This window comes from Ambystoma mexicanum, chromosome 13 (genome assembly GCF_040938575.1).
Source record: "Ambystoma mexicanum isolate Mex_15411 chromosome 13, UKY_AmexF1_1, whole genome shotgun sequence".
NCBI classification, from domain to species: domain Eukaryota; kingdom Metazoa; phylum Chordata; class Amphibia; order Caudata; family Ambystomatidae; genus Ambystoma; species Ambystoma mexicanum.
The window spans coordinates 677,809,101-677,881,189 of NC_090938.1; positions in this window are offsets into that span (position 1 = coordinate 677,809,101).

Consider the following 72,089-nt stretch of genomic DNA (forward strand, 5'->3'; position numbering starts at 1 on the left):
GGATTTTAACACCTGCTAAAAGCAGGTGTTAAATCCGCCATGGCGCTAAGGGACCTCGTACTCAGGCGGTAAGGGTCGGCGCTGTTTACGGCGCAGTAAACCCCTTACCGTCTGAGTTGTAATGAGGCCCATTGTATTTTTAAATGGCCAAGCCTTGCCGGATAAGAAATCTCTTCGTTCCAAATGTCATTGATACCACATAAGTAGGGATTAAATAGCCTGGCCGCTAGGTTACATCCTTGCTTTACACCAACATCGATCTTTATCGGATACGTTGTTGAACCTTCTTTGTTTACTCTTACCAAGTAGGTGGTATTAGCGTGAAGTTTAGATATCAACTGTATTATATACTCAGGTATATTCATGGCGGCCATTGTTTTCCAAAGTAGTCCACGTATGACACAGTCAAAGGCGGAAGTAAGATCTTTTGAAACCATGTAAGTGTGCCATAATTTTTGCATTAAGGGGAGTGCCCATCCTTGCCCGGAATCCAATTTGATATCTGGATAGAATCCTAAGCTTCCCAATAACCGCTTGTAATTCACCCAAAAGCAGGCTAGCAAAAACCTTCGCAGCAGTATCAATTAGCGCAATCGGTCGAAAATTAGCTGGCTCAGACCTTACTCCCTTTTTGTATATAGGCACAATGATGGAATTGAGCCAAGAAGGGGGGGGGGTGTCGGCGCTTACTAGAATATTATTGAAAAGTTTCTTAAATATCCGAGCCCACATAGCTGGATTCCGTTTGAGTACACAAGGTGGAATTCCATCGGGGCCCGCTCCTTTCGAGTATTTTAATCTGATAATCGTGGTCTCTATACTAGACATTTCCCATAACGGGAAAGATGCAACGGCAAGGCTGGTCCATGCATACTCGATTGTTACAAAGGCTGCGGGTAGGGCACATTTATTTTCAAAGAAGGTCTTCCAGACCTGTGCAGAGATCATGGAAGACTGGTCAGTTGGAAGTGCAGTAGTTCCCGCCCTGAGCAAAGCTCATGTGAATCGTATATCCCTGTGGCAGAGAGTACCAAACATTTTCTGATTTACCTGATTAAGAATGAAGTACTTGTGATCTCTGCATTTGTTTCGATATATGTTCAAGACCCTTTTTTTCCAACATTAAGACCCCCCACGTGGGAGCAGTTCTACGAATTTCACGAAGAGCCGCATTCTTAGATCTTTTGGCTTCAAGAATAAAGTTGGAATTTAGAGTGGTGGAACCTTCGGGCGGGTGCAGACTATTTGACTGCAGCAAGTTTATTACCCCTGTTATTATTCTGGATAAACCATCAAGTTCTAGATTTGGGGATATTCTATGATGGTACTAGCTGTAATAGAATATAAAGCGTGCAGAGATCATGGGCCTCATTCCGAGCACGGCGCTAACCAATGGCGCTATTAACGCCTTGGTTGACGCCGTACCCGGACCGGCAGCGCCTTGGTGGATGGCGGAATCACCGCCCCATTCCAAGGTTGGCGGGGCGGTAATTCCCCATTCACCAAGGCTCTTCCCCATTCCCGAATGAGCCCCCATAGGGCTCAATGGGAATGGGGAAGATGCAAATAACGGTGACCGTTCATTACGGTCACCGTTATTGGCTTGGAGGCCCCTTTGCGCCCTCGACTTTAACACCTGCTCAAAGCAGGCGTAAAGGGCGAGGGTGCAGAGGGAACTCGGAGTATGGCGGTAAGGGATTACCGCCACCGGTCTCGTTACCGGTGGCCGCTATCCCTTACCGCCATACTCGGAATGAGGCCCCATATCATTTACCTTATCACAAAGTCTGGTTGCCCATCGAATTGATAAACCAGGTCGATCCCTTCTAACAGCCCTTGATGATGGTCCTTGACTAATAATGCCACATCTAACTGCAGGTTCAAATTAATCATGTAATGGTCACTATAGCCAGGATCAAAGATTTTGATGTTGTTTGAGAGCGACTGCAAGCCCCGAGATATGGCAAAATAGTCAATACAAGTGGAACTGCCACCTCTCCTCCAAGTAAAACACCCATCGCTAGTTTCAAAAGGGAGAATATCTAGTTCCCAGGATTCCAAGTACTCTTTCCACAAACAACCTCTGTGTCCCGCTTGCTGAGTAGCCCCACAACTCACGAGATTAGAATTTATTTTCATACAATATGCATTGAAATCCCCTCCTAATATGATATCACAAGTAGGATGCACTGATAAAACTTCGTCAAATTGGTTATTCAACTCTTGAAAGGCAAATGTTACATTGAGAGTTACAGGATTGTGATGTAAACATACAATAAGAAATGGAGTTGACTGTTTACCCTTAAGCAAGATCAGTACGGCCAACATTGCAATTGCATTATAGACATCTAACACAAGTGCTTTTAGGTTGGTGTTTAAGCAAATTGCTAGTCCACCGCACGGCCTGCCACATGTGCCTTGTTTCGCTTTTGTTTGTATGACAGTTTATCCAGGTAACAATAATTTGTGGTCGCACATAATTTCCTGGCATAACATAATGTCACATTCCATACCTACATGTACATTACTAAACCGCTGTTTAAATTGTTAAAACCACAAGAGTTCCAAGACAGAATGGATAAAGAAGAAGTCTGGTTAGTGGGGAATATTATTCACAGCAGGGTTTAGAGTGTTGTGTAGGGCGGCTAACCATGACCAGTCCTTGCTAGTATTGGATAAGCCTACTAATTGAGCAATGATTTCTGCATTTACCCCACTCTGTGCAACACCAGAGGCTAAATTTGGCAGACGTTCGGGAGTATGCACTAAAGGAGTTTCATTGAATGAGATGGCATCATCAATAGAATCGAAGGGGTACGACATAAGGCCGATATAACGCAACTCTTCCTTATATTGCAAGAGGAGGTTGGTAATGATGGCCGATTGCACCTTGCACTCCATGCGATGGTTCTGAATAGGCGGCAGAGTAATCCACTCAATATCTGTTGTGTGGAGAGTGCGCAGACCAGGAATACGACCAAAGGCCTGCAACAGTGCAGATCGATTGAGTCGTTTTATGCCATTCTTGTCCGAGATGATTTCCCATCCTACAATCGTAGTGGACTGCTTGGGCAATTCCCCTGTCATTTCAAAATCCTCCCCAAAATGTACCGGAGATGAGTCCCGCTGCTTTTCGCCCACTCCCTTTAAGTCTTGCATGAGTGGAAGCTTTTTGCTAGACTCAATCTGATTCCCCGGATGGTGAGGCTGGTGACGGTCATCGTTTACTAAGATAGCCCTATAGGGTGGCTCGGTGTCCAGCTCCTTCTCACTTTTGGTGGATGCTATCTCTAGTACCTTTCCTATTTGAGTGATTTTATTGTCAACAGATTTGAAAAAAGCAGATAGTTGGGTCTGAGACGATGAGTGCACTTTCTCATCAATAAGGGTCTGCGCCTTCTGAAGTGGTAATTTTTTGTGGTTTTTATTAGAAAGAGTTTCTCTAGGATCCATGCCATTTCCAGTGATTTTCTCTATTTCTGGATCGGTTGCTGGTGGACGTACATTGCTCTTTGCCATTTTTTTTTTAGTTTTTTCGTTTGTTTTTACTTGGACAACAGGTTCCTCTTTAGCGATTTGGGTCGCTTTTTTTAAGATCTGCTTTCCTTTTCAAGGCGCGGAAAAAAAAGTATTTTCTCCCTCCTTGAAATAAAGGAACTCTCTACCTGGGGTGGGGAACTTTCAGCAATTGCAGGTGTAATGCTATCAGGAACAGAATCAATTTGGTCATTGTTCCCAAATAGTTTAATTAGTGCTGAGGGGCTGTCCGGGTAGAATACCTGACCCCCCTCCGTGGAGCCAAAAGAATCCCCCGATTTCTCTTCCGATTTCTCTTCTGATTTCTCTTCCCTAGGGCCATGTTGTAAGAAAAATAGCATCTGTTCCAGCTTCTCAGCAAGTGAAGCAACTTCCATACATAGTTGGGCAGGCGTGAGAATGTGGCAGTAGGTGTCAGGTCTGGGAGCAATCACAGTTTGCGCAAATGATTGCTGGAATGCGTAAGTAACACAGGGAACATTTGTGATTTTAGATTCATTCAGGGGGGCAGCTGGTTCATCTGTTTGCATAGTCACAGAGATATTTTGAGGAGCGACCATTTTCAACGGTTTCTGCTCCTCTGGTACTCGTCTAAGACTGTCTGCAGATATGAAACCCTCCAATTTATTAATTTTTAGTAGGATTTCTGTCAAGGCTGATTTGCAGTCCCTCAATTCATAATGCGTGTACTCATGGCCACGATCCGATAGATTCAGTATTCTCGTTAGTACGGGGTAGGATGCTTCAAGGGATTGCATGTCCTCAGTGGGTTTTAAGATGTCAAAACCCAATGGGTGATTTGACAGCTTTTTAGCAGGTGAATACAATGGGTCTATTTCAAATTTAGTAGTACCATTTGGTGCTCGGGTTGGGGAGGAAGGCCAAGAACTAGAAACAGGAAAGGCGGCAGGTTTCGATTCATGCAAAGGAGGTGCTGGGGAGATATTTATATCCTCCATATGCACCACATCTTTGCAATTAATATGTACATCCGCTCTCTTGCAACAAGGGTAAGTGACTGGAGTGGAAGGTCCAGCTGAGAGCTGCACACGTTTTTCGAGCGCTGCGAGTACGACTGGGGCTAGTATGGAATTGTCAGTAGGTGAGGAGGGAGTGTCCTCAATAGAATGCCCGGGGCCAGGAGGTATGATATCCATACGCATGCTGAGGACGCTTTTGCGAGATGGTCTGGGTGATATAAAATAACAGTTATATTCAAACATAAACTTTGTAACCATGTAGCCTTGTAACCAGGGTCAGATCCCCTTCCCTGGGATTACAGCACGATTTTCCAAATCAAAGTTCCAAATAAGAATGTTCTTTTCAGTAGCCAAGCTCTGCTCTGAATCCAACACCATGTTCTTCTCACTCCAAAAGTCTTTCACTTGGCATTTGGATTGTCTTATGATTGAATATGATTGATCACTTTCCAAAATGATTGTTCAAAGTTTCCACAAAACCAAAAGGACTTTGTCTTCAAAAACAAATACTGCCACAATTCTTCTTCATCAACAACAATGTTTTATCTTGATGGTTTCTTTAATGGAGGTGCCAAAATGAAGATGAGGTACCAACAACTGAATGCAGTAGGGGGCAGGCCCCCCACTTGAAGCCAGGCAGAGAAAATCATATGGAGTGATTTAGTATTGTAACAGTGTGAAAATAAAACTCATAGGGTTACAATACATTAGTACTTTAAAGGGTGTTATATTTCTAAAGTCGAAAATGCTTTCATCATGGTTTAGTAAGTAGGCAAGGTACAGAATGCATATTATAAAAATTGAGTATGAAAATGATTAGGTTTTATTCCATACCCAGATAGAAAAGAACTCTATCATTTATGTAACCAACAATGCCTTTAACTAACAATGCCTTAATATAAGTAAAAGAATGTATTTCACTCTCTGTAGACAGTGGCAGCATAGTCAGCCCAGAGTTGAACAATTCAAGTTTGCAGTGGAATGCGAAAAACCAGATAAGCGCTCTGAAACCAGACAATTAATTGGGCTATGTCTGAAATTTTAGCCAAAGGAAACAGCTACATTACCATATTTGGGGTAGTGTGGCTGGGAAAAACCTAGGATGTGTGCCAGAATATATTTCATTTTGAAGGTTTAAACAGATAAGGAATAGTTGCCCAGTGAGAGAATGTAGTCAGCAGAGAACTTTGCCTAGACATGTTTAGAAAAGGTGGGGGTTTGAATCCTCTTTCTCTGACAGATATAAAAGGAAGCTCCGTTTTCAGCTGGCAGAGGGGTTCGTGTATATGACAACGATGCTGTTTGTGTCAGTCTGGTGTGAATAAAATCGGAGGCCTTTTGTGAACCTGACTCCGTCTCCCTGCCTGATGCTTGAAATGCTTTGCTGAAATGCCAGAGGGTCCTAGAGGGCAACAGAGGGCCCCAGAACGTCCAGGAGAGCCTGACAGAATGGAAGAGGTGAAGAAAAACATGATCGGGGTCTTAGCACCTCATCTTCTTATAGCGAGCCAAGCCAGGACGGATAGGATGATGAACAGACTGATCAGATTACTGAACAGAGTACATCTCTTCAAGCCGAAAAGAACCTGGACAGTCAAGACTAAGAACTAAGGTGAGCCATACTGTTCTGCCCAAGATAAGAGTGGAGTAAAGGGGATAGAAAATAAGATAAGGATGGGGCAGACTGCAGCTGCCCTAGCTGATAGAAAAGAAGGGACAGGGACACGGCGAGGGAGAACAGTATTTCAGAAAGGGTTATATATATATATTTGTGGTAACTTTTCAGGGAAAAATAACAATGGCAGTCCAGATTTGGGGAAAAAAACAAGAAATTAACAGCATTTAAAAAATCACAAGAGTAAAATATTCATGGGGGACCCCAGCAAAAGGTAACTGAGGGAGGTGGGATATGAACAAAAAATAACATCAGAATAAGAGTATAATGTAAAGAGTATATATAAGGGAAAAAATATTGACTCAAGCTACCCGAGCAATAGAGAGAGATACCAGGAGGATACCTGAGAAGAGAGAGATACCAGGAATATACTTGAGAAGAGGAGATACCGGGGACACACCCGAGGGAGAGAGGATACGCCATTTACCTAGTGTTTAAAGATGGCTGGATGGAGTTTTGTACCCAGAGCCCAGTTAATGAGGTGATTAGGAGACCAAGAGAATTTAAAGATTCCCTGAAAGGGGTGAACTCGCGTTTTGTAAAGAAACGCACATATTTAGGGGCAGATATGCATGCAGCCGGCCAGAGTCTGTCTGATTTATGCTATGTTATGTGTCTAATTGTTATATGTTATGGCTGTTCATTTGTTTCATTTTATGGCATAACTGTCTGTGTGCAGTGTAAAACATTGGAAATAATATAAGATTATATTTTCAAGCTAATCTAAAAAATTGGAGTTCAGCCAAGTTTTTGAAAATGCCAAAAAATAACAATAATGTAGATGATCAGATGCTATGACTTAAGGCACACAAATTGGTGGTGATTTCACCTAAAAAAAACTAAACAGTTCTGAGATAAGTGTAAAAAGCTTTTTGTACGTGTAGCCTTCAAAAAAAAATTCAAACTGGCAACTATGGAGTTAAAATTGTGATTTCCTAGTACTAAACAAGATAATTAACGGATCGCGCTAAGTACGGTAGAGTTTCGCATTAAAATGACTGAGTTACAGCGATTTATAGAAGTGCTGTTGTCACGCGCGCTGAGGAAAGGAATGCATTGTGCAGAAGTATTTTTTTTAACTGTGAAGGGTATAAAAGTCCAGTTCAAATTATAATAATTTATGATTTAAGACATGAACTGTGAGCTTGTGAGGTGCGTAAGATAATTGTTTTTTAGACAAGAAATTAGTGAATGATTCTCAAGTCAAAAACAGAGCCTGGTGAAATGCTAGTCAAGGTTTTATTTGCGTTTTAATTGGGAAAAGTGTTGACAAGGATGTCTTGCTGAAGTGAAACAAGCTGTGTTTTTTTTTTGGTGGAATGTTCTGTTTGGGGCTTGTGTGCCACGGTTTAAAAGATAGGGTTTTTCTTTATATTTCAATTTAGCTTGCATTTGTGAGATGACAGAAACATAAGTATATTTTGTTTAGCATGAAAAATAAAGTCAGAGCAGCTGCTTGAAAACACACAATAGAGAATTAACAGTTTAGCAGTATGCAACTAAATTGATACATGAGAAAAGAAAAATGCTTTCATTTACCCAGAAGCAAGGTTAAAGATGACCCAGGAGAGCGAATACGGTGATTCACCAAGAAAGGAGTGCGCTATAGCTTTTCTTTGAGATAACACTGCCAAGCTAAGCAATCGCTCCATGAAATGCAAAATGATCATGCCTTTTGCAAGGCCATACTTATCGCATACAAGCAAGTGCAGTAAAAGATAGGCTTTATTTTAGTAAAAACAATGTGTCAAATACAGATTACCGATGCAAAGGGTCGTTCTGAGCATTGTTGCGCATTATGGAACAAATGCCCACACGTGGAAGTGGAAACATTTGTAAGTGCAGTTGAATATTTTAGTGGGACGGCTGGTAAACGCAGGGCTCAGATCTGGTTGGGTCATTACATTCTGCATTTATATTTCATTATGACTTGTGGTGGTCATTTTGTAGCAGGCCAGCAAACTAGATACATTATTTCAAAATATGTGGTAAAAAGACACATTAAAAGGTGCAAAGATGTCATGTTATTTGGCAGTCATATAGCACCTTACATATTGAGTGGTATTACTTTAAAGCACTGATAGGGTGAACACCCTCGAGAACCATAGATTAAGTCAGTCGATAGAGACAGCAGTGCATGATACATGGATGTATCAGCTATGTGTACAGCTGGTGTAATGGGTAGATGAAAACTATTTAGTAATCTAGTAAATAATCAAGCAAGGTGTGTTTTATACGTTGCATCTATTTTGAAAATAAAGTGCATTACATGCAAAGTGAATTTGTTGTAGAGGAACCTGGGAATAAAAGGTGTCAACCTAAAAATAAGGAATATTTTTGCAAAACAGAAAAATGAACGTGTTTCATAGTGGGACAGCCCCAGAGGATGATCATATGTGTTTAGAAGAGTTAAGTGACACTAGGGTTTTGGAATGCAAGGAGAAATATTGCAAGAAAAAAATGATTTTTTGGTCTAATGATAGACATTGGAACTATGTATCCATGTAGCAAAGACGGCTTTTTAGATTATAGATGTGGCATTGGTTTAACAGTCTTTGAGGAAAATGTGTCAGCTGTGGTGTGATGTCAAGAGGCACCTTTTAGTGGTAGTTATTTAAACATGTAGGCGCACATCAGCCAAGGAGCATTTTTGGCGCGAGTACAAAGGGTGCAATGGAGCAGGTACAGGAACACATTGAACAAGAGAAGAATTAGCATAGGGATGGCATTGCCATAGCCAGTTTAGCTATTTGTTTACTGATAGCCAGTGCAATTGTTTCCTGGTTTATGAGAGGCTTCCGTATGAGAATATTCAACATTGCCTAGAGGTATTATTCTGTGTGAGATATTTTATTGAGGAGTTGTCCATGAGTGCCCAGAGATGGGGTGTTATAGTGATCCAGTATTAGTGCCTACTGTAGTTTGGCAAGGAATGAGCAATTCCAAGTAGAATGGAAAGGCTTGGATGCATGAAAAACTCTTTATTTATTTATTTATTTATGTATTAGAATTTATAGTGCACACAGAAGCCCTTAGGCATTGTGGTGCTGTTACAAAGAAGAGGCTTGCAAATTACAATGAAAATGGCATGCATAAGTGGTTGCATGCCACAGCTTTGCCTGTAGATATAGGACAAACAAATACATATTGTAGCTACAATGGATGAGTTGCATGTTTTGCTTATATTGGATAGGGTAGAAATTGAATAAACACATGGCAAAGAGGTTAATTAAGCAGCAGGGGGAATAGGTATAGACACAGCTGGGGGAACCAATAGGGGTAGTTAAACAGGGTAGTTTTGAGGGTTTCTGGTGAAAAAATGAGGAGGTACGGTTCTGCTCTAAGTTCGCTAGAGGAAGCATTGCATGGGTTGGGAAAAAGACGTGGAAGCTTAGACCTCTGGCATTAGACCTTTTGGTTAGTGGGACTTCTAGTTGAATGACATGGTGACTTCTTTTGGGTCAGGCTGAACGGACACTATTGACAGTCTCAGCTAGATATGCTGGTGCTGTGTGACACATGCATTTGTGCATAATGGTGGGGATTTTGAAATTAACCGTTCCTTCACGGTTAGCCAGTGAGCAGCTCACATGGTGTGAGTAATGTGTATTATTTTGAGGATACTGAGAGCTGCACACAGCAACACCCTGCACCTTTTAGAGCCTGTGAAGATTTTTTGCTAGGATGCCTCCAAGGATGGCAGTGTAGTAATCCAATTTAACTCTGATACTGACACGGGAAATGAATGAGCAGTTTTGCAATCATTGTGGGGCAAGGAAAGGACAAATGGCGTTAGTGAATGTGGTAGTGAAATGGAAGCAATGGCACTTAAAGGATAAGTGTAACAGAACAGGTTGTAGCATGTAACCTGGCATGACACGGACAAGGGTGAGTGGAGGAACACTCCTAAGAGTTGTTTTACAGCTGCAGAAATAGTGTTGGGAATGAAGGAGGTATTGGTGAACGTCATGAGATCCGGAGCAAGTGATTTTACACAGGGTTCTTAAACTAACGTGCGGGCAGGGCCAGGCATCGCTATTGTAGCTGAATGGTCTAATGTAATTGATTCTTTTTTTCTTTTGACTTAGAAAGCCCTCTGAAGTTGAAGGGGGTTAGTGGGTCCTCTGTGACCTGTTTTGGGGGAGTTTTTAGGATAGCATACTGTACTGAATGGGAGTTTGGGGAGCTCCTAAAGGTCCTTTTTCAGGAGCTCCACCTTGCGTGATGGGACAGCCTGAATGGTGTCATACCAGGGGTAGTATTTTACAATTCTTGAGGTCTTGGCAGCTGACGTGGAGAAAACTTATTGAAAAAATAGTGAAAAACCTTTTTGATTCAGGACGATCAGTTAAGATTTTAGTATTACAGGATTCAGAGGGTTGAAGAAAGGATTGAATGACAAAGCATGGAAGCATGATGATGGTGTTTATGATATCAAGGAAAGCATGTTTGTGTATCTGGGACATGCACCATTTAGACACAAGCATAATTTTGAGGGCATGAAAACGACAGGAGGCCAATGAGATTGTTTGAGAAAAAAACTAAAGGATTCTATTATTTTGGCAGCATGGTTATATAGCCAGCTGTATGACCTGGTGGAGAAATAATGAAAATATTTGATAAATTCAGGCGCAGGCCATGAACATTTATGAACAAAAGGAAAAGAAAGATGACCTCCAGGAAATTAGAGGCAGCCATAACGTAGGGAAACATGGCACATGATTAAGAAGCAAACAGAATGAAATAAGAATCATGAAGGACAGTAATGGTTCAGATAAAAAGATTTAGGCTAAACAACGTCATAGATGACAATGCAGCCATATAGGGCTTAATGGAGTATGAAATTGTACTTTCCTTACAGCATCACGTAGAAAAGAAAGGAAGTGTGTTTTAGTATACATGAAAAAAAATAATAATAATAATGAAATGAATGGCCAACATAAATAAGAGATGATTAGAATAAAGAATTCAAAATGTTAGGGAGACTTTGGGCCTCTGTTACACAGGATCAGAAAAAATAAATCAGGAAAAGATGAAAATGATTGATTTTTTAAAATAAAAAATGAATAAAAGAAGAATTGAGGAAGGGAACGATTGGGCAAATTAATAAAAGGATAGGGAATAAACTCAAAAGCATAAAATGGACAAGAAATCCAAAAATTGGAAAACAAATAGCACTTATGAGGTTTCCTGGCCAATAGCAAAAAAGGAATGTAGGGCAATAAAAAGCATCAGTGACCATGAAGACCGAGAAAAGGAGTATGGCTGACAAAAAATGGGTTCAACCAAACAAGGGAAAATCACACACAAGCCATTTTAAGAAAATATAGTGTGGTAAGTAAAAAAACATTTTTTGAGTGCCTGTAACGATTTTGATTTATTTTACAGATACAAGTTATGGACCTTTGCGTGGAAGCACGAGAAATGTCTGCATGGCCTTAAATTAGGGAGAAAAAGAAAAAGGTAAGTACTAGTTTACGCTAGCAGGGTGTGGACACACAATTGATCAACACTAAAAGTAAGAGGATCCAGGTGAATAACAGGAAAAGAGGTAGTAAGAGACAAAGGGCCTCATTATAACCTGTGCGGAATGGGTTTAATGGCGCCAGTAATGGAGCCGGCGCCGTTAAACCCACTCTGCACTATTACGAGGTCCCCTCGTGGGACCCGCTCTGGACGTCTGGTTTTTCCAGACGTCCACAGCGGGTCCCGCGAGGGAACCAGGGAGCTAACAATGGGCCCGTTCGCAATGGGCCCGTTTTTAACACCCTCCCCATTCCCATTGAGCCCTATCAGGGTTCAATGGGAATGGGGAAGGACCGGGCCCGGGTTCCCTGAAGGAGGAAATACCGGGTACTCCATACTTGGAAAGGCCTGGTATTTCCCCATTCAGGGAACCCGGACACGATGTGGAAAGAGTATACAAAAGATGACAACATGGCCATTTCAAACAAACCACAGAAAACAGAAGTTAAATTGAAGATGAGTAATTATTTTTTGTGTTCATAATGTCAAAGAAGGGTGATGTGATAGGGGTATGCAATTATTAGAAGAGCCAAACATTGTTGGGTATGATATAAAATGGAGGCACATAGTAAGAATTGGTGCCATAGTGTCAAAAAACAGGGGTAGACTAGATTAAGTCAGGCAGGGATGGTGTGCAGCGAAATGCCTCTGTTTTGTCTCCAAAGGATGAATGCAAAAGCACAAGCAGAGGCCATGGTCCAACAGACAAAATGAAAAGAGGAAGAATGGCTGCTAAGGAGCAAGTATTTACTGCTAAGGAGCAAGTATTTACTGCTGAGCTGAGGAAGTATTTACTGCTGACCAGGAAGCATGTGCAGCTAAACTGAGAAAATAACCAAGCCTAAACTAAGTATCCTGCGGGGTGGTTGGAAAATAGTTGTTCATGTGCACCAACGAGTAGGGGAGAATGATCAAGAAAATATTTCTTGATAGCAGAAAAGGAAGAAAGGGTGGAAGTTGGGAAGAAAACCTGACCTCTTACCAGTGCCCGAATAAGTTTTGTTCCTATTTTGACTTTCTACAGACAACAGGGATCCCCAAAGGACGTTTCTGTCATCTGCTACGGACGTGCCTAGAGGACCAGAAAAGAAGAAGATGTCTTTCTTTAATTGTTACTTTTGTCTCCTTAGGGGTGCATGTGTCACCCTTAAGAGAATAATGTGCCCTATCTAGGACAAAATTGTTCTATTTTTAAACAAACTTAGGTTCTAGCCAGCTGACACAGAGCGAAAGATGGGGGTGCATTTTGTGCTGAGGCAAGAATGACCCATAAAAAGGATATGTTTAAATGAAAATGTTTTGTAGCTTTTTCTAGGAGGCAGGGGTGTCCAATAAGAGGGATTGTCTCGCGATTCTTTAGGAGGTAGGGTATGAGAGCTGGTATGTGAAGAAGAAGGTTTTTAAGGAAATGTTTTGATTGGGAATGTGGCAAATAAAAGAGACATGCTTATTTTACAAAATAAACTCAGTTTTATATTACAGGTATACGTTGAGGGACCTGTATGCCTCAGGAAATTAACAGCAAACCGTTTGAGGAAAGAGGGAGGTCATAGAGAAACCCAGTGGAAGCCCAGCCAAGGTTGTTTGTCTGAATTGTGTCTGCAAAAGACTCCCCCAAACCTTATGTCCCCATGCTGAAACATCCCCTCTTTTGGACTCATTTGAACAATGTATTTATTGAAAGAGAGACACTCAAGTAAAAATGGACTCTTAGTGAAAAAGGAAAAAAAGACAATGGACTCCTGGTCTAACCATCAAAAGAACCTGTGAGACTGACTGTGAAAACAGCTTTAAAAAAAAAGGACAAAGACGACAGGACACAGACGGTCCACCAATGCCGAACTAAAGACGAGTAAAGTGGAAGATACGGAAGAAGAAAGTGTGTGGAACAAGAGGGAAAGACACAGTTTGAAAAAGTTATATGTATATGCATGGGCAGAAGAAGAAGATGAAGGAGAGATTATATTTTGTTGAGGTAGGAGTTTCAGACAAGATGTATCATACGAAGAGACAATGGGCTAATGGGTTATCTCAAATCTTGACCAACCTCTCGAGTGTCACAATGGCAAACGGAGAAAGGAAGTGGGGGTTAAAGGGAAGAAGATAAAAATAGTTTAGAGACACAAACATGTCTTCTTTTAAGAATAACAATGCGTTAGTATGTGACAAATTGTAAGATTGTGATAGGATGTTTTTAGATCAGTATTAAGTTGGGTGGACATGGATATGGATACAAGCGGGTACGCCGCCTTTTGCCCTTCACATTTGCACTCTGCAGTGCGAAGTGAGTAGGCAGCATTTACTTTTCATTGTGAGTGCTGCTTGCCATGATCGCATGGCAAGCGGGGCTCACTATTACAATTAAACCCTCCTTGACATGCACTCATGGTAAGCAGTGTTCCCAAATACAATTAAACCCTGGCCGACATACAATCTTGTTGGAGATGGTTTAATTGTAATTGTATGGTGGAGAGGAAGGCAGTGGCAGAAATGCAAGTTGTGTTTCACCCCTCCTCTCCGCCATAGAAATGCTTGAAAATGAGACATGGCGTGAATGCAGGGTGTTAAAGTCTTACTCAATGCTTTTACGCCTTGTATTCACTGCAAGACGTTAAAGCCTTACTCAAGGCGTTAAAGCCTTACTCAAGTCTTTTACATCTTGCATTCACTGAAAGGCGTTAAAGCCTTACTCAATGATTTTAAGTCTTGCATTCACTGCAAGACAATAAAGCCTTACTCCAGGCGTTAAAGCCTTACTCAATGGTTTTACGTCTTGCATTCACTGCAAAACGTTAAAGCCTTACTCAAGGCGTTAAAGCCTTACTCAAGTCTTTTATGTCTTGAATTCGCATCAAGGCGTTAAAGCCTTACTCAAGGCGTTAAAGCCTTACTCAAGTCACAAACGTCTTGCATTCACTGGAAGGCATTAAAGCCTTACTCAATGCTTTTACATCTTGCATTCACTGCACAACGTTAGAGCCTTACTCAAGGCGTTAAAGCCTTACTCAATACTTTTACGTCTTGCATTCACTGCAAAACGTTAAAGCCTTACTCAAGGCGTTAAAGCCTTACTCAAGTCGTTTATGTCTTGAATTCACGTCAAGGCGTTAAAGCCTTACTCAAGTCATTAACGTCTTGCATTCACTGGAAGGCATTAAAGCCTTACTCAATGCTTTTACGTCTTGCATTCACTGCACAACGTTAGAACCTTACTCAAGGTGTTATAGCCTTACTCAATTCACGTTACGGCTCATTGGAACATGAGCGCCTCCTTATTGTTTCAGCTTAACCCTGGGAGCTACATTCCTTTCTCTCCATTATAATTTAAGCACACCAGACTGTTTTTCGCAGCTACAGGCCAGGGGGCCCCTAAACATAATGCTGAAATGGGCCCCCACGAGCCCTGACACATCTTCAGTCGGCCCTGCATGAACGATACCACAAGGTCAAAACAAGGGGTTATGTCAGGATAAAGCCACGCCAAGTCATAGTGGTGCTGCGGTCCAGGCGCGTGCCGGAAGTCCCTTGGAAACCGAGCACACTCCACAGCTGCTGTCCAGCCCCAGCCTAGCATGCAAGTCTGCGGTCATGCAGTTTCCAGCGCAGAGAACGGTAGTTCCCCATTGCACTCTTTTTCTGGAGTTTGTGGCAGAAGCAGCGGCATCATTTCAGCAACGAGTTACTCAACAGACGGAGGTGAATGAACTTGAAACCACAGATCTCAAAGGCTTCTGGACAAAGGAAAGAGGAACCCCCCCACCTCTTCTCCACTGCCACGACACCTAAATCTCATCCTGGCCAAAACTGCGCTGATGTAATCCATTACATACACTAATTTCTAGAGGTTCATCCACTGCAACGCTTCGAAGCCAAAGCAATGGCAGGAGGCATTACACAAATACCGAATAACATAACAGGAATGGTTATTTTGAACACCCAGCCAGCTCCTTAACCTTCAGCAGCCAGGCCAGGGCTGTATAACACCTTCATGTTAATGCTATTGTGCATTTAGGAGATACACACCGCAATGGCAGGGCTTTAAGGGGGCCAGGGCTAGTCGGGCACAGCCCCAGCAGGCTCAGAAATATGGCTCTTTGGCAGGGCCCTGTTGGGGATCACTAATGTCCCCTAGCGGCCCCGGCCGCTAGAGGACAAGCCTTTCTTTCTAAAGCCTGAAGCTCCCGCTCATGTGTGAGAGCTTCAGGCTTCAGAAAAAAATGCCTTTTCTCATAATAGTGGTGCTGGCACCTGCATGGCAACCCTTTAATCAAGAGATGCCTGTGGGCCGGTGCCACAATTAAAGAAGAAAAGGTGAGGCCACTGGAAGCCAAGGCCTTATTTTCGAAAAGCCTTGGGCTCCCGCTGGTTCGCGGGAGCTTCAGGCTTTAGGTAAAAAGGCCTTGGCTTCCAGCAGCCTCCCCTTCTCAGCCTTAATGGTGCTGCAGCCTCTCGTCAAATGCCTGGCGAGGGGCAGCGCCACCCTTAAGGCTGAAAACATGTTGTTGTTGTCCCCCGCCAGGCATCACTTTAAGTAATAAATGCAGATCTCAGCACCCTCTCCCATGCGGGACAGGGTGCTGATCTCTACTACAAAGGGCTGCCTGGCAGGGGTGCCTGTATGCCAGTAGCCCATTAAGCCGGGGCTTGTCAAGGGGCGTGGCCTAACAAGCCAGCAGGCGACCCCTCGCCTTTAGGAGTGGTCTCTTGCCACTTGAACAAAAGATAATTGTTCTTTTATAACGCGCTTAAAACCAGCGAGAGGTTTCTAAGCAATCGGGATTCGAACCTGTGCTGCGCTGTGTTGTTTTGCTTCCAAGATCAATGTGTTGTCCCTGGACTATCCTTCCTACCCTGGTGGTATTTTTACCTAAATCAATGGTGCTCATTTTGTAGGCCTTGAATGGATAGCAGGCCGCGTTTGCCCAGATGATATTCAAATCTGTGATTTGAAGATTGCACACAGAATCCCTAAGAGTGCTCGACCCACTGAGCTAACCTAAACATCAGCTCCTAATGCCTGGTCACTCTTTCACCTAGAGCAGTGGTATTCAAACTGTGGGTCGCGACCCCCTAGGGGTCCGCGGGTGCATCCCAGGGGGGCCCTGAGAGCTCAGCATGAAAAAAGATTTTTTTTTTTTTTTTTTTTTTTTTTTAGCTTGGAAGAAATGGGCAGGGGTGGCCCACATGGGCGGGCTGAAGCATGAAACTGTCTCAGGCAACAATGAAAAAGTGGCCCACAGTTGTAAATGGATATTCATTCCTTTAGTCACAGACTGGGCCTCATTACTACTATGGCGGACCAGTAACAACGGTGCTGGTAAGCTACCGGCACCGTTGCTACCGTTCCGCCATAGTAAGAGTTGTGCTCGTGGGTGCTTGACAGCCCCCGCCAGGTCTGACCTCAGCTCGTCGGATGCACCAGCACCGTTATTAACGGTGCCGGTGCATCCGAGCTCCCCCTTCCCATTTGAGCCATATGGGGCTCAAATGGGAATGGGGATCTACCGGCACCTTCGAAAGGGCAATTATCATGTCCGCCTAACTCGGCATGACCTAGTAATTGCCCATTCGCGGGTGCCAGACCCGGATGCAACTCCAGTGGCAGCCGTGCCGGTTTTACCGGCACAGCTACCGCCAGAGTAGTTATGAAGCCCACTGTTTCAATAGTACCCAAAGGGGTGCTTTGTGTTAAAATGTAAGTAAATTGTGATGTATTCAGCAACAATGGTCAACATTACTAACTGCATAGTGGCCCCTCACCCATTATGGAGGAGCTAAGGAGCCAGCCCAGTGAAACAGTGAGCACTCCCTCAGCTGCTTTATCCAGCTAATGGAGTGCTCCTGGGCTGGCTGAACTGTCAAAGGGAAACACTGTTTCCCTTTGACAGTTCAGTTTAGTTCCCCAGCCGCACATGCTCACTGAGCCATGCAAGTGCTGGGGCGTTTTGCTTCGCCAGCATTGCATAGCTCATTGGAAATGCTGGCTGGGGCACTGCATGTCTGTATGTCCGAGGGGGAGCTCCTGCGCCTCCTCGCACATACGGACAGAGCAGCTGGAGCAGCACCCACACACAGGCCAATGCAGAAGGTACGTTTATGTTCATTGTTTTTATTTAAACATGTGTATGGATGCGTTATGAGTGAGTGTATGGTGATGGATGCTCATGTGAATGATAGAGTGATTGCTGTATGAATGTGCAGCGCCTTGCATATACACATAATCATGTTCATTGTGTTAGGACCAGTGGGGCCCAGGGGACAGGGATGGTATCTTTTTACCGGACATCTATCATTCAAAACCCTCTGCCTTGTCCACAAGGCTTTCTGGGGCCTCGGTCCAAAATACCTTCAGCTATTCCTCCGCAAATACCTCCCCTCTCGAGCTCTTCACTCCTCTACCTCCAACTCCCTCAGGGTCAGTCGTTTATCAAAGAAACGAGCTGGGGGTAGATCTCCGTCTTCGGCTGGGGCCTCCCTCTGGAACAGCGCCCTGCCACTCTAAAACTTGAGGAGAACCATCTTTCTTCCTGCACTTATCAGACCTACCCTGTCTGCTGCCTTAAACGTAGCACTTGCAAATTGCTGGCTGCACTACCACTGTTTGTTGCCTTTATTATTTATTTATTGTTATTTATCTGTTTCTCCTCTGCTTCGCACTTTCCACTTCTCCCCCCTTCCATGCACTTTTCCCCTCACACTTGCGCGTTCTCAATGTCACTGGGCCTAGTAAGATCGCTGTTTTATTCTCCTCTGTTCCCCTCCCTTGCCTTGTCACGCTCTGAAACACTTGTGTACGAGCGCGATAGAAATAAAATATCAATGCCTGCCCCCTGGACTCCCAGCAACAATTGCAAACTGTTTGGCTATTTACCCATTTTTTGTTAAAAGTATGCTCTACAATGCAACATTTTAACCTATTATTTAAAAAAAAATTCACAGGGGGAAACCCCCCCGAACCTCCCCTTAATGCCCCTCCACTTAAAAAAGATTCACCAGCCGCCACTGGCCCTCAGACTGTGTTGGGAACGGGATGGGGGAACCGAGGGACTATGGTGGGAGCACAATGGGCGGGAACCATGGGATAGTGATGGGAGCAGAGTGGGGAGAGCCCTGGGTGTGTGATGGGGTGGGGAGAGACCAGCGACTGGGTAGGAGTGGGATGAGGGAGCCCAGCGACTTTGATGGGAGCAGGTGACGGCGCGCAATATATACTGTCCATTTGGCATTTCTGGGGGGTCCCGACCTGCCCAAATTTTGCTCAGGGGGGCCCTGGCCAAAAAAGTTTGAAGACCACTGACCTAGAGGGAGAGAATATCTGGAAATCATAGTGAACAGACAGAACACAACGTGGAAAAAGCAAACTTGGATTGTCCCTGCTGTAGTGGGACCAGCTGGCATGAATGCCCAGATTACTTACTGGTGAACTGCATTGATGGGCCCAACTCAGCACTAAAATCATGAGGCTGAGCCCACCAGTCTAAAAGGCTTTTCTTTTTTTAACATCCGGTGCTTCCCCTTTGTGGGATGACTTTAAGGCCCTCCCTACATCTTCATCACCCCCTCTTATATAACAAGCATCAATCTACTGGGTGTAGACCCCATTGGCCTCAACCCAAGAGTTTGCCAGACCCCTCGTGGAACGACCTTGCACCGAGAAGGAAAGCGGGATGCGAAAAGCCAAGACAAGGGGAGTCATTCTCTTGGCTAAAAGGGAAACCAACCACAAAGTGTTCAACCAGGGGAACTGAGTCATCACTGTCATGAACTTTCAGATATCAAGTGTTAGAATATTGGAGCATCATTTTGAGGACATTTTAACCAGGGGAAGGAGGCATTCTTCCCGGAGAAAACCATTAGAACTGGACAATGGTCGACGTGTACGAAAATAAGTAGTGGAACTATGTTCCCTGCTGGCCTGCACCCACTGCCTACAAACCCCATCACCACGCCCCCCCCATACACAATACAAACCCCCAAACACATGCATCTGCTGTTTAAGGGAACGTTCAGTGTAGTGCACTGAAAGTGCAAGTTTCTACTTCTTCCTACAGGAACAGAAAAACTTAATTAAAAAAAGTAGAGGAGCACCACTCCTAACCACTCGCGCTCACTTTGACCACTGGAACTTGATAGTATTTTGATGAACACGTTTGGTCAGAGGAAGCCCTTGGTAAAGATCTTGTAACATGAACTGAGTTGCCTCGTCCAGAAGGGAGTCATTCTCCTGGAGTCATAATCCTGGACCAAGAACTTTGACAGAACCTTCTAGTTTAGTTAGAAGTGTAAGGGACAGAGTTAGAGTTTTGACACATGACGATGGACTCACTTTAAGTTACAAGGGCACTCTGACAGACCCATTAGAACTTTAGTTGAGGCAGGGAAAGCCCTGAGAGGGAGAGAGAGAGTTAGGTTTTCTCTTTATTTTCTTAGTGAATAAAAGTCTATAACAACCACTATGCCACCTGTGTGTCAGTCCCCTCCTTCTGCACCATTACAGTACTTATCACGCTCCATGCCTATGGAAGATAGTGGAGAAAGGGCTGGACTTCATTGCCTGTTAGGCTGTGGCGAGTGGAGAGAGCGGAGAGCTTTTACCTACAACACAGAGGTGCGTGTGCCTTTAAGGGACCCCAGACAGCTGACCTTAAAAGGCCGCCTCTTTCGCCCTTGTGGCGTAAGCCCTGTGGAGAAAGGGCTGGACTTCATTGCCTGTTAGGCTGTTTGGCGAGTGCTGGCAGGGATGGCGGATAACAGCATGCAAGCACTCAGAACACGGGCCCAAAGAAGACGCGAGAGACCAGGTGGGTGTGATGCTGATATTACCAAACATTCCACAACAAGGAAAGCAAGTCGTTTTTTCACATGTGTTTCTACATGTGACGACGATAATATCAACATAAACACAAACACAAACATTTCTGGGGATGATCATGTGTTTGAGAACGAAAGTGGAGGTAACTTGGCGCATTCACGCCAGTGCTTGGGTAATAATAATGGTTACCCCGTAACCCTGAACTATAATACTGAATCAATGACTACATACACCCCAATTTGTATACCAGACCTCAAAGTGGGCAATAGTGGGATCCACAAACAAGTTGGATCGTGGAAGGTTCACTCACCTGGTGCGACTGTGAGGACTCAGGCTCCCGTGGCCACGAGTGATGCTGCAGGTGGAGCTCTGTGTGCGGCGGGGGGGCGTGCTCCGCAAGTCTGCTGGACGAGCTCGCGGGCGGCTCCGCTGCCGACTCTCGGGTGTGTGATGGCAGAGGAGGGACTGCGTCACAGTTGCGGTCTGATGACGGACCGGGTGTTGAGGGCGGCGACGGAACGCAGGTCGCGGAGCTGCTTCCAGGGCCCATGCCGGCCTCTCCTGCAAAGTTGCCGGAGGAAGACGGAGCTGTCATGTGCCCTTGTTCTCCTTCCTCAGGCGTGCTGACGGACTCCCCCAAGCCAGGTGAGAGTGGGAGTGGGGGAAAGCCGACCAAATTTACAGACAGGAGGGGGCAACCACTAGGCGCATGGCGTGTGATGCCTGCGACGAGGACCCAGTGGTGGCTATGCACAAGAAGATGAATCTTCTCGACACTTCAGAGGCGGAGTCGCGTGGAGTCTCAGTGAACGGGCTGTATTTGCCTGAACTTGAGAGACGCCGCGACTCGCTAGATGTCGCAAATAACATACTACTCAATCTCATCTCAATGAACAAGGCTCAAAGTACTGCAAGAAAAGACTTGCCTTCAAAACATGGGCTAACCCAAAAATCTGCTCATAAAAGGCATAATGAGCAGCTTTTTGACTCTACTAAAGATGGATGGTCTAATGTCTCTTATAAACGTAGGAAATCACCTGGCCATAACCCAATACAAAGCGGAAGCCCAATCCTTTTGAATGACTTGTTTAATCAGATGCATTCTCAAAAAAGGATACCTAATCAAAAACATGTGCAACTGAACTCAACACATCAAAGTACACGTTCTGTACTACAACATAGTTCCATCACATCAGGGTCTTGTGACCTGTCCGACTCTTCATTCATCGAGCGCCCCTTTCCCAAAATAAGGAGGAGAAGAGTTCAAAGGACCCAGAAATCAACAAAACGCTCCTCCGAGGCTAATATGTTGGAAAATAGGAATCTGGGGTTAACCTCTGAATTGCACTCGGCCATAATTTCATCAATAGCGATTTCTTTGGCCCCCTATATGAAACTTTATGAAAACTTGAATGATTCCTTGAAAGATCTCACAACATTGACTGCTTTATTGAACTCTAAAGTTTCTCATGTGGAACAAATATGTAGCCAGTCCTCAGGAAAGGTGCTCGAAGTTCTGAAAACTCCAGACACCTCACTTCAAATATCAAGTGAGCAAAAAAAAAATGATGCAACCGACAAGAAACTACTAGCAGAAGTTGCCCGCGAAGCATTGGCCATATTTCAGAACACCAACAGTTCAGAACGTTTAACAAAACAACGTACGGCTGGGTCGTTGGAACCTAGCCCACAAACGGTTACAACTCCAGTAGGTGGTGAGCCTTGTGGATCGACAAACATGGTCCTCATTCCTGTAGTGGGGCAATGTATAATACAGGATGATACAAGGGTTTCCCTGGGTGTTAAAAGTGTAGATACTGAACTCTTCCCTAATTCGGCTAGGACAGGCTCTAGATCCAATTCACAAGCCGAAGATGTTAGTGCTGCTCAGGAGTGTGATTCAATAGCTGACATTTCTTTTAACACAGCATTTGAACAAGCGAGAGCTTGTAAAAAACGGCTAGCTATTCAGGAGCAAACTCCTACTACATCGAACCTGGAAGCTCCACAAGTTTCGGATGTAAATGGGGCTATGACCACCCACGGGGAAGGAAAACGCAACATATTCTCCATTTTTGGTGGTATTTCGAGTAATTTGAAACCAGCAGAGCCAAAACTCAAAGCTACAAAGCCTGCAAAAAAATCTAAAATTATGCCGGTAAGAAAAAACAACAATAATACTGGAGCCAGAAAATTCTTGAGAAACATTAAGATTGTTCAAATTGTGATGGAAAATTGTAAAAAAACGGACTCGAAGCCTATAAATGTGGTACAGCCTGAAAAAGGCACCTCCCTGCAATCATCGGATGAGAATGAAGAGGCACTAAAGAGCATTCCAGAAGAGCTCCTGAATATGTCCACTTACGACGAGTCAGACGCCCTCGAGGCGGAGCTGCCAGGCGCCCAGAGGCCGATAAACGAAGGCTCAGTAATTCCAGCTCCTCAACGTTCTGTTCAGGTGGCTTCGTCTACTGAGGGTGGGCAAAACTCTCAAGGTATCAAAATGGGTCCCAAAGCTCCTTCTAGATCGACCCAATTAAACCCGTCCATGGTAGCTCAGGATCCCAAGGTGACGAACTCGCCAACATGGACACATCAGAGTCCAAGGAAAGTGGTTCAAGAGGCCGTTCCACTAATCACTCGTGATAAGAACTTTAGAATTTGTCGGTTCGTCAACGATCAAGAGAATTTGACAATAGATCTAACTGCCCGACAAGTCCACCATTTGTGACTATGCACGAAAGAAGACGGAAATTATGCTCTAAACAAGAAGGTGTAAACGTTACCTCATCGAATGTAACCAGCATAGATATGCTGGGAAAAGTTGATCTGGACTTTGGCCTTGTCTCAGGTCGTATGGAACCAGCTAGTGAGAGCTCTAACCCCCATAGGGTCGAAAAACCACCCCTTGTAAAAGTCATCTCATGAGAGGATGCTCGCGAAAGGAACAAAGACCTAACGACAAAAGCTAAAGGAGCAATGCCAGTCTTTAAGTTATTGATTGAGAGGCTCGACCCCGTGGATAAGCTGATTCTAAATCGCGCAAACATCATTCACTTATTTGACCTGGTCCCAAGTTTACGTGCCATCAAGTGAAGTGACGTGAAAATTGTCGAATTTCCGAATGAAAAACGGAACGACAAGGTAATTCTCCATGTGACCTCGTCGTTAATAGCCAAATCCATTATGGAAGCGAATGTTGCGCTGTTCTCATTAGGGTTTGAAGTATATGAGTTGGCCGCACAGAGTGTGAATCACACTGATAGAGCAGAAAGAGGCAACGGCGACATTTCAAAGTGTCTACAACAAACAACCATACTACGACGCCTTAATCAGACAGCAGAGTGTGGTTTAGAGAACAACGAGATGGGAGAGAAAGCCAACAGTCGCGATACCGGATTAACGGGAGACCTATCAAAAACACCTGTAAAAGAAGATCCTAAATCCAAACATGTGGAAAATGTAAGCATTCTGGCGGCTTCAAAATCAGGCATAAGAATCACGATATGTGGAGGTCTAAACCCAAGACCAACCCCACCCAAGGATATTAATGTCCTGGATCCTAAGAACTCAACTTGCGAGTGGGGTTGGGTTGCATCAACGCTCAACACAAAAAGTCAACAATAATGCCAAGAAGAGTGTTTAATGGCCTCTTGGAACACCCGAGGTTTCATGCACCTTTTTAATACGAACTGGTTAGAAGGACCATCGATTGTGTGTCTGCAAGAGACATGGCTATGTGAGAAGCCCCTTGTAAGTGAATATGAAGTTGCGTTCAATCCGGCCATGAAGTTAGAAAAGGGACGGCCTATGGCGGGTCTATTAACTTTAGTTAAGAACGCCTCAGGCTTTAGGATTGGAGAATCGATCAATCACTCTCCCTTCATACAGGAAATCACGATCACAAAAGACAATGGATGCCCCGAAGCTTCAGACGAGATAATCCTTCTAAATGTGTACTGGAATCATCTGAGGGCCGAGAAAAAAGAATTTATAGACCAAATTGCCGAGATTCTTGACTCTCTGTTTGTGCTCAAGGAGCATGCGAACATCCTGGTTTGTGGTGACCTGAATATTGATATCTTTAATGCTACTACTGACAACTTAAAGGTGTTGAGTGAGAGCTGGTTGGAAGAAATGAAAGCTAGAGATATGCAAATGTTAAATGGAAACACGACTGGAGATCTGAGACCAACATCAACATGGCACCGAGCCGAGTCCTCATCCATAATTGATTACATATTTGCTTCGAGAAATATACACGCTCGAATAAAGTCCTTTAAAGTCAGGATTCAAACTAATAGTGATCATAACATGCTGACAACAAGCTTTTTATGAAATCAAAAGAGGACCCCTCAAGGTGGAATCATAAAATCTTAGTTACATCGAATAGGGTGAGACTTCGATTGGAGATGCGCGAGGTAACTAAGTTGGAAACAGCTTACTGTCAGCTTAGCACCAAAACAGAATACGCACAACTTTTGCTCAAATTTAAGAGCAAGAATGTTGGACTCAAACATCCAAACATGGTGCGTAAACACTGGTTTGATCAGGAGATACAGATCCACAAAAGGCAGATGAGACAAGCAATTCGCCAGGCCCGACTGAGGGACCAGTGTTCTCGAAATGAGACCATTAGATTGGCCAAACAGAAGTACAGAAACTGGTTGAAAGGCCATGAACATCTGCCCATCCAAAATGATGCGGAATCCATGCTGACAGCACTTAAGAATAAAAACTCAGGAGACTTTTGGAGGCTCATTAACACCATGCAAGCTCCACAAAAGGCCCTGCAAATGTGTCCGGTGTTGGAGAAGGATTGGATCTCCCACTTTGAGGAACTATACAAGGGCCACACGATGGCTGATAGTAATCCCGTTCTGAGGTTTCCTCCGCGATCAATCGAATACTGTAAGGAAGATATCATATCTATAATCATGAAGTCGAACAACTCGAGAGCGCCTGGTCCAGACGGTTTAACTAACTATACAATCAAACAACATCCTGAGATCTGGGACGAGCTGTGTATAACTCTATTCAAAAGAATAAATAACTCGGGAGTATCCCCTGAATCTTGGAAATCGGCGGTCATAGTACCAATATTTAAAAAGGGAGACAGAACAAACCCAGGAAATTATCGACCAGTGGCTCTATTGGATGTCCTGGGTAAGATCTACGCCACGGTATTGCAACAAAAACTGGTAACATGTGCTACTGAAACGGGGCATGTTGATGCCCGTCAAGCAGGGTTTGTAAAACAGGTTGGTTGTTCTCTGAATCTACTGGTACTTAACCTGTTAAAAATGGAGGCCTTGAAATTAAATACTGCTATCTACCTGGCTTTTATTGACTTTTCTAGTGCATTCGACACTGTTGACCGCCACTTATTATGGGTGAAACTCCGCAGGTGGGGGTGTCCAGAAGAGTTAGTAGCGGCAATTCAAGAACTCCACACAGACACCTCTATCAAGATTCGACTTGATCAAACTGGGTTCTTGTCAACGACTATTAGGACACACAAGGGAGTCAAACAAGGGTGCCCGCTTGCCGCAGCAATATTTAGTCTGTATATATATCAGACGTGGGGCACTCCTTAGATGCAGTGACTTCTTATCCACCAAAGATAAACAGCACGCATGTAAGCTGGCTTTTATATGCCGATGATCTGGTGATCATGGACCTAACACCGATCGGCTTGCAACGTAAACTAAATGCAATCCAAGCCTACGTGGGTGAGAATCGCTTGCTGTCAGAATTCTTCCTCACAAACTTGACCCCGTAGTGTAGAGGAAGAATTCTTTCGATCAATATACCTCTCTGAATGTACAAAGGAACATCCAGAAAGATTGATTAATCGAAAGACCGGAATCCTTGGAGACCTCGTGGCTGTGAAGAAAGATACGATAATTAATAGGTGACTTCAATAGCAAACCCAGAACTATAGATTTCTAGTCGGGAGTCATGGAAACGTCACGTAACAGAAACCACTGCGTGAAAAGAACAGAATAACTGAGAAAAATAAACGATATAACCAATACCCTAAGTGCTATGTAAACTAAACAGTTGGTATAGGTAGGAACAACCCTTGGACAGCCAATGTGAGGGAAGGTCCTATCTACTAGTATGGATTGAGATGACCCACTTCCCTGAACAAAGAAAAAATAAGAATGAAGCACTAGTTACCGTACGTGAAGTTACAAGGATCCCGCGGTGCAGCTGAGGCTGAGAACTACTAATCCCACGATGCAGCGGAGGCTGGCAGGATCCCGCGGTGCAGCGGAGGCTGACAGGATCCCGCGATGCAGCTGAGGCTGAGAACTACAAATCCCACGATGCAGCGGAGGCTGGCAGGATCCCGCGGTGCAGCTGAGGCTGAGAACTTCAAATTCCACGGAAGCGAGTTAGAGAAAGACAGGAAGTCAAAGCACGGAAAATCCGAAATCCAAAAGGCGTAAACAACAAGAGGGTCAAGCACATCAAGCCAAAGTCCAGTCCGAATCGAAAACACAGACGAGCGGTGACAGAACCAGGGGACAGGCAAGTAGCGAATCCAGGGACGAATGCCGTAAGTCGAAAACAAATCAGAAGTTCCAGGTACCAAGGCAGACTAGGGTAATCCAAAAAGCAGGTCCGAACAAAGCGTATGCAGAATCAACATAGCACGGATCGAAGCAGTAAACCGAAATGCTCAATCAGAAGCACTGAGCATAGGACAGGGCAGAGTTTAAGAAGGGGAAGTCATGTGACTAAGGGTTCCTTCCTGGACGCCGATTCCCTCCCCTTGACAACGGCTTCCACCGTTGCCAAGGTAACTTCCAAGCCCTTCTGCGTGAGTTCGGTCGGAAAAGCAGGATTCTTTTGCTGCCCTTCCGTCTTACATCAGATTCAGCGAGACGCTTGGTGAACAGCGGGTTTCTTGAAAACCGCTCCCGTGGCGTGACAGTACCCTCCCCAAAAGGTAGACCCCCTCTCCGGGACGCCCAGAAGTCGGCAATCAAGCGTGGGGCATGGATATGATCCACGGGTTCCCAAGTACGGTCCTCTGGCCCATAACCCTTCCAATCAACGAAATACCATCGAACACCCTTGGAAACCTTAGTAGAGAGGATCTTGTGAACTTCATATTCCTCCTCTCCCTGTATCTGTAGAGGTAGCGGGCGTGAAGGCAGGGAGGTGTTTGGGTAGAAAGGTTTCAGAAGGGACACATGGAATACCGGATGTATCCGCCACTTCAAAGGAAGGCGCAGACGCACCGTCACCGGATTTATTAATGCAGTGATCGAATAAGGACCCACATAACGAGGCAAGAGGGCCCTTCTGCCTGGCAAGTGTAGATTTTTTGTAGATAACCACACCTTCCCACCCACAGAATAGTTAGGGGCTGGAGAACGATGAGCATCAGCATAGTGTTTGGTGCGTACCTGCGCCAGTTCCAAATGACGTCTAACCTGACTACGGATCGACACCAAACGCTCCACACAAGAGGTTGCCGCGGGATGGTTAGAAGGACAAACAGGGGACACCGGCAAAGACCTAGGATGACGTCCAAATAATGCAAAAAAAGGCGAAGACTGAGTAGAAGAGTGCAAAGAATTATTATATGCAAACTCCGCCATGGTAAGGACTGAGAGCCAGTCGTCCTGATATTGATGGGTCAGACATCTTAGGTATTGCTCCATGGTGGAATTCAAACGTTCCGTTTGCCCATCCGTCTGGGGATGATATGAGCTAGAATATCTGTCGTCGATACCAAAAGAGGTAGTTAAGGATTTCCAGAAATGAGAGGTGAATTGTGAACCCCTATCCGAGATGATAATTGAGGGAAGACCAAAGAAACGGAAGACATTCTTTAGAAACAACTCCGCCAACACCGGAGCAGTAGGTATCCCATGACAAGGTACGAACAAGGCTAACTTGGTGAAATAGTCAACGACGACCCAAATGGTATCGAAACCGGACACTGGAGGCAGTTCCACTACGAAGTCCATAGATATCATATACCAGGGCTGGTCTGGTATTGGCATGGATTGAAGCAAACCTACTGGTTTAGCATGGGTGCTCTTACACTGAGCGCAAACATAACAACGAGCGATGTATTCAGGGACATCTTTGCCCATGGATGGCCACCAACACCACCGATGTAATAGATCCATGGTTTTCTTAGTACCAGGATGTGCTGCCACCTTAGAATCATGGCACCAACTAACTGCTTTCTTTCGGGTGTTCTCGTCTGGTAAGTATAACAATCCTTTAACATACGGAAGACCCCTGATAACATCAAGACTCAAACGTTTAACTTCGTCTGGACTTTTCTGCACCCAAACCAGCAGTTCAGAACGAAGACTAGGTTTTAGAGTACAAGCGCATACTACCTGATGGGGTAGTAGCAGCTGCTTCTCGGGTCGGTTCGCAGAAGGAACACCATGCATACGTGACAATGCATCAGCTTTGGTATGTAAGGACCCAGGTCTGTATGTTATGGTAAAGTTAAACATTGCAAAGAACTCGTGCCACCTTGCATGTCGAGCCGTGGAACATTTAATTGATTGTAGGGCTAGTAAGTTCTTGTGATCTGTGAATACCTGGACTGGTACCGCTGAACCTAACAAGTGATGCCGCCAGGTCATAAATGCATCCCTGATGGCCAACAACTCTTTTTCTGTTATGGTATAGTTGCTTTCATAAGATGTTAGTTTACGTGAATGAAAAGCGACTGGGTGTAACCCGTGAGTATCTGGGCATACTTGAGACAGGATCGCACCCAGGGCTATGTCAGAAGCATCAGCTTCAACCACAAAAGGAAGAGAAGGATCTGGATGTTGAAGAATGGGAGCGGTTGTAAACGCTGTCTTGAGATTAACAAAAGCATTAGTGCAGTCCTCTTCCCATATAAACGACTTTTTACTGCTTGTGAGAGCAGTTAAAGGAGCCGCCACTGTAGAGAAGTCCCTAATGAATCTTCTGTAGAAGTTTGCAAATCCCAAAAAGGATTGGAGAGCTTTAAGTGATTTAGGTATTGGCCAGTCTAACACGGCCTTGACTTTAGATTGACTCATTTGTATTCCCTTGGACGTGATGTCATACCCGAGAAATTCCACTTCCGTGGCATGGAAGATACATTTCTCTAATTTAGCATACAGGCGGTTCTCTCGAAGCCGTTGTAAGACCTGGTTGACATGTTGCACATGAATATCATAGTTAGCTGAGTAAATCAAAATGTCGTCCAAGTAGATAACAAGGAATTGATCGATCATATCGTGAAAGACATCATTTATGAAGTACTGAAAGGTAGCCGGGGCATTACAAAGTCCGAATGGCATAACCCTGTATTCAAAAAGGCCATATTTAGTTTTGAATGCAGTCTTCCATTCATCCCCACTACGAATTCTAACCAAATTGTAGGCTCCTCGGAGATCTAATTTGGTAAATATGGCTGAAGAACCCAGCTGGTCTAACAAGACCGAGATTAGAGGAATAGGATATTGATTCCTAATAGTGATTAGATTCAGGGCCCTGTAGTCGATACATGGACGCAGCTCCCCTTCTTTCTTCGGAACAAAAAAGAGGGGAGAAGCCGCGGGAGACCGAGAAGGACAAATGAACCCAGACTTAAGAGACTGGTCAATGTATTCTTTAAGTACTTGGTCCTCCTTGTGTGTCAATGAATAAACCCTCCCAGAAGGTATCTTAGATCCGGGAATAAGATCTATGGGGCAGTCATAAGGTCTATGAGGCGGTAAAACCATGGCACTTCCTTCGTCAAATACGTCTTGGAATTCAACATATTCTTTAGGTAATTCCCCTGTGAGCACTGCTCCGATGGTGGACGTAGCCTCCATCAATGGACGACATGGATTATCTCCTGGTGATCTCGACTGCCAACACTGGTTTTCACAGTGTTCCGACAAGAATTCAATATTATTCGTAAACCAATCAATGGTTGGATTATGTGTTCTAAACCAGGGTATCCCTAAGATTAGCTTGAGCTGTGGGGCTGAAATGACATCGAATCCAATGGTCTCAGTATGCCCCTGACAAGTTTCCATAACCAGGTCAATGGTCTGATGGGTAACCATACCAGACAACAAGGAAGAACCATCAACAGCATTAACAGCCACCGGTTTGTCTTTCGCAAGAACAGGTAAGGCTAGCTCCTTGGCGTATAGTGAGTCGATATAATTTCCAGTAGCACCCGAATCGAGCACTGCAGTAGCTGGAACCGGTTTCCCAGGAGGGAACAGAAACATAACTTGGATGGTGAAAGGCGTTACCAAGTTGGAGTCCATTAACACAGAAGGACTCGACAAACGGACTCCTCTTATTGTCGAGCTTTCAAGTTTCCCTGTTTCTTAATGGGTTTCTTAGTACACTCTTTCAAGAGATGATCTGAAGCACCACAATAGAAACATAAACGATTCTTACGTCTATTTTCCCTTTCTTCTGGGGAAAGGGGTCCCCGTGTAGCCGCTCCGATCTGCATGGGCTCAGGACCACCTGCAGTTGGAATGGGGTTAATAGATATTGGAGGAGGTAACCCCCTCTTCTCACCCTTTCTGGCGGCTTTACGGGCATCGATCTGTAGAACCAGTTCCAACAATCCTGGAAATGTGTTTGGAACAACTGGTACCAAAGCAAGAGTGTCTTTCAATGAATCGGATAGCCCCTTGTAAAAGAGCGAGGCCTTCTTATCATCTGGCCACCCTGTCTCAGCAGCCAGTTGATTGAACTTGGCCAAATAAGCCAGAAGAGTTGAATCCCCCTGTTGTAAACTTAACAACTCCAACTCCATAACCTGGGCCTTGTACCGTGTATCGAACACTTTACCCATGGCTGCAATTAGTGCATCGCAGTCAAACAGTAGGGGGCTACCCTCTTCCAATAAAGGGTTAGCCCACGCTGCAGCAGTACCCCCAAGGTGGGATAACAGGAAGGCTGCTTTAGTTGCGGAATCAGGGAAAGATCCTGGGCGACATAAGAAGTGTAACCGGCATTGATTCAAAAAGGTCCTGAAATGTTTAGGATCCCCATGAAACCGCTCAGGAGGAGCTAGCGGAAACTGTGAGGTGACGTAAACCGGCCCTGCCTCGGCCTGTGCGGCTGCAGCACCTCCACCCGAAGTGGACGGAGGTGAATGAGTCTGAAGAGAGGAGGGGTGCATGGCCGTTTGAATCTCTAGGATCTGTTGTTGGGTCGTGGCATGTGCATTAGCCATGTCAGTGCGCAAATCTGCCACTAACTGAAACAAATTAGCCAGGGTCTTGTTAGATTCCATTTATGAGGATTCTGATTTTGTCAGAATTCTTCCTCACAAACTTGACCCCGTAGTGTAGAGGAAGAATTCTTTCGATCAATATACCTCTCTGAATGTACAAAGGAACATCCAGAAAGATTGATTAATCGAAAGACCGGAATCCTTGGAGACCTCGTGGCTGTGAAGAAAGATACGATAATTAATAGGTGACTTCAATAGCAAACCCAGAACTATAGATTTCTAGTCGGGAGTCATGGAAACGTCATGTAACAGAAACCACTGCGTGAAAAGAACAGAATAACTGAGAAAAATAAACGATATAACCAATACCCTAAGTGCTATGTAAACTAAACAGTTGGTATAGGTAGGAACAACCCTTGGACAGCCAATGTGAGGGAAGGTCCTATCTACTAGTATGGATTGAGATGACCCACTTCCCTGAACAAAGAAAAAATAAGAATGAAGCACTAGTTACCGTACGTGAAGTTACAAGGATCCCGCGGTGCAGCTGAGGCTGAGAACTACTAATCCCACGATGCAGCGCAGGCTGGCAGGATCCCGCGGTGCAGCGGAGGCTGACAGGATCCCGCGGTGTAGCTGAGGCTGAGAACTACAAATCCCACGATGCAGCGGAGGCTGGCAGGATCCCGCGGTGCAGCTGAGGCTGAGAACTTCAAATTCCACGGAAGCGAGTTAGAGAAAGACAGGAAGTCAAAGCACGGAAAATCCGAAATCCAAAAGGCGTAAACAACAAGAGGGTCAAGCACATCAAGCCAAAGTCCAGTCCGAATCGAAAACACAGACGAGCGGTGACAGAACCAGGGGACAGGCAAGTAGCGAATCCAGGGACGAATGCCGTAAGTCGAAAACAAATCAGAAGTTCCAGGTACCAAGGCAGACTAGGGTAATCCAAAAAGCAGGTCCGAATAAAGCGTAAGCAGAATCAACATAGCACGGATCGAAGCAGTAAACCGAAATGCTCAATCAGAAGCACTGAGCATAGGACAGGGCGGAGTTTAAGAAGGGGAAGTCATGTGACTAAGGGTTCCTTCCTGGACGCCGATTCCCTCCCCTTGACAACGGCTTCCACCGTTGCCAAGGTAACTTCCAAGCCCTTCTGCGTGAGTTCGGTCGGAAAAGCAGGATTCTTTTGCTGCCCTTCCGTCTTACATCAGATTCAGCGAGACGCTTGGTGAACAGCGGGTTTCTTGAAAACCGCTCCCGTGGCGTGACACTTGCTGATCAACGCAAAGAAGTGCAAAGTCCTAATATTCAAAAATTTAAAAGGGGCCACTTCAATGAAAGCAAAAAAACTCAAATGGTACATGAGTGGGATTCCAATGTCAATATCCCAAAAGGTCAAATATCTGGGAATGACGTTAAGTTCCTGCATTAATGATGCCCCATGGGTGGCATATACCAAAAGGAAATGCACTCTGTTAGCAAATCAAGCTCTGCTAATGAAAAAGAAATTTGGAAAATTCTCATTGGAGCCGGTCCGGTTGTTTTACCAGCAAAAAGTCGTCCCGGTACTTATATAGAAAACGCTCTGGGATGTCCCCATGAGTTATGGTCCTCTTTGGAGAACCTCTTTTGGACAAAGGCACTGAGTCTTCCGAGAGGGACGTCGAACTCGTGCATTAGATATGAGTTATCCCTGATCTCATTACATGCAAGGATTATATGGAACTTGCTGAACCTATATCGAAAAACTCGAGTGCGGGAACACATCCTGCAATTCAAACTTCTCCAGACTGATTCGTCGCAGGGTCAGAACTTGGCGGCCTTGTGGATGCACAGATGTAAAAGTCTACTGGTGGAATTTGACATTAAGCTCAGTCTGCTTCGTGAAAACCCAGTCGCTGCTAAAACGAAAATTTGGCGCATGGACTGGGAGAAAACCTGCACTGAAAGATCGATGGCAACATTGATGTCGAGTGTTCCATTGGAAGTTCGTTCCTTCAATACGCCTCAGAGATCCATCAAGTTGTTTCCAGACCCTAAGGCTCGAAGACGCTTTATGCTATTTCGCTTAAATTTGTTTAAAACGAAAGAGCGTTTGCAAACATGGAACTGTAACAAAAAAATAAATCTTGGATGTAGATATAAGAGATTCAACCCGTTACGTTTTTTGCCTTGAGGACAACCTTATTGGTTGAAACACGTGTCGGCTGTGACCACAATAAAACACTTTCCATATTATTCGACTTTGCTTATTTAAGGATACTAGAACTCTCAATTTACTACTAAGGACATATCCGTTTGAAAACCGAGTCCATTGCGCAGTACAGCTGCAGAAACTTTATTTTATGTCGTTTAGATTTCTGAATTGTCAATGCTGCTTCTTGGACATGCCCTTTGACATTAATCTCCAGCGTTCAGCCTCCAGGCTGTGAGGTGCAGCCTGCATAACACTGCGTGATATCTGAAGAACCCATTCCTCCGCGACCATCACGGGCAATAAGAGAGGATACCAGGACATTCTCGGGCACCCAGGGGCTACTAGAATTACCAATGATTTGTCTTTCCGGATATTTGCCAGTACCATCAGGAACAAAGTAATTGGGGAAACACATACAACAACCCTTTCAGCAAATGAGATCGCATTGCATCCAATGCCAATGGCAAGCGATCTCTGTTCCATGAACAATAAGTCTCAGGTGAGTGTTTCCCAGAAGTGATCCAAGGCTTTTTATGTTGGTTGGCTGGCAGAGTTGTCTAAAACCTCACTCAAATTAGCTAAGGTGGCGTACTAAGTAGTGATTGGGGCATGGCCCAGAATCCATAGTTGTTTCTCTCAGTGGAATCCCTCTTTGTCTCCCACAAGCCTAAAACCCCTCCCACACACTAGACACATGACACTAGCAAGGTATTGAGGAAACTCTAGTTTAGCCAGTGAGATTTGAACCCAACACACGCAAGATTGAAGATCATGGCTTGTGTGCAAAACTGCACTGGGGTGAGTGGGAATTCCATTGGTCAAGAGTATAATTAACAGACTCTGCTTCCCGGTATGGAGCCTTCAGCAGAGTCCTATTTTTTGGCAACCTGCGTAGATCGGGGTTTTGGGAGTTAGATCAGCTATGCCTGTCTGACACACTAAGAATGCCAGCCAACCAGAGTGAATGATTGGCCATCTTATTGGCTGGAGGGCTCTACATTCCAGCCAATCAGTGTACATGGAACTTTCCAGCGCTCTGATTCCGTTGAAAAGGCAGTGCCCCTGATTGGCTGGAATTTTGGCAAATCTGAGTTGGTGGAATTTCACCTATAGAGGCAGAGAGCCGTTGCCAAGCCGACTGCCGCTCAGCAGAACATAACAGAATGGAAAAACATCCACTCAATTTTAGAGGACACAGCTATTGGTAACAATTCTGCCCAGTAATCTTGGTGTTTATTGATGAAAACACCTAAGATGCTATCACAATTTCTAATTAGTCCACTTCCTTTGTCCTCACTTCTGAGGATAAAATGCAGAGGAGAAATGCCAATGGACCCGCTCTATGCCTGCGACACTGGCCTCCAAGCTGCTGGAAGCGACCCTGAGATTATACAGCAGAAGCTACTGCCTGGCATGCTGGTGTGATGGCACCCTGGGTTGGCAGAGGGCATGTGTTGCTAACACATGTGCGATGGACAGGCCAGTACAGCACATACCAGTGATGTAGTGGGATGCTGCTGAAAGGAGAGCAGCCTATTGTGTTGCTATATGTTACACAGGGCAAGATTTCACTGTCACCCTGAACATAAGGCCTATGAAATCATATGTTCACCAATCTTTTCTTTTTTTGTGTTCAAGAGTTGTTTTCCACAAGGAAGGAACACCACATGGCCTATCATGAGGTTGGCGTAAAAAAGGGTTGAGTCCCAATTTTTTGTTAAAGGGGGATTGAGCTGGAATAGGGACTAAGTTGTAAAGTGTCAGAAAAACACGCAAAAGAGCTCAATTACCCCTCTTTAAGTCCACCTTACACTTGGGTCAGAGACAAAGGGAGAGAATATCGTGATAGATTATCTATTTTATCTATCTAGGAATCACATAGAACAAACATTATTTTCCAAAGAGTGGGCAAAGTGAAAACAGATTTTTTAATCAGAGAAATTTAGTAACACAAAGAGATATATGTGATGGGTGCTTTCCACAAGACACCTCATAAACTTAGAACAAATTGAAAAACACAAATGTTAAAAAGTCCAGCAAACACACATTTTCTACTAGTGGTGTCTAGAGTTAGTATAGTGACATTTGTAACAGATCACTGTGGCAAACTATTTCAAACAATTTTGGTTATTTTGCAATTTTTTGGGGGGGAACATACCCTACGTGTACAGCATAAACATTCTGATGCTGCAGAGAAAAGACACATTAATTGTAGTGTCTGTGGGTGTCTACATATGTTTCGGCACACAGATTACATCAACACCATCCCTGGTATTCTGCTGTTTTAGTTATGGCCCTCTTCAGGACGGTATATTGTTTTTCCAGTTGACAATAAATTCAAAAAACAAATCACCAGGTGTTTCACACTTTTTTTCGGTATAATGGGCATTCGGTATACAATATCTCGATTTTTTAGCGTTTTCATTTTTGACCCGATATCCCTTTGTCTCTATGGTAAAACTGGTCACAATTGTTCTCGGGCCTCATTAGGACCCAGGCGGTAAGGGGTTTACGGCGGCGTAAACAGCGCCGACCCTTACCGCCTGATTCCGAGGTCCCTTAGCGCCATGGAGGATTTAACACCTGCTTTTAGCAGGTGTTAAAATCCATGGCGCTAAGGGACCTTGTTGTTAATTACGCCACCGTAATTTACGGTGGCGTAATTAACGCCTTCCCCACTCCCATTATGCCCTATGGGGCAAAAATGGGAATGGGTAAGGGTAAATGGGGATTGGGGACTTACCGCCCCGCCAACCTCGGAATGGGGCGGTAAGTCCGCCAACCACCATGGCGTAAACGCAGTTTACGCCATGGTGGTAAAGGTACGACCCAGGCGGTAACTTACCGCCTGGGTCGTAATGAGGCCCCTCATCTGGCTATGCGCAGCATATGTGCATCTAATTAGACTCTTGTTTCTTTCAGGCCTCTAAAAGGACGCTAATCGTCTGTATCCATTACGTCTGATGCATATTGCACAGGGCTGACACTCCAGTTTGACCTGAATTGCATCTTGCCACTGTATTAGATTGATAGGCGAAATCATGTTGATGCATCTCCGAAGACACAAGAGTGAATTCCTAATATATTTGTCCTCCTTATGCGTCTGCCTTGTTGTGATTAGGCATGTTGGTTCAAGAGTACCCACGTCACTTGCTTGAGATGCGACCGTGCCATTTTCTCTAGATTCAATCCAAATGAAGAAGCCTCCAGCGTCAGTGCATATTGTTCAAAGCTGATGAAGGCATACCCTTGTGCGCATACTCCAGAGTAAATACAACCCGCTAGGGAATAAAGCCAAGAGATAGTTTTGCAAGGATAACAATGTTTTTATATAATATAACTGTCAGCAAAGAACTCTGCTGTCCGAGAGCGCTCTGCTGGAAATTACGCGGGCAGCACGTTAAGAAGGCAAAACGCATCATCAGTGACATAATCATATACAGCAGAAATCCACATAGCTGGTTGGTGCGGACATATACTGGGGCCTACTCCATGGGGGATGCCAGGCACTAATTGGCTGGTTCTTCCTCGTCGATCTGGCTCCACATGGGTCAGCTGGGCTCATCTTCGTGGTGAAGGTCAGGGCATTTATAAGACACAATGGGCCTCATTACACGGTAGGCGGTAAGGGTTTACCGGTACCGGTAAGGGCACCGGTACCGGTAAACCCTTACCGCCTTACTAAGAGGTCCCTTTGCGGGACCCGACCTTAACGGCTGGTGTAGACCAGTTGTTAAAGTTGGGACCCGCAAAGGGACCTTGGTGCTAATTACAGTATCGCAATTTGCGGTACCGTAATTAGCTCCTTCCCCATTCCCATTGAGCCCTATGGGGCAAAAATGGGAATGGGGAAGGGCCATGGAGAAAGGGGGAATTACCGCCCCGCCAACCTTGGAATGGGGTGGTAATTCCCCTTTTCTCCATGGTGGTACCGGTATGGTACCGGCGGCAACCATGGTGCTAGTAGCACCATGGTTTACCGCATAACGTGTAATGAGGCCCAATATATCTAGTCTAAACTAAACAACTGTGAACTGGCTATTCATTCATTGTGGCGGGCACCTGGCCAACACAGGAAAGGGGTGCCATGACGAGGGGAGGATAAAATACAGTTCTGCTGACCCCCATATTCAGGACTTCGTTAATACTGCAGTTCCCACAGCCAAGGTCTCCTCCAGGGGTTTATCTATGATTTACCTTCCCCGGGGCCACATGATACGAAAAGACATGTGTTGTTATTGTAGAGATGTACGAATGCGCAAACATTTAGACCTGTGATAGGCACCTTAGGGAGCTCAGGATCTGAGGGTCGGATACTTATCAGTACGTGAAGAGGTAGGGGGTCGGGTCGATGAAGTGTGGCCGGCTCCAGCCAGGCTGGGAGGGGGTCAGGGCTCGTGGCAGTTTAGTGGAGATGGATAGGCACAGAGCTGGGGCCTAGTACGGTCTCACGATCTTTGCAGGGCGCTTTCTTGGAAGCGATACTAGACATTTGCAACACTGAAAGGACAAGAGGGAAATGGATTTCCGTGGGAACAGGGCTCAGGCGGAGCAGGCTTGGTGTGCTGATGTCAGCCTGGGAGTGAACTCGGGACACGCGCATCACGGGCCATCGTCAGGTCTGCTCTTGGGCTAATACAAAATGGAGTCACAGAGCAGGAGCACGGCTAGCGCTATTTGCCTACTTCTATGTGCTACAGGGCTATTATATGTGCCCTGCGGGTGAGGGCTATTCCCCCCTTGTGGGGTAGATCACCTCATATGGGGTCCGCCTAACCTGAAAGCGCCTAGGGGGTGAGATAGGCTAATTTCCATCCCAACATTCGGCCCTTTCATTACTTTTACAGTAACAAATCCCCCCTCCCCCATTTCTTCCTTCATTTGCTCTTTTTTCTGCTTCTTCCCATGCTGGGGTACCCTTTTTGGGCATCCATGCTCTGCATACGCTTCTCAAGCTCTCCCCGCACTGCGCATTCTGTTCAGATGTGCAGGTCATGTATACGCATCCCCCATCCCCTGCTAAATCTACCCACACTTCTTTGTAATTCTTGGGGTCTGGCGGAAGTGCAAAAGTCGTATGATATAATGTGTCCACTTCATCCCCATGACCATGATATATTGCAACAATACGTTATTTGATGTCATCATTTTGCTCTGTCTGTATTTCTAATTTCTTTGTATCATGAGGCAACTTTTTACTATGACTACTCCCAATTGTCACCATCATCATTGCACTATTAGGTACAGCTTTGGCACAACAGCGGAGACCCACCTGGCACACGCCAAAAATCACAAGGATGAACACGATGATAGGAATCAGCATCTTTACAGTAGTCCCAAGCCATGACGGTACCCAGCCGAATGCCATGTTTACCCAGTCATCTTCTTGTATTCCTGCTTCCTTTTTCATTTTTACACCGAGTTCGTGCACCGCTGTTATCACGTGCGATAGTGACCCATTTTCAGCATCTGTAGAAGGTACGAACGTACAACCTTAACTCCTGATCTTTTTGCAGACCCTGCCCTCCATGGCTATGAGGAGGTCGAAGGGTTCCTTGAAGCACTTGGGATCTGTCGAGCCCACCTTATATTTGCGACTGTCTGGATCAAGGAGTTTTAGTTTGACGCTGTGTGACTGAAAGGTGCCCTTTATCCTACATAGTGCAAGGTGGATGAGACATTGGGCCTCATTACGCGGTAGGAGGTAGCCATGGTGGTATTAGCACCATGGCTACCCCCTTACCGCATTCCGGGTCCGGGTTCCCGAAATAGGGACTTACCGGGTCATTCCAACCTTGGAGGACCCGGTAAGTCCCCATTCCGAGAACCATTCCCCATTCCCATTAGAGCCCCCATAGGGCTCAATGGGAATGGGGATGGAGCTAATAACGGTACCGCAATTTGTGGTACCGTTATTAGCTCTGAAGTCCCATAACGGGTCCCGTCCTTAACACCTGGTCAGACCAGGCGTTAAGGGAGGGACCCGCTAAGGGACCTCGTAGTAGGGCAGTAAGGGATTACCGGCACCGGTGACCTTACCGGTGCCGGTAATCCCTTACCACCTACCGCGTAATGAGGCCCATTGTGTTTTTCCTCTAAGTGTACCTCTTGCGGTACTACACCCTGGGGCGCCTCAGTATTAAGGAACAAATGTAGCAACTGCCATTAGTCGCTCGTCTTCCCATTGCACTCATGTCATAGTACCAACTGTTTGAATGACCGGGATGGCGAAGGTCTTCCACTTTATCCAACCCTAAACCATGATATGCATCATATTTGCACTGGCCTGTCTGCCATTTTCACCTGTTGCTGCGCAGGGGAAATGTCCTTCCACCTAACAATGTTATATGTGATCTGCTCCTATTGCATATGGACCTTTGTACACGTGGTGCTAATAATTGAAAGATCACACTATTACACAATGTGGTTTGGGAGTTGCTACAGGTAGTATTTGTGGTATTAGACATTGTGTGGTTTTCTCCCAGTACTTGTTACTGAAACATTATTTACATTCATGTGTTCATTTGGAGTTGGGGGTAGGAGGGACCTATGACTATATTAGGGCTGGGGCAAGCAACATGCTAAATACTAAGGTAGATGGTTGTATATTGAGAACGATAGAGGGTATAGAAGTTGCATTTGGGGGCATCAGGTGACACATTAGTTACATTCTCACTGGATACAAGAATACCTGGGTCTCTTTTTGTTGTATTTTTATGCAAACTAGTGAGGTTTGGGGGTATGGTGCCACTCCAGGTCCACTTTTGGGGGTCGCATTCCCATTTCACTCCTCCCCCTTTCTTGTAGATGGGCATAGAGAGAGAGAGAGCTCATTACTTATTGTACCTCATGCTCTAGCAGCAATGCATGTTTCTTCTTTACATTATCACATGCAATAATAAAGAATGGCATAGAGCTACTTTAGTATTTAGTGGTAGTTGTCTGGTTCTCAGTTTGGGTGCCTGGGGATACATTTCTTTGTGCTTTCCGGACATCTGAGAGGTGGATTCAGTACTGCAACCCTTTCCCGTTTACAGCAAGCGGGGTGCAGTACACTACTTCATAGGGGCCATGGAGCCTTGGGGAGTTCCACTTCCGGATGAAGCTTCGCACATAGAGCCACTCTCCTGGCAGTAAGGGCTGGATGGGTGTACTTTCTGCTGCAGCCCCTGTAGTCGTCTCACTCTCTGTTGTGAATGGGGGTACAATTTGTTTTGTTATACACCTTATTGCACGTGTGAGTTGTGTGAGATACTCTTTGAATCCCTCTCCTAGGACAGTGGCTGTTCTGTGAGCATCAGAGGCTCTTCTTACTGGTGATAGTGGCATGTGCATACGTCGGCCAGTTACGATTTCATGGGGGGACAGGTGGTGGTTCTTGCTAGGAGCAATTAGCTCCATGCCTGCCTCCAAAACCCTACCTACCGACTCCGCCCTGGTGAATGGACCAATTACCGGTCTATTCCAAGGTTGGCGGGACCGGTAATTCCCCATTCACCAGGGACCTTCCCCATTCCCATTTGAGCCCCCATAGGGCTCAATGGGAATGGGGAAGGTGCTAATAACGGTACTGCAAATTGCTGTACTGTTATTAGCTCCAGAGTGCCTTTGCGGGTCCCGTCCTTAATGCCTGGAAGAACCAGGCGTTAAGGGAAGACCCGCAAAGGGAACTCATAGTAGGGCGGTAAGGGATTACCGACACCGGTGCCCTTACCGGTGCCAGTAATCCCTTACCGCCCGCCTTGTAATGAGGCCCAATGTTTCATACTCCCCTTCTTCCATCCTCAGTACGGCCGCCCCTACATGTTTTTCACCCATCTCCTGGTCGATGGATGCTGACCCATTGACGAAAAACGCTTCCCCTTCTTCTAGGACATACTCTTTTGCCTGGAATGTCATCTTCTTATCCCTCATATGTTGCACAGCCATGCTCTTGTATATCACCAGCAGTGCATTGTACTGTAAGGAATGTGGCTGGAATTACTGTCTTACATCTCACCACATGGATATTTGGGCTGGATATAATCATCTCATAAACTGATGTTCTCTGTGTTGTCAGGGTGGATTTTGATTGCTCCAAGATTGCAAACAGTGAGTGCTCGACATATAGAGTGACGGAGCACCCCATAACGATTGTTGAGCTTTTTTCAATGGCAAAGGCTGCTGCTGTGAGAGCCTGTTTGCAAGCGAACTGACCTTGCATTACTGAATCAAGTGTGCCACTGTAATAGGCCAGGGGTTTGTGTCCCATCAAACCTTTCTGTGTCAATACCGCAGTCATTAGGGTACCATTCGAATGTGAGAATAAATCAAATTCTTTATCATAGTCACGGGTCGCTAGTACTGGAATGGTTGAGATCAAATTCTTTAGGTCATTAAAATCTGTTACTATTTCTATAGGCGTTTTCTCTTTTTGTGCTTCCTTAAGCCCTTGCAGGAGCGGCCTGGTGTAAGCGGCATAATCTAAGATCCAGGCCCTGCAGTAATTCCAGAGCCCCAAGAACTTTTGCATCTCTTTCACTGTGTATGGTTTGGCGGTGGCACGTACTGTTGCTGTTATGCTCACCTGGTCCCTGCGGAGGCGTTGTGACACGGTTGCAGCCCTCCCGGGGGTGAGGTCGCTTGGGTCCGACTTCGCCCACTACGCTTATGTGGTGACTGGTGGTAATAGGTGAAGCTGCTCGGGACTGCTCCTGCATGGAGAATAGGGGGCGTGAGTATGCCAGCTTGTGCGCCTGATCCCCTTCCAGACCCCGTCTCCCAAACCGGGGTACCCGTGGGATGCGCTGTCCCTGGTAAGCTCACCTGTTCATTAGTTTTGGTGAGCACTCCGTCCTGCTGCTTCAGGCAGAATCACTTGTATGATCTGGACTGAGTTCCTTCACTGGCCCCTTGCACGTGGTAGTCCAGTCCTGTTTCCACTAAGCCACTATACTTCAGGTAAGTACTCCTGTTTGCCTTTATCTTTCCTCGTCTGTTTTTGTTGTATTGTAAAGTTTGTTGTCTTGTATTGCTGTCCGTTCCACTTTTGATGTTTGCTCTTTTGCTTTCTTTCCTTGCAGGTGATGTTGCCAGCCCGGCAGAAGCTGCGGAGCTCGAGGGGGCAGCCGGAGGGAATGAGGAACAAAGCTGCAGCGGTACAGTAGCTGGTAAGTTAACTAGGGGGTGCGCGGGGTTCAAATGCGGCATGGCCCTTGGACGCATCTTCTAACCTTGTCTTTCTTCTTCTTCACAGGGTCCGAGTTCGTGGATGCGGAGTGCGGTGCTGCAGCATCAGGATCAAGATCACTGGATGTCAGGAGATGAGTCTGCAGATGAAGCGATGAAGCACCGGTTTCCTGGAGGTGAGAATGCAGCAGAACGCCCGGTTTCAAAGGTAAGTAAACTGGTCAAAACGGCGGTGAGCGTCACGTTTCACGCGAGTGCACAGTAACGAGAAGCACCGGCCTTAAGGATGGAGCAGCTTATAAAGCTGAGCTTCTGAAGCCACACCCACCAGGTTCAACCTGCCTGCCACACCATGCCACCACTGATGAGTCAGCACATGAAGACCAGGCCTAGGGGGCCACACCCGATGAGTCAGCACATGAGGATGTTCTCTGGAATAAAGGCTTTCAGTTCTTGTAAAATAAAAGCACTCATGCACTGAAATAAAGTAAAAGCACTCCTGCACTGAAATAAAGTGTTCCTGCTCACATCTCTATATGAGCCTGGCGACAAAGGCGCCAGGACTGAGTCCAGCCAGGGCCCCTGTGTTTATGGGTCCCAAAGGGACATAAGTGAGTCAAGTGACCCATTGCCCCCATCACTAGATAGTGTGGTTTTTGTGTTCTGGGGCCTGTGACCATGACAGTTGCAACATTGTTTGGAATTATCCTTTTGCCATCTTTTGAAATGAGCTGGCCCAAGTACACGACCTCTGCGAAACCATATTGGAGTTTTTTCTTGTCTACCTTGTACCCCTTTTGTGCTTGCAGTTGAAGTAGAATAATGGAATCTCTGCAACAGCTGTGCTCGCTGTCCCTACAGACCAGTAGGTCGTCTTTGTACTCAAAGATTGTGCTAGGGACCGGAATGTTACCAAGGTCTTCGTGCAATATCCTATTGAAAATACTGGTGCTTTCACAGCACCCCGGGGTAAACGATAGTGTTCGTATCTCCCACCCCTCAGGGTGAATGCTGTTAGGTATTGTGATTCAGGGTAGAGAGGTACTGAGAAAAAGGCTTTTTTCAGATCCACTACCATGAAGTGGGTGGCCTGTTTTGTGATGCTGCACAGGGTGGAGGCAGGATTTGGAACAAGAGGAAATTCTTTCTGTACAATATCGTTAAGGGGGCGATGGTCCTGGATCATCCTCCAACTCCCCCTTGTGGCCTTCTTGATCGGATAGATAGCGGTATTGCAAGTGGAAATTGAGTGGCCTATTCCCTGTTGCAATAGGGCCCATAAAGTGTATTGTATCTCTTTCTCTGCTTCACTAGACAGGGGTATTGTTTCAATCTTGGCAGTATAGCTCCTGGCTTGAGTGTTATTTTTACGGTGGGTCACTTCCTTTAGCATTCCCATATCATGTGGGTTGGTGTTCCATAAGTGGGGAGGGGGGGGCCTGTTGCATATATGTTTCGTAAAAGGATGGAGGCCCACTGACAAATGAGAGGGCTCAGCACTTTTCTGTACTGTACCATAATATCACAGGGAATGCAGATCTCTAACACAATCTCCCCGTCATTGTTATCATCCTCAAACATCTCTTCATCTGTTAGTTCTCGCAATGGTGTGTTGTAGTCAATGCATAGCACTGTGCGCCACTCGCATCCGTGGATGTCAGTACCTAGTACAGCAATTCTTTTTGTAGACACTTGCAACCCTTCAAGATCTAAAGATAAAATGGTGCCAGCTACCACTTCGGGTGTTGCTACGGGGCGGAATACAAAATCTTTGGGCGCTCTCCATTCTTTCCTGATAAGCTGGGGGACTGCTGTTGCTAACACTCGAATTCCATATATGAACATATCAGGGTTTACAGGTATCCCCTTCACCATTATCTCATTTGCCACTGCATGGATCAGCAACATCGCTCTGAGGGAGCACATGCCGGGGGTGGAGCAAATGACCCCTCTCTCTGTGAAAGATATGGTCATATTTAATTTACTGAGCAGGTCCCTCCCCAATAGGTTGACAGGTGAGATTTTGTAGTATCTAAATCTTCTGCACAGTCCCACAGAGTCCCTGTGTGTCAAGAGTTTGTCCTGATAACGCAAAGTCACCTTCACAGATGCATGACTTTTCTGCCCCCGAGTCCACCATAAAGATGAACAGTTTATTTCCTATCTCTGCCCCACCAGTGGTTCCTCTTCTGGTTGCAAGGTCATTGATAGTACCAGACACGCAAGTGTTCTCTGTGGGTTGTCCTAGTCGGGATAAGTGTCTGTCCCTGGGCAGGCAAAGGGGCCTCAACCAAGTACACAGACACCTTGGTAAGGTGCCGCTGTGCTGTTCGGGGCAGTGGCAAAAGGGTGTCTGTCCCCCTCGCTGATGATTGGGCAGTTTGGGGTATCTGCATTGCGTCAGGGGGGTGCCGATAGGTACTTGGGCCGGGCATCTGGGGAGGTAACTGAGTGTATGGTAGGGGTATTTCATATCCTTGGGCTGGCCCTTGTGGGCTACCGGGGTGGGGGTTCCCGTATTGTTGTTGATGGTAATAGGGCTAGTTATATGGATAGTTTCCTCCCGGCCTACTAGGGCATTCCCTGGCAAAGTGTCCCCACCTCCCGCATGACCAACACTGCCCTTTCTCTCCACCTCTAGGCCGCTGTCCTCCTAATCCCCATCCCCTTTGCCCTCGGGACCCACCTCGTCCTCTTGATGGTCTTCCCTGCCGTTGGGGTCCCGTGTATTGCTGATTTCTTTCCCGCTGTTCTTGCCCGTTGTTTGTCCACACAGCAGCCATCCTTGCCTGTGTTGCGATGGAGGCACCTCCCTCTTCCTCCATCTGGCCGGTGGGTGGCACTGCAGCTACTGCAGCTACTTTCACTAGTTTCATTTGCACTAGTTTCGCTTCATCGGCCTACCTTCTCTGAATAGTTTCCTTTCCCCTCTCTTTGATCCTCCTACAATGATGTACTATAATGCTTTGAATTTCGGGCCAACCTTTCACTTCTACCCCTGCTATCTTATCCAGAGCCTTCTGTACTTCCTTCGGGAGTCCCCACTTTATAATGAAATAAAACAAAGATGTTGAGTGATCCCATGCAGTGCCCGTCTCCGCCCTCCACATCTCTTGGACCCGGAGAACGAGCGGCGCAGTGTCTTCCTCATCTGCCATAGTGCATTGCATTATGGAGTATAATTTGGGAGTATCTGGGAAGGCTCTTCGCAGGGCATCCCACAGGGGTGCTCGAGTATTATTAAATGAAGCCCCATCATGGGGTCATTACTTATGGTTACTCCCAGGTAGTCCGCTTTCACCCACACTAATTCTGCCTGGTCTCCTATTTAATATCCCCTATTGCTAGGGGCACCGCCGCAGTGTGTTTTTAAAAGGCGTAAATCAATTTTCCCGCGGCCGCCGTGAGTGGTGGGATGGATTTGAGGAGGTTGTTTTTATCCATCTGGGCCCATGGGACATAATGAGGCTGACCTGCTCCCTTGTCGATTAGGGGCATTTGCAATTTCAATTTCACTTTCCCTCCTTTTGCTCCACTCCCTTTCTTTTTGGCTAATGCCATTCTCCCAAACCTTTCTCTCAACCTCCTTTCCCACGTCCCTTCCATCCTTGATGTTGTCAAATGTACTTGCCGAACCCCTCCCACTGCTCCTTCTTCCACATCATCAAAGTCACTCCAATACTCTTCATCCCTTGCTGACCCCACGTTCTCGTATCCCAAACGGTCTGTTTCCCCTGCTCTTTCTACATGCACGGTCCATATGGGGGCACTATCAATCCTAAACAGAAAGTCTCCCGACTTCCACTCATCTTCCTGTGGGGGTGGACGGGTTCTCGGGGGTCACGCTTCACTCTCTGAGCCTCTCGCTGCCTCACCTGCTGCGCATAATCTAGCCAACTCTGTACAGGAGGAGGTCAATGCCACCTCAATGTCCCTTGCACTTACGCCTGTGCGGGTGGGAGTTGTGGTTGATGGATCATATGGTGGGGCGGTGCTTTACTTGCATTTGCTGGAGCACTTCCCCCAAGCACATAGTTTGGATTTGAGTACCCCTCTGCTGGTCGTGTTAGTAATGTGTACATTGGCCCTCATTCCGAGTTTGGAGGTAAGTACCGTCACTTACCGGCATGGCGCAAATAGCGTGTCCGTGCTGGCACCAGCCCGCTAATAAAGGACAATTACAACTTCGCGGGCACAAGCTTTGCGCCATGCCTGTAAGGTATGTAGCGCCATGCCCCAAAAGGCCCCCCAAAAAGCCCTTACCAGCAAGAAGCTAGGCGCAGATTACACCTCCGACATAGTTCAATGCGACAGTAGCGGTGACCGTAAATAGCGGTGACCGTAATTAGCGAACACCACTATTAACGGTCACTGTTAAATAGCGGAACCGGAAATAGCGTCATCGCACAGGAACGGGAAGGAGTATGGCGGCCATCTTTAAAAACACAAACCATTGCCATCCTCAGCACACAGGACCCCTGGGACACTGCTGATTGACCGAAAAGTACATCCTACCACCCAAGAATGCCAAAAGCACTCAAGAAGGGATCTGGACGCCTCCGAAAGGAGAGATTTATCCAGGATGAACTGCAGATGCTTGTCGACACCTTGCATGAGCATGCAGGGACAGTGTTCAGCAGCAACCTGAGGTGGGAGGCAGTGTTGCGCAAAAAGGAGATTTGGGCACTAGTTGGCCAGAAGGTCAGTGCAGTGGGCAACACACCCCGCACGGTGAAGGATTGTCGTAAGCGGTGGGATGATCTACGGCTGAGGGTGCGGAAAACCCATCAGTAAATCATACCCAGGTCATGGAAACCGGAGGAGGACCAAGTTCTCCCATTAAGCTCACCCCGTGGGAGGAAACATGTGCAAGCATGATTGACCCAGAATCAATAGAAGGCATAGGAGAGATGGAGTGTGGCGCCACGACATCTGCTGATGGAGGTGAGTGTCCGAAGTAAAAACTACTAAGCCAAACCTGATGAAAGTCAGTGCCAATGTCTGTCCAAAGAGTGACGCCATGGTCGGCCACACACACACTCCCTGTAAAGTATGACAAAGCAAGTGAGACACATGGCGATGCCTGGTGAAGGCCATAACGTACACAACACATACCACACAAAGTTGGAAATTCCATGAGGCACACAGCGTGCATGACCTAAATTGTGAGCATGTCAGACAGCACAGTACCTGGCAAACATTAGTGACACCGACATATGGCTGCATTCACCTCCCATGTATGTATGATGCCAATCCAAACATCACTCATGCCGTCCCTCTCTTTCACCCCCACAGGCAGTGAGCATGACAGTGAAGAGCAGGACACCACCCCTGCACAGGCCAGACCCAATATGAGGTCCCAGGAGGACAGCAACCGTCCGTCTACATCCAGGGGACAAGCAAGGGGGCGCTGTGTCCCTGCAAGCAAGCCACCGCAGGGACACACAGCATCTGCAACACCAAGGCCGGTGGAGTGCACACCACCCCACCCCCCACTGTTCAGCCTGCAGACACCTGTCTGACACCCCATTCGGAGGAGTCCAGTGTGGCTGCGGAGGTGGCAGCCACGGCACCCCTCACAGTTGAAGACAGCCCAGATGGCATCTGGGGTACCATTGAGGATGATTCAGTGGATGTTGTTCACACCCCAACACAATTTGCATGCCCACAGGTATCTATGAGCGATACCGTTGACACCAACACCCCAGAGCAGTCTGGGAAAGACCACACCCAGGGACATACCAGTCCGGTATTCAGTCTCGGGAGGATGAGCAGGCTGGGCATTCCAGCCAGATTCCCAGAACGGCCACAGGTTCAGCCACAGGAGCACAGCGGGCTGGCCTGCTCACTGAACTCATCTGGGAATTTGTGCAGGACAACCGTCAGGCCAGGGAGGACAGGCGCACAGAGTTGTCAGCACTGGGCCGACCTTCACGGATAACACCAACCGCCTCTGTGAGGAGGTCTCGAGCCTCCGGCAGGTGCTAGGGCGCATCGCTGATGCTTTGAAGGCAGGTCATCCCACCCTACTACCTCAGCAGGAGGCCACACCATCCACCAGCAGTTCTACACAAACCAGCCCACTCCGCCGGTCGGTCCGTGCAATGCGCCGACGGGACATGCCACCCCCTGGCTCTGGGAGAGCTGAGTGAAAGTTACGGCAGCCTCATGTAGGCTTCGTGGACTCTATGGGACTTGTGTGGGGGAGTTGTTGGGAGAGTGGGAGTGGGGTGAGGGTGTGTAGGGGAGTTGTGGGGGGAGGGGGTGGAGGGTGAGGGTGTGTGGAGGAGTTGGAGGGGGGTGAAGGTGGTGGAGGGTTTTGCCACTCACGTTAATATTGTTACTTTCAATACACCGGTTGTGTGAAAAAGAAGACCAGAGTGGACAATTCTTCATTGCGCATGTGCCATTTAATCAATCACAGTGCATAGTGTACATGTACCCCCACACCCAGTGCCAAATTTCCAACCATTATGTCACCCTCTGCTAACATGTATATTAGAAATATTGTGCGATCACTGACTGGCGCACGGCACGTCCCTCCTGTGCATCGCCACCATGATGATGTCCTGCCACATCTTCCTCATCTCCTTCATCATCATCAGGTGGTAGAAGTTCCATGTCAGGGGGCAGGGGCACGTTCCTGCGGATGCACATATTGTGCAGCATTACACATGCCATGGTGATCTTGGCCACCTTCTCATGCCTGTAGAGCAGTGCCCCACCCGACCGACTGAGGCAGCGAAATCGTGCCTTCAACAGGCCAAAGGTCTGCTTGATGACCACACGTGTACGGGTATGGGAATGATTGTAGTCCTCCTCGTACCTGTTCTGTGGGTTTCGGACAGGGGTGAGGAGCCACGGCATCAAGGGATAGCCACCATCACCTGCATGAGAGGGGAATGAAGATAAATGTTCGCAAATTCATGATGGACAACTGTACTAGTCTCCCATGCCTGCAGGTAATCGGTGCCCACATGCACATGTCCCTGGATGCATTGACCCCATTTCAGGTCCCTCTATGTGTCCTGTGCAATGGACTAATGGTGTGGGTTGCATCTTCAAGATGATACAAGGTGTGCACTGACATCTTCTTGCACATGCATCGTATATGCATACAGCAGTGTTGGAGTCAAATTAGTGATGTGTTGTGTTCTGTGAGATTTACTTGTAGGGAGCGTTGGCAGTGTTCTGTACAATATTGGGCATTTTGCGCTGATCATTCCCATGGTGACATGCAGCACTCCTATGGGTGTGCCGACCCGGTGACACACTGTGGAATCCCTAGTTGGTTCAGTTTAATGCACTCCCAGGGATGATTGTCCTGTGTGGTGATATGCTGGAGACAACAACATAGTGCATATGCACTGCATGGTGCAGGATGGCCTTACGGTGGCTGAGGGCCGCTGATGTGTTGTGGGATGTGGGCTGGTTACTTGTTAGTCATGTAGTGATAGGTGTCGACCTTACTTCATCACTATGGGATTTGGGTGTCATGTACCGTTTCTGATGCTTTGGCCCACAGTGTTCGGTGATGTGCACATTGTGCAGTCACATCAACATTCCCACCCAGGTGGAGTATGCATCTCCCCCCCATTCCCACCCAGGTGGAGTATGCATCTCCCCGCCACCCCCAATCCCACCCAGGTGGAGTATGCATCCACCCACCTCACAACCCCGATGCACTGCCATGGCCCAGTCAGGCAACTTACCAAGCGGGCACGTCGTCCAGCATGTCACTCCATGAAGTGTGGTAGCATGGAGTTACGCAGGACCATGGAGTCATGAGTTGATCCGGGATATCGGGCACAGCAATGTGTGATGATCTTGCTGGCGTTGCATACCATCTGCACCTTGATGGAGTGGTATTGCTTGCGGTTGCGATACACAACCTCCATGGCATGTGGGACCACCAACTCCACATGGGTGCAGTCGAGGGCACCTACACAATTTGGCATGCCTGCAAGTGCATGGAAGGCAACTTTTGTATCAATTTTCTCCTGGGGAGTCCGTGGTAGGGATATGTAGTCCCTTGTGTGCTTGAGGGAGGCATCCAGCACTTGGTTCAGTATCCAGGAAAATAAGGGTTGTGATATGCCATGCATGTGCCCCACTGTGTGCTGGTAGGTGCCTGTGGCAAGGAAGTGGAGCACAGACACTACCTTCAGTAGAGGGGGGATGGTGGTGCTTATTTCTATGAGGCTCACTATGTCGTTGTGTATCAGGTCCACTATGGTGGTGATGGTGTCCCGGTCAAGCCGGTACAGGGTGTGGATCTGCTCAGGGGTTAGATTGAATGGAAAGGCTCTGATACGAGGGATTGTGGGCTGCCGGGGTGGTAATGGTGGCTGCTCTGGTGGGGCATGCTGGGCCTGTCTCACCCTCCTTCTCTTCCTGCATCTCCTCTGTCGTGGCGGCTGTTGTTGTTGTTGTTGTTGATGATGTTGTGGCAATGCAAGCAAGTCCTCCCGCTCCAATAATGCTACTTCTATTGGAATCATCTTGGTGTGGGAGTGGGTGTTTGTGTGGGTGTGCTCCTTTTGTACTGGGCTTGACTCCATTGCCTCCACCTGTGCTGATTGTGTGCACCTGTGGCAGTTTGGGACACTGCTCAGGGCTTTTTACGGCATGTCGGCGATGCCAGTATTTACACGGTGCCGATATGCACTTTTTTTGACTTCATGAGGCCGTTATTTGCATGTCCGCCTCACTTGTGATCTACTCCGGTTTACGGCATGCCGCTAATGCCGGCATTGTGGGTCGCGTGTGCGCGACCAGACTGCTATTAACTACTTCGTACTTTACGATGCCGTTAATAGCAGTCTGGTTGGTCGGAATATGCTGTAGCGGTAATCGATGCAGGTATTCCTTTACCAGCATCGTTTTTCCCTTTGCATCAACCTCGGAAGGAGGGTCATTGTCTTTTGTTCCACTTCTCCTTTCTCACTGTTTCCCATGTTACCGTCACCCGTGGTCAACTTTTCTGATGCAATTTCTCTTTTTTCTGGGACGGGTGTTTCTTCAAACTTCCGCCACAAATCTATTATTTCTTTTCTATTTTGTACGGGCTTCCCCTTGTATTTAGCAATCAGATATGTGGACATGTGGTCTAAAGCACCCTTATCGAAGGACCCTTCCCCTGGCCAGGGGTAGGGCATTCCTTCCCCTTTTGTTTCTGTCACCCATTGTCTGTGGTATTTTTTTCATCTTGTCACTGTACGGGAGTGGGCTTTTACATAAATGGGATAAGGGGGGGAGTCTGTCCACATGGTGTGTCATTTATCTAAAGTGTCTGTCACAAAAATGTCCGTGCAGAGTTCCTCCCGCCCGTCTATACCGTTAGGGCCCACAGTGTCAGTCAATTAATAAACGGCACATGCATATTAGAACTGTCTTTGTGCGGTCAAACAAATTGGACACAATCACTTTTTTACACCACAAAAGCAAAACATATAAAACACAACATATACTTAATGAACATGTTTCTTCCCCTTAGAGCAATCACACTCCTCACTTTACTCACTTCCCATTCACACCATACCTGCCCCTGCTGGGTCTCTTCCCTGCATATAAAAAGGATATTGAAAACCACTACTCATTCCCGAACCCTCTAATTATAGGGGGCTCCTACTTTGTCTCTTTATTTGCTTATTCCTGCATTGGTCGGGATAGTGCACTGTGGCGCCACCTTCTACCCCCTCTGAGGGTAGGCTTCCTTTCCTTCCTCTTTTATATTCTCCATATAACTTAAACTCTAAAGAAAAAAGAATAAAAAATGGCCATACAGATTCTTCACACTCAAATAATGAAACTGTTCATTCACTTACAGTCACTGCATGTTCCCCTCAATCGTACTGCTCTGTATTCAACCCCAGACATTGTTATCCCTTGCAGTCTATACTCACGTGTCCGTGTTCTTCCGAAAGCCTCAGTTTGCTGTTAATCCACAACGCCTCTGAGCCTCTTCTTGGGACCGCACCCGGCTCCAATGGGCAAGTGGGGTTTTCACAATGCTGGAACCCACAAGAACCGCTTCTGCTGTTTATGCGTTTTGAGGGACTGGTCAGCTGTAGGTGGGCACGGCCTTTCCGGAGAGGAACCTGGATATCACCGCAAGTACTGGTGCTCAGGAATCACATCAAAGGAGTCACAAAAATGAAGGCATATAGCCTTGTGCGCACACTCCAGAGTAAATACAACCCGCTAGGGAATAAAGCCAAGAGATAGTTTAGAAAGGATAACAAGGTTTTTATATAAGCGTCTGCTAGAAATTACACAGGCAGCACGTTAAGAAGGCAAAACGCATCATCAGTGACATCTCACATATAGCAGAAATCCACATGGCTGGTTGGTGAACACCTATACAGGGGCCTGCTCCATAGGGGATGCCAGGCGCTAATTGGCTGGTTCTTCCTCATCAATCTGGGTCCACGTGGGTCAGTTGGGCTCAGTTCGTGGTGAAGGTCAGAGCATTTGTAAGACACAATGGGCCTCATTACGACTTGTGCGGAATGGGTTTAACGACACCGGTAATGGTGCTGGCGCCGTTAAACCCACTCTGCACTATTATGAGGTCCCCTCGTGGGACCCGATGTGGATGTCTGGTTTATCCAGACGTCCATAGCAGGTCCTGCGAGGGAACCAGGGAGCTAACAACGGGCCCATTATGAGTGGGCCCGTTGTTAGCTCCCTCCCCATTCCCATTGAGCCCTATGGGGGCTCAAATGGGAATGGGGAAGGACCGGGCCCTCCTGAAGGAGGAATTACCGGGCCCTCCATACTCGGAATGGCCTGGTAATTCCCCATTCAGAGAAGCCGAACCCGGACACGATTTTGGAGGCAGCCATGGCGCTAATAGCTCCATTGGCTCCCTCCAAAGTCGTAATGAGACCCAATATATCTAGTCTAAACTAAACAACTGTGAACCGGCTATTCATTCATTATGGCGGCACCTGGACAACACAGGAAAGGGGTGACATGACGCGGGGAGGATAAAATACAGTTGTGCTCACCCCCACATTCAGGACTTTGTTAATATCACAGTTCCCGCACCCATTGTTCCGCCTGGGGTTTGATCTATGATTTATCTTCCCCGGTACCCCATGATGCAAAAAGACGTGCTGCTATTGTAGAGATATACAGTCGCACAAGCTTTTAGATCTGTGGTGGACACCTTAGGGAGCTCAGGATCTGAGGGTCGGATACTTATCGGTATGTGAAGAGGTATGGGGTTAGGTCGATGAAGTGTGGCCGGCTCCGGCCTGGCTGGGTGTGGGTCAGGGGCTCGTGGCAGTTTAGTGGAGATGGATAGGCACCGAGCTGGGGCCTGGTACGGTCTCACGCTCTTCACAGGGTGCATTCTTGGAAGCGATACTAGACATTTGCAACACGGAAAGGACAGGAGGGAAATGGACTTCTGTGGGAACAGGGCTCAGGCAGAGCGGGCTTGGTGTGCCGATGTCGGCCTGGGAGTGAACTCGGGACATGCGCATTGCGGGCCAACGGCAGGTCTGGTCTTGGCCTAATACAAAATGGAGTTGCAGAGCAGGAGCATGGCAGCGCTTTTCACCTACTTCTATGCGCTACAGGGCTATTATATGTGCCCTGCGGGTGGAGATATTCCCCCCTTGTGGGTTATATCACCTTGTATGGGGTCTGCCTAACCTGAAAGTGCCTAGGGGGGTGGGCTAGGCTCATTTCCATCCCAACACTGTGGATATTCATTTATTCTCCGACAGGCTTGTTGAAGCTGCCATTTTGATAGTGCCATTCTTGCCATTTATTCTCACTGATAAATGATTCTATTATTTATCCGACTTCCCTGAACACACCCTTGTCTAGAGACAATGGCATGTAGCTGATTCTCAGGAATGGTACGCTGATTCTTGGGAAGCCACCATTTAGAGTTAAAACTTACTTCACAGTAAAGGGTTAAAGCTTACTTTTTCGCCCATTAGCCCAGATCAGTTCTTAAAAGTATTTGGTCCAAATTAAGATTGGCGATCTTGTTGCAAGCAGAGCTAATCTAAATCCCAGATGTTTAGGTTTACAAGAGCACAGTGTAAAGTTCCATTCCTCCAATATAGGTATCCGGTCCAGGGCAGCATCGCCACAATGTTAGATTTCTTTCAGTAAACTTTGCATCTGGAGACTAAGCGAATTGACTCAATCTTCCTCACCAAGCTATTCCCAAAGGGGCATACACTCTTCAGCAACAGCAGGAGATTGTCTACACACAATCAACATTTCTGGTATAGTCCCCCATACCACACTCTTTCACTTTCTTTATCACACCAATCCAAATTGCCAGGGGTTCAATTGCAATGATCAATAACAGTGAGCATGTAGACCCATGGCTAGTCGTTTGGTGCACATCAAAGGGACCTGCGCCCAGGCCACAACAAAGTGTAAATGAGCCACATAAAGGACAAGAAAGCCGATATGTCCATTGTGTTGAACAGTTTGTCCCATTCAATGCAGTCAAATGGATTTTAACACGTACAGATATTGATTTCAACAGTGGTGGGTTTTCCTTCCGTTCGACAAGGAAAGGGTGAGCTTCCCTATGCTTTCTGCCACAAATCTAGATTTAACAAAGTCTGCTTGTTTCAGTAGTATGGGCTTAGGTATTATTTGTTCCAATCTTCTTGAAAGTACGTTTGGCAATTTGCAGTCTGTATTGTGAGAACTATTGATCTATAGCTTGTCATGCTTGCGAATCAGTGAATTGTATGTATATCAGGTACTGGGTGGGAGTATTCTAGACTTAGCAGATTAATTAAAAGTGCTATGCAACAGATATATCGCAGCATCTGGAAGGATTCTAGAAACATCTTTGGGAACATCATCTGGTACTGCTTGCTTTCAGTATTCAGAGAGTTGCCAGCTGCAAGTAGTTCTCCCTTCGCGATTCTTGCATTTAGTGCCACAGCATCCTAGACTTGTTGGTTAGGCAATGCAATTTGAGCAAAGAAGTCCGCCAATTAATTCTTTCCTGAAGCACATTCAGAGTTGGAGAATTTTTCATTAAATTGTCTGAATTCTGGCTTTTTTGCTCTGGCATGCAAGTTAGTTCACCTATGACTTTCTCAATTGATTACTACACTTTGTGTAATCAAAGGCCCCAAACCCACAGAACTGAAGGGCCGTGTGAAAAAGTCCTACCTGCCATAACCAAAGGAAAAGCAGCGTTTTAATTCACAAAGGCAGAAGAAATTCAAAGGTCCCTTTCACATGAAAAACAGGAGTTTTAAACACTGACACTAAAACGGCTTTGCATGTGTGTTTACAGGTTAAAGCAAGACAAGAGAAACATTTTCACCTGCCAATATGAAGATGTCAGGGAAAAGACATGGTGCGTGTAAATAAGATGTAATGTATATTATGCTTAATCTGCAAAATACAGGCAACAAGGGAAAAGAAAAACTTTGTCTATGGGTCACATGAAGATTTCATTTAGGCCCATGGCAGACCCTTTTGGCTTGTTGGTGGGCAAACTTCACAAAGATCTCCCCCACTGCAGGCCTGGCTTTTACATCCCCCAGCTATTTGCAACTGCAATAAAGTGTGGCTGCTAAGGGATGTTGAAAACAGACTTTCCCTAGACTTGGTGTTTTTGAAAGGGCAGTTCTGAGCAGGCAAAAATACTGTAGCTGGTGCATCCCAGGTATCTACAACTTCAGGCAACCAACTTCAAAGAGACTAATAATAACACTGGCAGAGACAGACAATGGCTTGGAGGAAGGGAAGCTCATATTTGCACATAAGAAGATTCCCTTTGTTTAAAAAGACTATAAATTCAACCTTTGTCTCATCAACCACAAGTCGCATTGATCACATGTATGTTTCATTTTTTAGATCAATTCCAGGAGATGTTGGTGATATAATATTCATCCTCCTGCGACTCAGGGAACTATTGTGGCCATTTAAAATGGGTTTCTGGCTATTTTGAAAATGTTCCAAATTTGAGAGTGGGTGAACGGGTGGAGGATAAAATTAGGAATATGGATAATAAACTGCATGTTCCTAACAATTAAGCTTTTTGTAAGAATGGCAGAAAATTGCCAAATGGCCATACAGCATGGTGCAGACCTGGCGGTTGTTTTATTAAATTCCCCCTGATTAGCTGAATTGGAACATATTATGGCAGTTACTAGTAAATCACAACGTTTTTGAGACATAACTAGTTTTTGCCAAAACCTTGACATGAGAACCAATCGAGATTACAAATGGGAATTGCCAGATGTCTGCTCCAGACTCCTAAACCAATCCTTAGAGAAGGGCTGGATCTGGATTTGGTAGGCGAGAGAAGGGTAACTGTCCAATCCTATTTGTGAGAACTCAAGATTGTAAACTTGATGGTGTCATTGCTGCTATATAAAGTGGATGCACTATGAGAGAAGGGGAGCTGCTAAAATTACCATCAACAGAGCTGCTGAAACTTACACTCTGACAGCAGCAAGGAATCACCAAAGGAGATTGCATCTGGGTGGTGCTGTCTGTTGCTAGGGAGGCCTAAAACAAGCTGACCGGACTCTATGGTGAAGAGCTGTGGTTCATCCTTGAGATTGGAGTGACCTTCCAGAGGGTCCAGACATGCAGCTGGCTTCCCTTAACTTTAAACAGAGGTTTTCTATGTAAGTAGAATAGAAGCCTTTGTGACCAAAAGGTGAGGGGATCTGCTGGCCTTAAATTATTTCCCTTTATCGTAGTGCGAAAAGGGAAACTGTGTAGATCCTTAGTCTATTTAACTAAAAATATTAAAATATTCATTTAATTAATTCCCCCATTTGGCGGAACACCACAGGAGGATTTTTGTTAAAATTCTAAATTAACAAAGCTCATTTCCAGTGTGCACTGAAAACTATAGCCAGTAATTTAATTGGTCAATCTTTCTGTTTACTGCTTCCCCGACACAGGTCTTTAAGTAGAGCGGGGTCTGAAATCCAAAATTCCCAAATTATCCCAATTTATGCTATCCAGCTTCCGCATAACACAGGCCTTTAAGTGGAGGGGGGGGGGGCAGAAATTATGAATTCTCAAATAATCCCAATTTTTGCTAGTCAGCTTCCCCACCACAGGCCTTTAAGTGGAGGGGGGAGGGGGGGGTCAGAAATCCTGATTTCTCCAATCATCCCAATTTTTGCTAGCCAGCTTCCCCAACAGAGGCCTTGAAGTGGAGGGTGGGGGGGTCTAAAATCCTAAATTCTCCAATCATCCCAATTTTTACTGTCCAACTTCCCCAACAAAGACCATTAAGTGAGGGGGGTCTGGAAACAAACCACTAAATCACCCTGTGCATTTGCACACATATTGTTTATTGATCCGTTTAATTATTTCTTGAAGTGAAATTTGTAGAAAGTAAAGAACGGGATTTGTGTTCTTTTCAACCGACTTGTGTGATTTATTTGTGTTGAGAGAAGTTTATTGTATTGTGCCACGGATAAGGTGGTGTTTGACATTTTAGTGTGATTTTCTTAACATCTAATTGAAATAAATATAAACATGTTTCCTGTACACCGGCCTGGTTTGTGGCTCATTGTTAGCTCAGGGGGAGGGATCCAAGCGGTATTAGATGAATTGGAGATAAGGCTGAGTAAAAGAACCGACATTAACTGTTTATTGTGTGACACTTAGCCTGGGGGGGGGAACTCCCTGTGTCGAGGGTGGCCTCTCAATAAACCGTTACAATTTTGTTTGCCCTAGTCTTACAAGTGCACATTGGATTTTATCAGACAGTTGCTTGTTGAGGGATAGCTGCAGATTTATAAATGGTGTAATGGTTTTCCATTTCTTTAACCCCTCATTCACGTATGTTAATTCTGTTTTTGTCACGCCCTCTCACACACCCCATCTCCCACTTCCCCCCTCACACCTGTCTCTCCCATCAGGCGCTTCTCACCGTCGTGTTCTCCATTCACATCAGCAGGGGAAGCACGGCAGGCGGGATACCATGTTGGGCGGACCCGCCTCTTTTCGCCCATTTCCGCGTTGGCGGTTGCCATGGCGCCTCCTGCACAGCCGGCGACGCCAGGATACCAGGAAGTACCGGCAGCCCCAATCGCTGGCCGCGTTGCGCTCCACGTAACGCATGCGAGCGGTCACGTGATGCGTCACGTGACACCGCTCGCCACTTCAAAAGAAGCCGGCAAACAAGACACTTTGCTTCACAGCTACTTCTACGGAGGACTGCCATGCGTTACTTTTTGCTTCTTGTTATTCTCCTTGCCTCGACCTTGGAACGCTTCATTTGGACCTGCTCTCGGATTACCCTTGGACCCTGGCGTGCTCTCTGATCTCCCAGACACCTGACACCTGTTTGTACTCTGGACTTGCTTTTGGATTACCCTTCTGTTTCTGCAAACCTCGGATTGCTTCAAGTTTTGCCACGGATCAAGTTCTTGCTCCACCCAGTGTTTTCAGGAGTGCCAAGTACATCATCTCAGCCTGCTGTGGGCTCCCCTGCTGTCTGCTTAGGTTTCTTACCTATACTCCACCCCTTTTAGGTAAGCTGGTGTCACTGCATCTTGTTTGCTCCCTCTGCCAATTGCCTTTTGGGTGTTTCCTTGATTATAACCCTTTGCCTTACAGCACTCAGAGGTCCTTCCGGCGTTCCCGGTACCAGGCTGACGACGACACTCCCACCTGTGGCCTAAAAAGATTGCTAGGGCAGTATTGTACATTCTGCTTGAGCGGTACTTGGGGACGGAGGCATTACATAACTACACGTCCATCAAGTCGGACCCATCAAGTTAGAACAGACTGTAAAGCCTTATGGTCGTCCAGTTATGGATGTTTCAGCCGGGGACCCTGTGACTGCCTTAATGCAAGCAGTGACATCGCTTAGGACAGATATGGCAGCTGCTACCACTGCCCTCCGCACTGACCTGGCCACTGCCACCACTGCACTGAACCACTGTCTTGACGCCATGCAAAGCACACAACATCCCTTACCTGTTGACGCCGAGTTCGGCGATGCTGCCCCATCCCAAAACCCGATTCCCGTCACACCACCCACTCTGCCAGCCCCGTCTGTGGTGGTTCAGACCCCATTTCCTCTAGCAGCCACTGAGAGGTATTAGGGGGATCCTTTGAAATATCGCACCTTCATAAATCAGTGCAAACTGCATTTCTTGTGCCGACCCCAGGCTTTCTCTGATCCTGTCTCTAAGGCAGCTTTTCTTCTCTCCCATTTGTCGGGTGTGGCAGCCACGTGGGCTAACCCATTGTTGGAGGGCAACCATCCTGCTCTGTACGATTTCGAGTTATTGACCCAAGAAATGGCCAAGGTTTTTGACACTAGATATAAAGCCCAATCCAGAGACATGGAACTCCTAGATCTTACTCAAGGCCGGTCCACCCTCATTGAGTATATCACAAAGTTCAACCAACTCGCTACTGAGACCTCCTGGCCAGAGAACAAAAAAGCAGTGATCTACTATCGGGGCTTGTGTGGTTCCATGAAGGATGCTTTATCTGTGGTGCCTTCTCTTCCCTCACTCTATATCGACCTAGTTGATTTGACCTTGCAAATCGACACCAGGCGGGCAGAACGTAAGGGGGAAGCAGGGCTATCCCATACCTCACTTTCAACCACATCCGGTACCTCACCCGAACCCATGCAGATCGGCGGGGTACGCAGCCCCATTACTCATGCCGAGCGAGAGCGCAGAAGGGTGGACAACGCTTGCTTCTACTGCGGTCTCAACGGGCATTTTGTAAAGGAGTGTCCCCGTCGGCCAAGGAACAAAATTCCGGGTTTTCCGAAGACTCGCCCTTGAGATCAGGGGTTGGGGCAAGTACTATACAAAATTCCTCTGATCCGGCTTTTGGTCCCGTCCGACCTGTGGTGGTACAAGCTTCCTTAAACCCTGCTGTAGGTATCTCCCATGCAGTACGAATAGTGATCGACTCTGGAGCTACAGGCTGCTTTATAGATATAGCGCTAGCCAGTTCACTAAACTTACCTCTGATCAAAAAGAAACACCCCGAACCGGTTCATGCAGTAGACGGGACGTCCCTAACCTCTGGAGCAATCTTGCAACAGACAGCACGTTGGAATTAGTCATACAGGAAGTCCATAGAGAGACCATGTCATTTGATCTCATAGCCACGCCTCAGTTTGGAGTTATCTTGGGCATTCCTTGGCTAAAGAGGCACAATCCTCTGATTAACTGGGGCACGGGTCAGGTCTCCTTTGAATCAGAAACGTGCCAATACTACTGCCTGCTCGAGACACCTCGGGTTTCCAGCCCCGCAGACATCCTAGGGGTAGTCGCTTCTTTAGCCATAGAAGACAGACCCGACACCCAGGACACTTACATGGTAGGTGCGGTCACGAACAACATACCTCCTGAGTATTATGAATTTCGGGCTGTGTTTGACAAAGGCTCTGCGGAAGGTCTTCCTCCGCATCGATCCTACGACTGCCCCATTGATTTAGTCCCGGACGCCCCCATCCCAAAGGGCCGGGTCTACTCCCTAACCCAGACGGAAGAGCGAGCCCTGCAAGAATACATACAGCATGCCCTGCGTCTGGGTCACATTCGCACATCAACATCCCCAGCTGCAAGTCCTATCTTCTTTGTGCCAAAGAAGGAAGGGGATCTCCGTCCTTGCATAGATTACAGGCGTTTGAACGCCATCACGGTAAGAAACCGCTATCCCATACCTCTCATTACCCCATTGTTAGACAAACTCACTCATGCCACGATTTACACCAAACTGGATCTTCGGGGAGCGTACAATCTCGTACGCATGCGTGATGGAGATGAATGGAAGACAGCCTTCTGCTCACGACAAGGGTTGTTTGAGTATACAGTTATGCCATTTGGCCTCTGTAATGCTCCTGCTATGTTTCAACGCTTCATGGATGACATATTTGGTGATATCCTGAACACCTACGTGGTAGTGTGCTTAGATGACATATTGGTGTTCTCTTCCTCCCTCGATGAACACATCACGCATGTCAAGGAAGTGTTGTTGCGTCTTCAAGCCAACGCACTATTTGCTAAATCCGAGAAGTGCATTTTCCACACCAGTCAGGTTGAGTTCTTGGGGTTCCATATCTCTCCCGGGGGTCTCTCTATGAATCAGTCCAAAGTCCGGGCAATCAACGAATGGCCAATTCCGACCACACTCAAGCAACTGCAGTCATTTCTGGGTTTTGCTAACTTTTACCGACGATTCATTGCTGGGTTCTCAGTCACTGCGCTCACTAGCCCTTCCGTCCCCTATGTCTGGTCCGTGACACAACAAAACGCCTTTGACTCTCTGAAAACCATGTTCACCACTGCTCCGGTGTTACAACACCCTGACCCTGAACTCCCGTTTGTCCTCGAGGCAGACGCATCCTCTTATGCACTAGGCGCTGTACTGTCCCAACCATGTCCTGCCACTGGTCGTTTGCATCCGGTTGCATTTCACTCTCGTAAGTTCACGGCAAGCGAATTGCACTACACAGTTACAGAAAAAGAACTATTGGCCATTAAGGACGCTCTACAGACCTGGAGACACCACCTCCTGGGCGCAAAACACCAGACGGTGGTGTTCTCCGATCATAAGAATCTCCAGGACCTTGCCTCTCTGAAATGTACAAACAGCCGACAAGTACGTTGGCATCTCTTCTTTGCCGCGTTCGACTTCGTGGTCAAACATAGACCTGGTGTCGGGCATGGGAAAGCAGATGCTCTGTCTCATTCCCCTGGGGGGGAGGTTCTCCCATCCTTCCCTGAAACCTTGTTGAGTGAGACTCATGTAGTTTGTGTCTGCACACCGTCACCTTCTTTACAGTCCACCATACGACAGTGGGTCTCCCACTATCCACAATCACTAACAGAATGGGATCAGGTTATGCAGGATGGGCTGCCCTTTGTACACGGGAAGCTCTTTCTTCCCACAAGTGAAATCAGGAACCTGGCGTTAGAGTGGTCTCATGATGCTGCCATTAATGGTCACCCCGGGCAGCATCATACTCTGGACCTACTCAAACGCTGGTGTTGGTGGCCGACTATGAAACGCGACGTACAGAACTACGTCAATACCTGCTCAGTCTGTGCCCAGGGCAAGTCACGCAGGGGCCAACCTTTGGGTCTTCTTCTTCCTCTCCCCGTTCCTCCACGACCCTGGCACACGGTCTCAATGGACCTGATTACCGACCTGCCACGTACACAGGGTTTCGATACTATTTGGGTCGTTGTCGTCTCCTATACCAAACTGGCCCGTTTCATACCATGCAAGGGGGTACCCTCAGCCCCGGTCTTGGCCAAGCATTTCTTTAGGTCTGTGTTCTGTCTCTTTGGCCTGCCCCATGTTTTGGTGTCCGATCGAGGCACACAGTTCACCTCCCGTTTCTGGCGGGCCCTCACCTCTCTGTTGGGTATTGATGCTCATTACTCTTCTGCTTACCACCCAGAGAGCGACGGGCAAACCGAGAGGGTCAATCAGACATTGGAGCAGTACCTACGCTGCCTAACGTTACAGTATCAGGACACTTGGCTTAACCTCTTGCATCTCGCCGAGTTTGCTTATAACAATACACTGCACTCTGCTACTGGGATCTCACCTTTCTTCGCCCTCTATGGCCAACACCCCCGTACTCTCCCCATTCCGGACTTCTCCTCTTCTGATACCCCCGCCGCGTCGGCCTGCGCTCGGGATTTGGTCTCAGTCCATGCCCAAACATTGGTCCACCTGCGCGAGGCCCAAACCTCCATGAAAACCGCTGCTGACAGGAGGAGGTCGGATGCGCCTGCTTACAAAGTGGGGGACCAGGTTTGGCTCTCTACCCGCCATTTGCACATCCCTGGCTGTCGCAAACTTCTCCCTCGCTTTGTGGGTCCATATGAGGTGGTCAAGGTCCTGAACCCGGTGGCTATGCGCCTGGCGGTGCCTCCCGCCTGGCGGATCCACCCGGTGTTTCACGTCTCCCTGCTTAAACCATGCCCTGGCCCTACCCGGTTGGCTGCTCCTCCTGCCCCGGTCTCTGTCTCGTCCCCCGATCTGTTCGAGGTGTGGGCTATTCTGGGCTCCCGTATATTCAGGGGCGGGTTGCAATATCTAGTAGACTGGCTGGGTTACGGCCCTGAGGACCGCTCCTGGGTTGCTTCCCGGGATGTTCACGCTCCTCGCCTGGTGGCCCGATTTCACCGGGAACATCCATCCAGCCCACACGGTCGTGGGCCTTTGAGGGGGGCTCTGTCACGCCCTCTCACACACCCCATCTCCCACTTCCCCCCTCACACGTGTCTCTCCCATCAGGCGCTTCTCGCCGTCGTGTTCTCCATTCACATCAGCTGGGGAAGCACGGCAGGCGGGATAGCCCTGCCTCTTTTCGCCCATTTCCGCGTTGGCGGTTGCCATGGCGCCTCCTGCACAGCTGGCGACGCCAGGATACCAGGAAGTACCGGCAGCCCCAATCGCTGGCCGCGTTGCGCTCCACGTAACGCGTGCGAGCGGTCACGTGATGCGTCATGTGACACCGCTCGCCGCTTCAAAAGAAGCCGGCAAACAAGACACTTTGCTTCACAGCTACTTCTACGGAGGACTGCCAGACGGTACCTTTTGCTTCTTGTCATTCTCCTTGCCTCGACCTTGGAACGGTTCATTTGGACCTGCTCTCGGATTACCCTTGGACTCTGGCATGCTCTCTGATCTCCCGGACACCTGACACCTGTTTGTACTCTGGACTTGCTTTTGGATTACCCTTCTGTTTCTGCAAACCTCGGATTGCTTCAAGTTTTGCCACGGATCAAGTTCTTGCTCCACCCAGTGCTTTCAGGAGTGCCAAGTACATCATCTCAGCCTGCTGTGGGTTCCCCTGCTGTCTGCTTAGGTTTCTTACCTATACTCCACCCCTTTTAGGTAAGCTGGTGTCACTGCATCTTGTTTGCTCCCTCTGCCAATTGCCTTTTGGGTGTTTCCTTGATTATAACCCTTTGCCTTACAGCACTCAGGGGTCCTTCCGGCGTTCCCGGTACCAGGCTGACGACGACACTCCCACCTGTGGCCTCAAAGATTGCTAGGGCAGTATTTTACATTCTGCTCGAGTGGTACTTGGGGACGGAGGCATTACATAACTGCACGACCATCAAGTCGGACCCATCAAGTTAGAACAGTTTTCCTTTCTCTCGTTATAATGTTCATCAGATTTATTAAGAAGCCACATACCCAGCCTGTAAATGATCTCCAGACCATTGAGTCACTCACCTCTCCAGTGCAATTAAGCTTAATGAAGGAACCTGGCTCTTCTGTGATGTTCTCGCTTATTCTGACGTCTTGCAGCATTCACACAATTTGCTTCCATTTAAATGAACTCTTCAATGTGTAATTCGGTACTTTGGCCGAGCTGGCTGGTGCATGGTCAAATATAAAAATGTTGCCTAGGTTAGTGTTTTAGCAGTGATCACTGTGCCAGATGCCATGCAAAGGTCCATTCTAGACTGCAGGTTCTATACCGGAAAGTGGAAACCGTAATCTCTGTTGGGTGTTCCATTCTCCACACATCACACAGGTCGCACTCTCTAATTAAGGGGAAAGGTGCTGGGTGGCTTCTATTTTGGCTGCAGGTTCCCTTCCCATTCCATTCCAACCATGGTCACACATTAGGTCTAGTACACCAGTGAAGTCGCTTAATATGGGGCATCCGTGCTCTGATGTTGGGTGGGTTGTGATGCATTGTGGATGTAGGTTTGGTCATCATCGTTCAGGGCATATGTGACAAATCATCAAAGTAGAGTCTTGGATCTTAGCATTTACTCATACTATGCACCCATCCTGGTCATTCGAGGTGGTGAAAACCTTCCCGGGTGAGGTACATGGAATTACAATTGATACTAATCTGAGCTTCTAATTGGTTCTATGTAATTTCGACAGTCGTTATTTCGAAGGATTTCTTTTACACATTTTTTGTAACGAATCAAAATTGATAATTTTTTTTATTTTTGGTGGGGTTCCCCCTCAAACCCCATCCCCTATCGTTGTTTTACTACTCCCAACTCCCCGCCCCTTCTATACACTTTCCCAATCCCCCTGTATATTTTGATGAGTTTCTTCGTTAAAAAATATTCGTTCAAAAACCCATAGAAATAACGACTGTCGATAAAAGGACGCGGTACCTTTGAATTATAGACAGAGACGTAGGCTTGTCTCACCTCCACTTGGTGTAGCCTCTTCTTTCTGCAAGTACATTTTTTGAAATTGGCCAATATTGCAACTCAATGAAATGACTTTCTTGTGCTTATTCTGCGTGTTCATACCTTTTGAAGTGCAGGGTCCAATCTGGAGATCGGTTTTGCCATCATTATTAGCCATCGTCTCTGATGTATGATGATCCACCAGGTGCCTGGGAGAGGATAGAGCTGAAAGGTCAACACAATATGCCACTAGGACGAGGCTCCATCACTCTTTTCAGCTCGACTTAAATCAGTCACTTTGGTCAGAAAAATGGGGTGTTGCTAGGTCTAGAACAGATCAGGGGCTAAGCTAATGGCGGACTGGCGGGATTCGGGGCTAGCTATAGCCTTTTGGCTGTAGTCCCTGAGGTTTCATCCGGGGCTACAACCAAATGATCCTGGGCTATAGCCCCCTCAACCCCCCTAGCAACGCCTCTGCTCAGAAATGTGCTGAAGCTTCTCATCCAGTGCAAGGTGACACTCTTGCAGGTTTTGGGCGCTGGGGACCGGGAGTGGCTGGGCGTGAGCATGCAGGGTACTCCAGAAGGCACTTGGCATTTCAGTCTTCTGTGCAGCTTTTCCAATAATACAAAAACTTCACTGGAAGCTATTTGACACGTTGTCATGTTACTGAAATCAGACGAATGATCCCTTGGGAGCGTGAAGCCCAAGAAGGGGACCTGCAAGAGCACACGGCCCACCCTCACCCTTTTCTGCAGAACTATGGACGCAAATCCCTGTCATGTGACCCCATCCGCCATGTCCCCCATAATGCTACTCTATGCCTTCTATTCACCTGCACCATATTAATCTCGCTATTTTGAGCTACTCCCCAAGGCCAAGAACCATGTTTTGAACAGCTTAAGATATCGCCTTTAGCCTTCCTATGTGCCATGCCGCTTCGTGGCATAGCGACTATTCTGAACGTGCCCCCTTTTCTCCTTTCCTGGTGTGGGCTGCCAATTCAATGCTTGCTTCCCCAAAGGTCTTTGATCAGAATCTTTCTGTTTTCCTCATCTTTGACAGCACATTGACTTAGCCACCCTAAACACCTCACTCCTACTCGTCACTAAGGTGCTGTCTCAAATTCTCCAAGTTCTCTGATGGCGGATGCCGAGGTAACAGGCCAATGAAAAGACTGCGATCGCATGGCTCTTTGGGGACCTCCATGCATACAACCAATTGAAAATGGTAAAGCAACATATTCAGGACCCTTTTCTGCTTTGTTGAGTATCACACCCCTGAATAACCCATGGCTGATGTTTCCCCCATCATAAAAGAACGGGGTGGAAACTCATATGACCCCATGGCCAATCTGTACTATTCCGCTAATTAACTTGGTCGTGCTGGAACCCATAGGATCCCATGGCTAATATGTTCTATTCTGCTAACTAACTCTCGAAATGTTGGGCTCATTGTTTTTTAAACTTCTGCACTCGCAGTCATTTCAACAATTCCTCTTATAGTGATAAACGACTCCTTTTTAGGGCTAAGGGTTGTTTCAAATAGTCTTGTGCCAACTTGAATGGGTTCTATGTGATTTCCAGTTTTATTTAATCGATTTCATTATTGGAATTTTTTGGACAAATGTATGCGGGGAGACGCCCCGCAGCTCCCTCAATCCCTCCTAACTTTATTATTACCCTAACCCACCCCCAACATACATTTGCGTTAAAATGCAGTGGAATAAATATAAGGTATATCAATATCAATAAAAAATATGGTATCATATTGTTGTATTCTTCTATAACATTGAGCATTCAATAAGAACATCTAATGTTACTCCATGCAAAACCTTCCTTTTGTATCTTTTTTATTCGTATTTATTTGCATTATTCGTTTATTCCTCAACATGAATTTGTTTCCGGATTCACAATGGTTCTCGCACACCCGTTGGTTGTTCGTAACAACTCATCACTCAACTGGACCTAGTCACTTGAATATAGTGATATAACAGGTGTGGTATACCAGAGGACCAAGGTTCGTGCTACACAATAACCACCGTTCAGCAGAGTACCCAGGGCCCAAAGAACCCTCCCAGGTAAATGACAGAGGACTCAGCAAAGGGCAAGTTAGAACTGTCCTTTATTTTCCATAACAGAGAGGGATCATACAGGAAGACAATTTCCAGCAATCACAGCTCCTCAGCCTGTGTCAGGAGTTTTTGTTAGCACATGTCGTCACAAGTCGGGGCTCTTGCCCAAAAACCTAAGAGCTTAGGCCATTGGATGGCTGGGGTGGTAGTGGCTATAGAGGTCCACTGACTGGTCCTTGCATGTCAGGTGGTCTTGCATGAGACTTCCCCAAAAACGATCTTTACATTGTTGCAGGGTCGCAGGATTACCATTGGCCCTTGCCCTTTGCCATCCACCCCTGAATTTGTGTCCCCTGATTGGCTGGAGTGGGTCTCCTCAGGCCTGGACCCCACTCTGTTCCCAGCGCTCCATGTACCTTCTTCTCAAGGTAATGAGAAAGACTATGTGTTCCCATTGTTGCCACTAGTATATCCACCTAGCCTGAGAGAGTGCCTGCAGGTTGCAACGTTGTTAGACAACACATGTATCAGTTCTTGTCTTCTTCGCTAGGAACTGCTCCTCTTCCCACCGCAGGTAAATGGCTAGTGTTCGGCTCGGCCGCACCACGTGAGTGTGGACTGCAAAACTGAGCTTTTTGGTCTGCAATTAGTGAGGATTTATTCTGCTATTTTGCAGGTGGCTCCCTGTTCCTGGAGCTAGGAATGTTCTGCTTGCCTCTGACCTTGGCTGCGAGCACCAGTTCTGAGCAGAGTGCTGTAAAATCTGTTTTCCTTCGTCCCTCCGTATGAGGCTTGTGGCTTCATGTAACTCTACTATAGTTATGCAATGATTTCTATATGTCTACATTGTACTATTTTCCTTATGGTTACTGGTACTTGGCTCTTCCAGTTTCCTTATACGATCCTGTAGTTCCATATGGTTAGTTGCAATATGTGTCTGCAAGCTTGCTCTGCCTCTCTTGCTTTCTTGCGTTTCTGCATTTGGCTAATGAAAGAAAATAAGAAAGGCTTTCAACTGTATGTATTTGCATCTGTCCTATATCTACAGAATTGTTTACACATGTTCTTCATGTGTGCATGTGTGTGTCCGTGTAACTTCATGCAGGGATGCAAGCTTGCATCGTGGCTAACGTTACTATGTCGTGGTGTCTCTAATGACGTCAACACAGCTGGATATTTATCATTAGTCAACTAGGTCCAGTGTTGAGGCACCTGTATCCATGAAGACGTCAGCTGGATAAGGTTTAAATGGTTGTCTAAGAGAATATCTGTTTGCATATGTAGATGTCACTGGCCCTCCTGGGGGCTGGCCAAACAGTGAATGGCAACTTGCATTTCTGTCTCCTTTGGCTGTCATCCGTATTGGGGTCAAAAGGGCCATGTGAGGGACCCTCTCTTCACAAATAATTCTTAACGCTGGATGCTACCTGCCATCATATTTCTATTTCTAGGACAAAAAGTGCCTCCAAAGTGTAATATGCAATAGAAGCCTCTTTGCTGTGAGCAACTCTTTGTGTAATATTTTGTAGTCACACTCAGGGCCCAGTTCTGAGCTCTTGATAAAAGTAGTGTGGAAATACGACATTTTCCCCTCCAGTTTCCTGCACCACCATTCTGAGGTAGGTGGAAGTATTGGAGGGGAGATGTTGTGCTTTCCAGCAGCAAAAGCTGCTGAATTCTCTCGTTGTGGGGGAAACATGTGCTCCGGCGGCTGCGCAAGCATTTCTTAAAATACTGCCACTTTTCTAATTTAAGAAAGCTTTCTTAAAATGTCAGTAAACTAGAAAAAGGGTGCTGCAGTCTGAGAAAGGCTATTTTTAGAAAGGGAAAAGTGTGCAGTGGAGTTTAACTGCACCCCACATGTGCTGTATTGTAACTCCTTTTTCGACATGCTGAACCAGTGCAGCTGGGAGGAGAATCCCCTCCATGTGGCTGCCCTGCATTCCTGATGGTTGCTAGGGCTGTTGTCAAGCCATAAATCAGGCACATGGAAAAGCCCAGGCTGTCATGTCCCTGCACCACATTCTTTCTTTAACAGAATATGGTGTTTGTAAGGAAAGTGTTCCTCCATCATGGAAGAACACTTTCTTATATTGGCACGCACCTCAGAATAGGGCCCTGGGTGGGATTTAACTTTCAAGAAACATGAGCCCCAGAATGCATCTTCCGATTGGACTGCATTTTTGCCAATACTGCATCAAAGTTAATACTAAAAATGTACGTTTCTAAAGAGAATTTCTTAGGTAAATCTGGTTGTTGCAGCAATGGGGTGGAACAGAAAGCGTTTTGCAAAAACATTCCTCTGGGCCCCACCTAAGAACCTGAATAGCCGTAACTTGTAACTACAGTAAAATTAAGACACATTTGTGCCAAGCTCAATTCTGTCCAAAACATATGCTCTGCAGTTTTCATATGAGCACGTTTATATTGATAACAAAAAACATATTCAGTCTTCAGATCATGTTTTATGTTCTGTACCCCGAGTGTGAACTGATGCAGGCAGCGCCACAATTTTATTATCAGTGCATCTAAAACACTATTTCTATCCTAGCACACTAGCTCTCTGTTAAATGCCACGAAGAGTGTGAGGTATACACAATCAAATGAGAGCCATCTGAGTTTTTAGAGACTATGAACAACATGGCAAACGCGTCACTGTAAGATTTTGAAATGTTTATCTTCCTGTGTGGCTGTGGGGAATTCCCCAGGACCGGAAACTCTGACCTCTGTTGCTTGGGTGCAATCTATGTCACCTTCCTTTCTGAAGCCTGGCATCACCCGACTCCACTGCTACAGGACTTTGCTTGCTCAATCTCTGATGTTGGCTCTTAAAGGATAGTTCCGGGACTTTTTTTTTATTGTTCCTATGGTTCGGCCATGTGTTTTTAAGCATAAATCGGTAGATCGTAGAAAACTTTCCTATGGACCTTACCCGACTTTTCGTCCATTAACGCACTCAAAAACATCCGCCAATTTATGATAATCCTATCATTTCCCCCCATCGCCCTGGCTCACCTGCTTTTGCGGCACTAAATCAAATCCCCCGCCCCTGAAACAGACTTGATCAAAACATTCATATTCCCCGCCTCTATCCGTGACGTGACTGAGCTGCGTAGGCAAACGCGCCCAGGCGTCTTCTACGCGACTCCACACAGAACCAGGAAATCAACACAGATGAGCTCACACAACACAGCGCGCCACAATTGGGAATATGAAACTGTACTTTTAAATTAAACCGCAAGATTGTAAATTTGGTAAAGTACATTTATTTGACATCAAATGTTTTGAGAATATTCAGCGATTTGCATTTTTATTTGCTTACGTTCCAAAAAGTTCGTTTCGAGGCACACGATGTTCCTTTGCTGTACACAGGGTCTTAGATCATCTCACAATACAGCACCACAATTCTGAATATGAAACTGTGGTTTAAAAGCAAACGGCAAGATTGTACATTTGGCAAAGTACATTTATTTGACATCAAATGTTTTGAGAATATTCAGCGATTTGCATTTTTATTTGCTCACGTTCCGAAAAGTTTGTTTCGAGGCACACGATGTTCCTTTGCTGTACACAGGGTCTTAGATCAATGAATTTTTATTTGCTCTCAATCCAAAATATTTCGTCTTGAGGCAAGCAATGTTCGTGTGCAGTAGACAGGGTGTTGGTTTACGATAAAATAAGCTCTTCGGTCGCACTGATAATCGCATGGCTGTTCCAACAACGAGGCACTAGGCCACCACAACGGTCTGTATGTTGCATCTAGCCGTTAGTAC